Here is a 59,545-nt window from a genome sequence, read left to right as displayed (position 1 = left end):
CATGCTTTTAAAATCGTAAAACATTTTAATAAGATCTCTTTCATGAGGGACTGCCTCTCAAAAATTATTCAATAATTTTTAATGATTTCATTAGATCATCAAATGTCTTAGGTGAACTGGAGGCTGTGAGCTGCCCTCTTTAGAAATTTGTTTGGCTTCCCTGGGTTAGAATGAGTCCAGCAGGATTCTGTAGAAGGCTCTTTCCTTTGCTTGCTTCAAGAGAGGATGAATAGCTTTAAATACATATTTAAAAAGAAAGCGTGAAAAGCTTTCAACATGTGAATCCCAGGAACCAGGCACAATGCCATGAGATGCCTCAAAATACCCTAAGATGCAGGATGCAGACTGTATTTAATTGCTTGCCCTATTCAGGACTGCAATTACTCTGCCTACATTGTACAGGTTTCTTTTAAACAGCTCTCATATTCCTTGTCATCACAAGACATCTAATTGGTAACAGCAAAATAATTCACTGAAATTAGGTAACAAACTTCTTCCCTTTAAAATTCAAATTTTCAAGCCAAAGTACACTTGGATTTTATACTTTGGCTTAGCATACAGTATAGAAATAATATAAACCAGAAAGGGTACTAAATTACTTGCCATTTGTCTTCCTAGTAAAAGGAATGATGACAATCCACAGTTGTAATATAACAAGAAGTTTTCTTTCTTTTGTTGGTTAGGAAGCTTTTCAGTTTTTTGTTTGTTTGTTTTGTTTTATGTTTTCTCTTTTCTCTCAGTGAATCCTGCAAATTAAATCCGGCTGAGACAACAGATCCATTTTTTGAGTGTCTATATGAGCTTTGCTTCTTTACTTAGGAGATTGGGAGCAGCTAATCACTTCCCTTCTAGCCTTTTCAGTTCAATGGCTTTAATGTAGAGTTTAGCCTTAGGCCATTAAATGGGACTAAGGCAGGGGTGTCCAATCTTTTGACTTCCCTGGGCCACACTGGAAGAAGAAGAATTGTCTTGAGCCACACATAAACTATACTAACACTAGTGATAGCTGATGAGCTAAAAAAAATCGCAAAAACGTCTCATAATGTTTTAAGAAAATTTATGGATTTGTGTTGGGCTGCATTCAAAGCCATCCTGGGCCACGGGGTGTATAAGTTTGGGTTAAGGTTTCATGTCAGGCTGTCTGAGTTCCAAAGTAGTTCCTCCATCCATTCTGTGCAGTACCTTGGGTGACTTGTTTAAATTGAGTTTTCTTATCTATAAAGTAGAGGGGATGATATCACATTCTTAGAGGGAATATTTTAAAGTTCATATTATCTTGGAACAGTGCCTCCTTATTTGTAGAAAATCTCAGTAAATGTTAGTTGGCTAAATTTTAATGGGTAATAGACAAAGCTCTTCTTTCATGATGCTAAAAATGTCTAGAGGTTTTTTTTTTTAAGAAGGAAGAGTTAGTTGAAATAAAATAAGCATTTAGTCGTCATGATATTGTAGTCTCTTCAGATCTCAGGCAGTCTTGGACAGATGAAGGCCTAAGACTTATGCTCTTTTTGCATGTCAACTCATTCCTAGTTGCTCTCTTATAGCTAACACTTCATATTTACCCACACTGTGGCATTTCCCAAGGTTTGGAGCAAGTAGAAAACTTGGCTGCTATTTCTTCCTGAAGTTTCTCTCAGAAATAGGCTAGATCTGTGTGAAGAGCCATATACTATCTTCCTCCGTTCTTCCCACCCTTCTTTTCTTCTTCTCTTCTTCCCTCCCTTCCTTCTCTCCTTCTTTTCTTTCTCCCATCTCTCTTTTTTTCCATAAGCATTTATTAAGCACCTGTCAAGTATAAGGCATGGTTACATACTTGCCATGGTTACATACCACAGCAAAAACCATGGGTAGCCCAGAGACAAATCCTCACATTCTTCAGAGCACTCTCCTGGGGAGACATCCCCAGACATAGGCTGAGCTCCAGTGCAGAGCGGCCAAGGCAGCAGCCAATTCACTGAGCAGATCCCACGCTGAGTTTCTTAAAGGCTTTCAGGGTTCTTGTAGTGTTTTTCAGTTTTTATTTAAATTCAGAAAGATTCTACACACATGATTTTTTAAATTCAAGAACTTCTATTTCTAGGATATTTTCAACATATCTCTTCTTTGAAAGCTGACAGTATTGAAATGATGTCAGCAAAAGAAAAAAAGCAATCAAGGCTTTTCCTGTTCTGTTCAACTATACATTTCTGAAATGGTAGTAAATTAGAATATCTTAAATCCGTATATGACTCTTTAGCTTGGGGTAGAATATAATTGAGGATTTGACTTCTACTGATTTTTTTGTGGGATTTTATTTTATTCTTATTCTTAAGAATGGTCCAGGCTGGGTGCGGTGGCTCATGCCTGTAATCCCAGCACTTTGGGAGGCCGAAGTGGGTGGATCACCTGAGGTCAGGAGTTCGAGACCAGCCTGGCCAACATGGTGAAACACTGTCTCTACTAAAAATACAAAAATTAGCTGGGTGTGGTGGTGCATGCCTGTAGTCCCAGCTACTCGGGAGGCTGAGGCAAGAGAATCGCTTGAACCTGGGAGATAGGGGTTGCAGTGAGCTGAGATCATGTCACTACACTCCATCCTGGGTGATAGAGTGAGACTCCATGTTAAAAGAAAAAAAAAAAAAAAAAAAAAAAAAGAATGGTCCAATTCTCAAGTATCTTGGAGTGTGCCACAATCTATTGTTTCCTTCTAAGATCTCTCTTCCTGGGGAAGTTAGAGGATCATCAGACATTTCTGTCCTTTCTGGTCCATAGGCACAGTGGGGCTGTTGGATTATGACCTGCCCTTTCCTGATCCCTTGAGTCCATGGGGCATACACACTTGGCAACCTGCCCAGGAATGCCCTATACGTCTGATTTTGGGTTGACCTTGGACAGTCTTCTAGGATCTCCTAAATTGTTATTTGCAGTTTGAATCAGACCAGTTCAAAGGCCACTTGAGGATGGTGGGCTAGCTATAGGATAGCTGAAAGTCCTCAGCCACACTCTGGGAGGCCCTGCTCCCTGGGGTTTCCTTTGATGGAAGGGATGAAAATAGGCTAGGAAAATTACTCCTAGAAAATGAGCTTTGTAAGTACCTGAGATTTTTTTCCCCCTCATTTAATCTTCCTAATAATCCTTAGAAGGAGTGATGTTCTATTGATAAGCAATCAGGTTTAGAAGGGCTTAAGTAACCTTCTAAACCTGATTGGGAGTATGTAGTGCCTGCTTGTGTTGGTGATGCTCCTTGCACCTCACCTCACCCAAGGACCCACTCCCTGCCCTCCCTATCCAATCTCTGTCCTGGACTAGGTTCCAGGCTCCCTTGCCTTCTGGCTACCAGATGGGTTTGGCGAATGGGAGACACAGGAGAGTGGAGGGAGGATGGATGGAGAGAGAGAGAGAGGTCTTTGCTCTCTCCTTGATGTGAGGCCGTTCTGGCAGCAGCAGCTTCCTCATCAGTTACAGCTCCTGTTTTGTGGCCCCTCTCCATGACTCTAGCTCCCTTCCTCACTCCTGTAAATTTAGGGGTGGTGTTATCTTCCCACTATTGCTAATACCTGCATTGATTCCCTAAACTCTATCCACACCCCTGTAAATTGTTCCTTCACTTGAAGGCTTCAGTTAAAGTCTTTGCACGTACCGTCTGTTTCATCCTAGGAAGGACCTTAACTGATACAGTCATACCAAATTATACTGCCTGCCTCCCTTGGAAAATCTCAGGACCTTTCCCATTAGAAGCAGCCACCTTCTGGAAAGTGTCTGCATACACCTTCTACACTCAGAAATACTAAAAAAATCCAGGACATGAGTCATGATTTGGTAGACTGCGAGCTCCTTCAGGGCAGGAACACTGCCCTGAGCATTCTTGGACCCCCTACTTAGCCCAGCCTCAGGCATATAGGAGGTGGTTAATAAATGTTTCCTATGGAGGTTAGCACCCTTGGGCCCCGAGAGTCTCCTGCCCTAGCTTCCTCCCTCCGCTTCTGCACCGCACCACCGGCTAAGCTGCTGGCACCTGTAGGAGCTGGATCATCATGCTGACCAGCCGGTTTTTTCTTATTGTGCTCCACAGAAGGAAGTTCATCCACGTGATTTTTTGCAGTACCCAGAAAGGGTGGGTACAGTGTGTTCCGTGGTGAAAAGCTTGTGAAGGAGGAATGCAGGTTTTAGAGTCTCACTCCACGTTGCTGCTATTCCTATTTGAGAATTGCCCCTCCACCACCGCCACTCCCCTACTCCCACAAAAGCCTTGAAATATTTTATTTATGTGGGATTACAGTCTATGCAACAATGAGACATGAGGAGGTGGCCATGAATAGCCCCCGAGTGTGTTATACACTGAGACCTTTTCCAAAGGGCTGCAGAGGAATTATTTAGTCTAAGCAGCCACGAGTCATGTGATTTCTTCAGAAACATTTGCATCTGGATAGGCCTGCTTTTTGAATATTCTTGGTGGGAAGCACTTTGAACCATAAAGGCACACTAAAAGACAATTGCTATGGAGACTGCGCCTCCACTGTGCATTTATCGGAGTTCTCCGCCTGGGGCTCTTGAGCGTCCACAGGGTGTCCTGGGCACGCTGCTCTGGGGTGGGGGATCTGGGCGCCACAGTGTTGGGAGGCCACCCGCTTGGGACCCTAGCTCGGGACTGTAAGCAGGAGGCATCCGCCCACGGTAGGGGCTCTGCGGGCGTGTGGGAGTGGGACGGCGTGGGGGACATTGAGGGTGTGCGGCGCCCCCTCCCCTGCCTGCGCGGGGACCACGTGAAGGAGCGGCGCGTGGGGGCCCCTGGCGCGCAGCCGCGGTGGGTGACGGCCGGCGTCCCGGGGGCCCCGTGTACGGGGCGTGTGTCTGTGTGTGAGTCTGGGAGGGTGCAGGGGCCCCGCGCCTCCCCGGTCTCCTCGTGCGTGTGCGTGTGCGTGTGCGTGTGCATGTGTGTCCTCGGCCCAGCGCCCCGCCGAGTGTTGCCCGCGGCCGGGCGAGCGCGCGCGCGCCCGTGCGGGGTGTGTATGTGAGTGTGTGACAGTGTGTGTCAGGTGACTCGGGTCACGCAGTCTCTCTCTCTCCCTCCTCGGGGAGGAACTGCCGCGCTCCGGCTGACTCCTCCGCCGGCGGGCGGGGCGGGGGAGGGGGCTTCGGGCGCGCTGGGAACCGCGGGACCCGGACCTGGGCGCCGCCCGCCGGGGGACGCGCGGCCCCCGCTTCCGCCGGGCCCCGCTGAGCTCTAGACAAACCTCCGCTTCAGAAATAGGCTGCGGGCGGCCGGCTAGGAGGCTTGGCCCCCATCCCGGGACCCCCGCCGTCCCCGGGCCGGCCGGCCGGTGGGCGCGATGAGCCAGGTGCTGGGGAAGCCGCAGCCGCAGGACGAGGACGACGCGGAGGAGGAGGAGGAGGAGGATGAGCTGGTGGGGCTAGCGGACTACGGAGACGGGCCCGACTCCTCCGACGCCGATCCGGACAGCGGCACAGAGGAGGGAGGTGAGCGCCCGGCCCCCGCGTCCTCGGCTCGCGCCCCTTTCCTCCCCTTGGCGTCTTCCCGCCCCCAGCCCGGCCGTGCGCGGGCCACCGACTTGGAGGGGGTCCAGGGGAGCGGGTCCAGTTGAGGGGTTGGGGTGGGGAGGGACGCCAGAAGCGCGACCTCGAGCTGCCAAATGAGGGAGCGCGGTGCTGGTGGCGGAGGGGCAACCAGGATCCGTGGAAAAGGGGAAGGAGGGAGGAAGCGTCTGGGCTGGAAGAGCGCGCGCTTCTGCCCCTTTCAAAACCGGTGCCTCCCGCGCCCCTCACCCCAAGCTCTCCGCAGCGTCTGGCGGTTGGGGAGGGGAGGGGACCGCGGGCGCGCCCTGGGACCTCTCTCCCAGAACGGTGCTGTTGAAGCCAGGGTCAGATGTCGTGGCTAAAAAAAGGCAGCCAGCGGCAGCGTGACTGGCAGGGTCGTCGGCAGCTGCGGGTGTCAGTCTCGCCCCGCGTCGCCGCGGGAGGGGTCCACCCAGGTAGTAGCTGGGGAGACCCGCGGGGCGGCGGGGAGATGCTCGCCAAGCTGTTCTGGGAGTCGCCGAGAGGCCGCAGATTTCCCGGGATCCACGCAAACACCGTTGTCAGGACACCTTATCTGTTCTCGGTATCACCACCTGGACATGGCAGTGCGTGCCCGGGACTGAACGCGCGGCGGGGGAATTCTTTGCCTCAATAGTGAAGCAAACTCTTTTTCCTATTCTAGAAGCGGGTTTTAGCAATCGTTCAGCTTGTGGGGGCTTCCTGCATTTTCTTAAGGTCTAAGAAGGTTGAGAGCCTTTTAGCATTCCAGAAAGGTTAAACTTTTTTTAGTTTCCCTCAGAAGCGAGCAAAAGTTCCTTTATTGTAAGGTCACTTGGAAAGGTCAATAGAAAGCGGCTGTTAAACATGATGTTATTCTCAGTGAAACTGTATGCATCCAAGAGAAGGAACTAACTTTAATGTTTCACACTGAAGAAATTGTGTGAGAGATACAAGTACCTTTGTGACTATTGATTTTTAAAGAACTTTTATTGAGAATTCACTGAACTTATTTTAAATTCTCTATGCAAAGCTTTTCTCACTAGGGTAGTTTCATTATTCTACATCTGGCAGGCACGACTTTCAATGAATCAGAAAGGAAATAAAGTTAACTGTGCCTTGCGCCTGGTAGATGAGAAAGCAGCCTCCCAAGTCACCCTTTTTCATAGGGTTTTCTCTCTTGGGATGATTTGTGCTAATTCCTCATTTGCTTAAACTGATGTGTGCACCTTTGTGCTTTCTGTCTTCTGCACTCCCGGTAATTGGTCTTACCGTTGAACACCAGGCCACATTTTTGTAGATAAAGGCTTTCAGCCCTTTTATTGGAGTCTGTAGAGCTACCTTCCGTATTTAAATTGTTCAGTCGCCTCATTATTATTCAAATTCCATTTGTTAGCTCCTCCCAGATTCTTAGAAGACTCCAGAGAGATGCAGAATAGGGACGTATTTGCAAGGTATTTGAAATGGTGGACACAGTAGGGTGTGTGTGGGATTCTCTTTTTTAAAAAAGAAAAAAAGTGGGGGGTGGAGGGGCCATATCCAGGAGGGAAAACCCTGTAATTTGATACTGTCCTGAGGCCTGGAGGGTCCAGAAAAAGTACTGGACCCCTCGTTTATTCTGCAGTTCTTTAAGTGGGCACTTTTAAAATTTGATTTGGGGACTTGAAATTGAAGTGAAATTAAAGCCCTGCTTGAGGGATGGGATTCCGGGAACAAAGGGCTTCCCCAGAGCCCAGACTTGGAGGCTCCTTAGCTGTTAAGGTAAAGGCAAACTTGACTGTAACTGATTTTTGGTGACTTGCATAATAGAATCCTTCTGAATGAGCTTTTGGGATCAGCTTGGGATCTTGCTATAAAAGGATTAAATATATTTATTTTGTGAGAAGAGCAACATGTTTGCTCGGCAAACGTTGCTTAAGCCTGGTCTCTGTCCACCTGGGCCTGCTGTGGACAGGTGGTCTGCTTCTCAGACTTCCTCCGTTATATTTTGGCCTCTGTTCTTTCCAGATTTCCCTGGCTTTGACTTTTGGGTTTAGGCCTTGATGCAGAATCCCTTGTCAGAACATTTGCTCTCTAGTGGCAGATAGGCTCCTCAGTCAGCAGTTCCAGCGAGGACTGCTCCGGATGGCTGTCAGGCCAGCTGATGTGGTCTGGGGAGTGGGGATTGGGAGGGGGAGGTTGGGAGTTGTGACTTCCCTTCCTGTGCCCTTCAAAAGGCTGATTCACGTGTTGCATTATAATCTTGTTTTATTTTTGGTAAAATTTACATTTACCTACCCTCAAACTTAAGAAGTAGAATGTAGGAAAAAAAAGGAGTTATTCTAAGAAAAGACGTACTTTGAACCACTAGCAAAGCATTTCTCTAATGAACCCCCCCTCCCCTTTCCCCTTCCTAATAGCTTGGTTTAGTGCCTGCACTTAGTGGAGACCTGGGGCTTTTTCCACTAAGTTCAGAAATCTACCCTGGCGGGCGGGAGGCTGAGGGTGGGATGTGGGACCAACTAGTATTGCCAGTTAAGTTGCAAAGCAATTTATCAGGAGCTGTGCAAGAGAAGTGGACTGAAGGTGGATATGTAATGCAATTTTCATTTCCCTCAGTCTGTAGGACTTATAAAGGAACCTCTGGTCTTATTTTTAAACCGAGTGCGCCTTGTAAGTTTTACCACATTGTACTAAGTTTGAAAACACAGGGCAACTAAGGTGAGACTTAAATTGCACTTCTCTGGCTTCCACTCCACATTTTATTCATGAATAGCAAAAGTGTTCTCAGGCACATAAGTTCTATTAGGGCAGATTAGGGCACCTCTCAACCTTCCTTTCGTGGTAGTTAATTGCAGGTAAGGTGAGTCTCACCTTCAATCCCCACACTCCAGATAAAACTCCCAGAGAGGAGGCAATGGTTAGGCCGTTAAAAACAACTGCACCAGAAATAATGATTATTTTTAGATTCATGGACTTTAAATCTTTTGATAAATTACTGTGCTTTAAAAACTGTAATAACAAGGAAAGCAATTACAAGATCATATTTAATCAGAAAGTAAAATTGTTTTTCCCCCAAAACCCCTCCCATTTTTTAGGAGAAACTTGGCTAATGGAAGCTGCTCACCCACAGTCCAGTGAAGTTCGGTCTTTGCCTTCATAGCAGCCTGTGCACACCCTTAGGGTCTGAGGAAGTGACTGTGTAGGTGGTTTCTGGAGGCATGAAAGATCCAGGGTCTTCCTTCCTGAAGGATGTAGATGGGGTGAATCCAGCAATTCATATGTATTAATCATTAGTTCATTAATGTTAGCCTTTTGTGGGGAAGGGACTGAGTCTCTCTATGTTGCCTAGGCTGGTCTCGGACTTGTGGGCTCAAGCAATCTTCCTGCTTCAGCCTCCCAAGTAGCTAGGATTATAGGCATGCATGACTGTGCATGGCTTTTTCCTAAAATAATTGAAAAATTATTATGGAATTCACCTTTTCATTGTTTCTTGGAAGTAAGTGGAGATAAGTTATACTGATACTGAAATCATGGCTCAGAGATACCAGGGGACTTTTCTACTGCCCTATCATGAGCTAGAAGTGAGCGAAGTGTTTAGAAGAGGATCAAGTATGTGGAAATGTAAGCCCCTTTTCTTGTAATTCTGCCTTATCCAAAAAGAGCTGGGTTGACTACAGCCCTGGACACAGCTTATCTCTTGAATTTCCTTCTGGCCCTGGAAATACAGAAGAGTTGGAACAGATGAAACGACAGAATAGGTTAAAATGATGTGACCAAAGTTAAACTTTAGGTAAATACTTGTTTGAATGCCTGTATTTAGAGAGTATCTTTATCAGATGTTTTATAACCTGTGTCAGTGATTCAGGGCATCAGAGAGTACTGACTCTCTACTTTTATTAGCCTTCTCTTCCATTTTAATACTAGATAGAGGGTAGTCTAATGGAAACAGGAGGCACAAACAGCAAGTTCTGGATAAGAGCCAATGGCTTTGGGTTTGAGAGATCATCTTTTGTCTTTCAGAGATAACTGAGTCCGCCCCAAGTTCACCCCCTGTGTTATTCAATCCTCCCCCAGCCCATAGTAAATGCTGGTGACAATCAGTTTCACTTTTAGCACAGACACTTCATTCCTGCTCATTTTTCTTCTATCTTTCCTTCTTTTGAGATGGAGCCTCACTCTGTTGCCCAGGCTGGAGTGCAGTGGCGTGATCTTGGCTCACGGCAACCTCCACCTTCTGGGTTCAGGTGATTCTCCTGCCTCAGCCTCCCCAATAGGTGGGATTGATTACAGGTGCCCACCACAATGCCCAGCTAATTTTTGTATTTTTAGTAGAGATGAGGTTTCACCATGTTGACCAGGCTGGTCTTGAACTCCTGACCTCAAGTGATCCACCTGCCTTGGCCTCCCAAAGTACTGGGATTACAGGCATGAGCCACCGCGCCCGGCCTCTTCCTTCTTTCTTCTCTACCTCCTTTATTCTTTTGGTATCCTTTTATTTTTTAAAAAAATATTTTTTGTTCTGCCTCCTGTGCCAGAGCCTTAGAGTTCTCTTGTGATGGCCTTTCCTGGTTCTGCTGTGACACTGCAGACAAAAAGTTTTTTCGCTCCAGGGCTACAGGGTCCAGGGTGCTTGCTGGTCGACCTTCTCCTCTTGCGGTCCTCTGAGAAAGACTTCGGCTCCGTTTCTCAGTGTATAAAATAGAGGACTGCGTAAAGCCAACCTTAGTGCACTCTCAAAGTGATTGTTAAAAAGTTTGTAAGAATACCTTTCCCTTTTTGCAGGCACATTGGTAAATCAGAACGGTTTTACCAATGTAAAACGGGAAAAGTTCCCTTGTCTGCCTTGCAGGGTGTGTGATGGGGGTTTGGCTCGATTCTTAAGTGCTCCGCTGCTCAAACCTCTAGGGGAGCACACAGACAGGCAAGCTGTGGGGCTCTGACCCCACGACAGTGTCTAGGGGTGGATGTTTACAGCTCCTGAAACCCCAGTGGGCATGTGTTACAGGGTGCTCTTTTAGTTTTGCCATCTATGGGCTTGTGTTAACCAGCTCAATTAGACCCTCTACCTTGTCGCAAGGACAGAGTGCTTTCTGTATCCTGGGTTCTTGCCTTGGTGTACCAGAAGAATCGGATCACACCTGGGCTTGGAGAATGAGTGCAAGATTTTATTGAGTAGAAGTAGCTCTCAGCAGATGGGGGAGCCAGAAGGGAGATGGTTTTCCCCTCGAGTCAGGCAGCTGTTCTCTGACCGCTCTGGCCAAACTGGTGTGTTCCCAACGTCCTCTCGTCTAGCCGCTTGAATCTTCTTCCACCGATCCACTCCTCTCGATGTCCAGCCGCTTGTGTGTTCCTCCACTGATGTGCTGCTCTTGACGTCCAGCTGCTTCTGTGTCTGCCTTGCTAGAGTCTTGGATTTTTATAGGCACAGGATGGGGATGTGGCAGGCCACGGTGGTCTTGCAACATTTGAGCTGGAAATGCCTGACCTCACCTAGGCCTGTGGGGGTGCAGCCCTAGCCAGGGACCACGCCCTCCTCTCTACCTGGCACTTCCTTTCTCCCTTCCATATCATTTAAAGGGACCACACCCTTCCCTTCCCAGCACTCCCCTTATCATTAGGACTGCTACTGAATACATATGTTAAGGAATATTCGTATGTGGTATTTATCATGTTTTTTAGTTATCTGCCAGTGTGACTTGAGAGAATTTCATAAAGATTTAGTTTTCACACTAAATAAAAGAATCACCTTCAAAAATCTTTATGCCTTTAAAAAATATGTGTTCTGTTTGCATTTAATTTTCCTTACTAAGTAGTTAATCAAATGGACAGTGAATCTTCGTGATTTTTGCATAGCTTTTGTTAGTAGTAGTATTAGTCATATGATTCATTCCCACTTGGGTTGGAATTTCTTATTGAACTCCTGGGTCTTGAATGTATAAGTAGTTCCATTGATCAACATAAGCTTCAGAAATTTAAAGGAGCCACAGAGAAAGTTGCAAATAGAAACACACCAGGGGCCTCTTCCTAAAACCATAAGCACATAGACGCTTAAGCCTTTGTTGATTCCACAGAATACTAATAGCAAAGAAATTCTAATTTTCCCTTAAGGTTGAGTGAGCCTCTTACTATAGTCACATTCCACTGAAGACCCTCTCGTTGCCTAGGCTTGGGGTGGGAAAAAAGAAGGGGAGTGAGTGTGTTTGTGTGCCTGTATGTGTCCTGTGTGTGTGTCCTTGTGTGCCTGTGTGTGTGTCCGTGTGTATGCTGATAGAGGAGGAAATGAAGGCTCATGGGCAAGGGGACATGTATGGGGTCACATAGCTAGTAAATGGAGAGCTGGGACTTGAACCCTAGTCTGACACTAACCCAGTACTTTTTCAACCATTCCACTTGCCATCACTTCGCCACTATGTTATCTCTTTTTTTTTTTTTTTGAGACGGAGTCTTGCTCTGTCACCCAGGCTGGAGTGCAGTGGCGCAATCTCGGCTCACTGCCAGCTCCGCCTCCCAGGTTAACGCCATTCTCCTGCCTCAGCCTCCCCAGCAGCTGGGACTACAGGCGAACGCTGCCACACCTGGCTCATTTTTTTGTATTTTTTTTAGTAGAGATGGGGTTTCACCTTGTTAGCCAGGATGCTCTCGATCTCCTGACCTCGTGATCCGCCCACCTCGGCCTCCCAAAGTGCTGGGGTTACAGGTGTGAGCCACCATGCCTGGCCACTATGTTATCTTAATTCCTGCATTAAATAGTTTATTTTCCTGTTCTGAGCCTATTCAAAGATGCTACCTCTCAGAGAACTCTCCTTAATTATAATAGTTCTCACTCATATAATGCACTAGAATTTGTGAAGTGCATTTCATATGATATCTCATTCTTCCTGTAGAGATCCTTGAGCTTAGGACAGCAGGGCCAACCTTAAGAGCTGTGTAAGGAGGTGAACATTGGCTTTCAATTCCCATTTTCCTGATTTCTGGTTTCTTCTTTGTTGTAAGCATTCCTAACCCTCAGATCAGTCAGGCAGGGTCCCCAGGCAGCCCTGTTGTACTCAAGGCACTAATCCATCTTTTTCTCCCTTCTTTCTCTTTTTACTAAGGCCTGTTGGTTTTTGACAGGGCTCTGCTGGTTACTGGATAATTCCGGATTAAGTGATTAGCCTTCAGGTGTTAAAGACTGATAATGGCCCAATTTGATGACCCCTCCCCATAGTGCTGTTCCTTGGGTGATTGAATTTCCTGGGGTCTACAGCAGTCCAGTTTGAAGGCTGGGATCTCTGGAAAATCTGGGTATTGATAGCACCGAGTGGAGGAGAGGTGAGGTCTATTTGGTGTCCCTGACCACAGTAAATAAACTTCACCTAGGCATAAAGCTGATCCTCTTGATACCCAGTTCCAAGTGCTGATCTGGGCCAAAGTCAGACATGAAGTTTCTTTTTAAAGCTTCAGTTAATTTAGCCTCAAATTCTGCTCAGTCACTTTCATGTAATCATCCCAACAAACATCTATTGAGTGTTTGTTGTGGGTAAGCACTGAGGCCTCAGTTTGTTTTAACAACAGTTTTAATTTTGTTAAGCTACAAACTGCAAAGTCACGTGTTCGTATTTTTCTATACTTTGTGTTACACAGGCCATTGGGCCCAAATTTTAGACTCATAGGAAAAAGCCCCCTTTGGAATATAATATTAAAATTTTACAGAAAGGCAGAAGTTGCTTACCAATACCTAATATCCCTTCAAATGACAACCGTTTTTTATTCTTCAAGCATGTGTGTAATAACCCATATGGGAAAAATGGCAAAAGGCCACATTGATGTCTTCTAAATATAGAGAATAAAGATTTAAATCAAGAAGTTGCCAGGCGCAGTGGCTAACGCCTGTAATCCTAACACTTTGGGATGCCAAGGTGGGAGGATTGCTTGAGCCCAGGTGTTTGAGAACAGCCTGGACAACATGGCGAGACCCTGCTTCTAACCACCACCCCTCCACCAAAAAAATTTAAAAATTAGCCAGGTGTGGTGGAGGTGGTGTGTGCCTGTAGTCCTCGCTACTTGGGAGGCTGAGGCAGAAGGATCACTTGAGCCCAGGAGTTTGAGGCTGTAGTGAGCTATGATTGAGCCACTCACTGAACTCCAGCCTGAGTGACAGAGTGAGACCCTCTCTCTCAAAAAAAAAAAAAAAAAAAAAGAAAAAGAAAAAGAAAAAACCAAACAGGAAGTCTATTATCATCCATGGCCATATATATATATATGCCCAGGTAAAGACCACTTTGTTGCCTTATAATATTCCACAGACATAAAGGTTCTCAATGCCTGGATGTTCCCTAAAGTACCTTTGAATTGGTACTTTATGCCTTGACTTTTTTTTTTTTTTTTTTTTTTTTTTTTGAGACAGAGTCTTGCTCTGTCGCCCAGGCTGGGGTGCAGTGGCGCAATCTCTGCTCACTGCAAGCTCCACCTCCTGGGTTCACGCCATTCTCCTGCCTCAGCCTCCTGAGTAGCTGGGACTACAGGCACCCGCCACCACGCCCGGCTAATTTTTTGTATTTTTAGTAGAGACCGGGTTTCACCATGTTAGCCAGGATGGTCTCAATTGATCTCCTGACCTCGTGATCCACCCGCCTCAGCCTCCCAAAGTGCTGAGATTACAGGCGTGAGCCACCGCGCCCGGCCGACAGTTTTTTAAAATGTCATTGTGGTAAAAACACCTAACGTGAGATCTGTCTTAGTATGTTTTTAAGCATATAATATGCTTTTGTAGGTACACTGTTGTATATCAGATCCCTAGAGCTTACTCAACCTGCTTGACTGAAACATCATGGTCATTGATGAGTACCTGCATGGGAGGTGTCGTTAACATTTGTAAAGGATGAGTGTTACCACCTTGAGAGACGACACTGTGTGCTATGTAGGTGGTCAGTAAATGGCAACCACAGGTTGATGAGAGGTTGGAGTGGGTTGGTTTGAGCTGTTTCGCTGTGGCCAAGGCTAAAACTACTCAAACATGCCCTCACTTTCACCCAACAAGGTCAGGGGGAAAAGGACCATCAGGCATGGGCTAGCTCAGCAGCCTCCGTTCCCTGCTTCAAGCCTGTCACATTCTTACCTCCCTTCTGAGGCCCTGAGTCCTTTCCCAATGTGAGCTGCAGACTAGCAAGCCCCTCAGACTCAACAAGTTCAAATATTTGTTCAGCTTCGTCCCCCTAACCTTCTTGGTAACTGGGCTGCCAGGTCAGGAACCCAGGGCTTCTGTCTCCCTTGTCCCTCATGCCTAATGTGACACAGATTTGTGCTCACAAGTCCTGTTTCCACAGCCTGTGCCTTAGTTCTTTGTCATTTGTGTTCTAGAACAACCTCCTAATTCCATACTGGGACCCGCAAGGGAGTCTGTTTCTGGAGTGAACTTAATGAAATGTAAATCACATTAATCTCCCCTTAAAATCCTTAGTGATTTCCAGGCCTGGCTCGGTGGCTCATGCCTGTAATCCCAGCACTTTGGGAGGCCGAGGCTGGCGGATCATGAGGTCAGGAGTTCAAGACCAGCCTGGCCAACATGGTGAAGCCTCACCTCTACTAAAAATACAAAAATTAACCAGGCGTGCTGGTGTGTGCCTGTAATCCCAGCTACTCGGGAGGCTGAGGCAGGAGAATTGATTGAACCTGGGAGGCGGAGGTTGCAGTGGGCTGAGATTGCACCACTGCACTCTAGCCTGGGTGACAGAGCAGGACTCCATCCCCCACCAAAAAAAAAAAAAAAAACATCCTTAGGATTTCCTCAATGCTTTCATGGTAAAATCTAAACTTCCCAGCATCACACTCCTGAGCTAGCCTGTCACCTCTCCATCAACTAATTTCTTCGGAGATATGTATTGAACTCATGCCATGTGCTACGTTGTATTTTGCCTGTGCATATGTGAGAGAGACAAATAAAAAACAAGTAAACAGACAGGAAGACAAACATACTAAAGATGGACTATTAATAGTAATAAGGACTATTAAAAAGGCACAGGGTTATGGCCCAGGAAGTGATAGTGCCTGATTTAGCAGTGGGGGTGACATTGCAGCTGGGCTGAGCTGAAGAAGGAGCTCTTCTAGATGGAGGGAAGAGCAAAGTGAGACCCTGAGCTGAGGAACCTTCTGGAAGGCCAGTGTTGCTGGAGGAGAGGGAACAAGTGGAGAAGATGAACCAGGCATGGGTGAGGGGGAGAAGAAGGCATTTCGATTTTATTCTAAATGCTGTGGGGGGCCGGGCGAGGTGGTTCACGCCTGTTATCCCAGCACTTTGGGAGGCTGAGGCAGATGGATCACCCGAGGTCAGGAGTTCAAGACCAGCCTGGTCAACATGGCGAAACCCTGTCTACTAAAAATATAAAAATTAGCTGAGTGTGGTGTCAGGCACCTGTAATCCTAGCTTACTCGGGAGACTGAGGTAGGAGAATCGCTCGAACCTGGGAGGCAGAGGTTTCAGTGAGCTAAGATTGCGCCACAGCAATAGAGCAATAGAGCAAGACTCTGTCTCAAAAAAAAAAAAAAAAAAAAAAATGTTGTGGGGAAGCCCCTGGACAGAGTGTTGCCTCACCTTGCCTTCAAACTGCATTCCCTAACCTCTAGCTTCCTGAACTTGCAAATCTCGTCCTGGAACAACCTTTCCCTCATTCATCTGTTCCACGCCTCCTCTCCTTTAAGACTCAGATATTACTCCTCCAGGGAGCCTCTCTCAGTGCCTAGAACACCTAGCTGGCCGGGCATGGTAATTGCCAGTTTCTCATGTCTGTATTCCCCTCTGATTGCCAGGGGATGAATCGTTTTTCTTTGTGTCTGCAGCCCTGCCTCACACTTGGCCAGTGTTCAGGGAACCTTCCTGAAATTAGAACAAACTGCCTGCTTGAACATTTCATCTCACTACAGCAACTTCCTGGGTAGGTTGAAGGGGAGCCCTCCTGTAGCGGATTTTTAAAGACTTGTCCCCTGATTGCTCCTTTTAGGGGGGCTGTCATCCTTCATTCTCTTTTGGCCTACCTAGAAGCCTGAGGCAGAGGGTAATGCCTAGGGAGGTGTTGGTGGAGAAAGCCCAGCCTTCTGCAGGAGCCTGAGAGGCTGAGGTGCCTCCCTTCCTGGCATAAGCTCTCTGCCTCTACCATGCCTATTGTGGAGTGAGACCCTTTGGGGAACTCAGAGCTGTACCCTGGGGGATTTTTTTTTTTTTTAGTGCCTGTCCTTGAACCCTGGATCCTCAGATTAACGCTTTACCTGGGCTAAGCTACCTGGGCTCTATGAGGTTCTTAAGTGGAGATACTTGAGGAGAGGGTGAGAGGAGATTAGAGGGAAGATTTTTGTCAGCAGTCCATTTCTGATACATAAGAAACCTTTCCTGATGTAAAGCCATGACCTACAACATTTTTACCCTGGCTCGCAGTAAAAAACATTTATACTCTGAACGAGTACCCACATACATGCAAATAAACCCAGGAAAGTTTCACTAAGCTGAATTTTACTCTTACGATGTACCACGTGCTCTGATATTTTCTAGTTTTTCTTTTTAAATGTCTTTATTGTTGTTTAATGCTGTTGCTGTTTAATCCCCACAAATTGATTTTATGAAGACTAATGTGTCCTGACTGAAGGATTTGAAGAGCAGCTGGAATGAAGCCATTTTGTAGAACACCTCAAGGAGAAGGTCCCCTGTAAATTTTAATTCATGAGATAAGCAGATTAGACCACACTTTAGTATTAAATGTTACAAACAGCTGATTGGTGGTGAAGGTTCTGGGTGAGCACTCCACCAATACCAGTCATATGACCTTGGGCAGGTTCCTTCCCCGAGATTGCTCAGGGGTAGAACAGACTTATGCTACCTCACTGGGCTGGTGAAGTTTGTAGAAATGTCCAGCCCAGACCGGGCACGGTGGCTCATGCCTGTAATCCCAGCACTTTGGGAGGCTGAAGTGGGAGGATCACTTGAGCCTTGGAGTTTCAGACCAGCCTGGGCAACATAGGGAGACCTCGTCTCTACAAAAAGAAAAAAAAAATAGCTGGGCATGGTGGTACAGAGTGCAGTGGCATAATCACAGCTCACTGCAGCCTTAACTTCTGGGCTCAGGTGATCTTCCCACCTCAGCCTCGTGAGTAGCTGGGACTATAGGCACGAGCCACCACAACTTGCTAATTAAAAAATATATATATTTTTAGTAGAGAGAGGGTTTTGCCATGTTGCCCAGGCTGATCTTGAACTCCTGGGCTCAAGCAATTTGCCCTCCTTGGCCTCTCAAAGTGCTGGGATTATAGGTGTGAGCCATTGTACCCATCCTACACAGCGTATTTCCATACACCCTAGCTGAATGTAATAAAATGCATCTATTCGGAACTAGGGAGTCCCTGCAAAGTTGATGGTGTTCTTGCTGATCCAGGCCACCCTTTCTCAGCTGTTTAATGGTTGGTGGCCCATGATTGAATTTGGCAGGCAGGGAAAAGGAAATACTTCAGCTGTATGTGTTGTTGCAGCCGTATGTGTTTTTAGTTCCCAGCGTTTCTGTGTATGTAAACATGCATACATACTTCCTCCCCCCTTCACAGTGGTGTCTATCACCTCGCCACCCTCCCAGGAGGAGGAGATTCAACTTCTACAGGTCATCAGCATGGATGATCATACCACATAGAGACTTACAGACCCTGCTGGAGAAACATTAAAATCTACGCCCATATCTAGCAGTATAAATTGGGAAGAAAGGCATTTGTAAACACATGAATATTTTTGCACTTGTACATAATTTAACGAGGAGTTTTGCTTGCATTAATTGGGGGCAGTGTTGCACAGCAGAAATAGAATGCATAGACCATGAGTGGGCCAGCCCTCCGTTTGAATGTTACTTGACCTTTCTAAGCCTGTAAACTTTAAGTCATAAGATATGCAAATTAGAGTAGAGTTTAGTATTTAATGTGACAGACAGCTGATTGGTGGTAAAGGCTCTGATTGGTGGTGAAGGCTCTGGGTGGTGAAGGCTCTGGGTGAGCACTCCACCAAAGCCAGAATTTCTTCACCTGTGAAATGGGGATAATAATATCTATTCTTGAAGGAGCATGAATGAGATGAAGCATGTAGAGTGCCTAAAGTAGTGCCTGGCATATTGTAGGCACCTTCACACATGATAGCCATGAGTTCTCATTGCATGCATATTTTCCTGTTCCATGTAAGGCATTGTGTCTTTGCTTACATTTGGACTTCCCTCTTCTGGAGGAGCTCCTGCCTGCTCCTTCTCTCAACCCCATCCAAATTCTGCAGTACTTTAAATCTGCATTCATAATCTGTGTGATCCACTGGGTCTCTCCCCTGGCCCACAAGCATTTCCCTCCACTTTGCATTGATTAAACACTTGCTGTTTGGGATGTGATAGCAGAGCAACTATAACTGTTAAGGTTTCCGTTCTTATCTTTAAGGTTACATTTTTTTATGACAGCTGTAACTCAATTACAACTATTAATTGACAGAAAATAACACATATTTGATACGTTTTCACATATATATGCACCTGTGAAACCATCAGCACAGTCAAGATAAAGAACATATCCGTCACTTCTAAACGTTTTCCCATACCTCTTCTTCCCTCTGACCTTTCCTTGCTGCCTACTGCCTCTTCCATTTCTTTTTTTCTTTTTTTTTTTTTTTTTGAGATGTAGTTTTGCTCTTGTCACTCAGGCTGGAGTGCAGTGATGCAATCTCGGCTCACTGTAACTTCCACCTCCCCGGTTCAAGTGATTCTCCTGCCTCAGCCTCCCAAGTAGCTGCAATTACAGGTACCCACCACCATGCCAAGCTAATTTTTGTATATTTAGTAGAGACAGGGTTTCGCCATGTTGGCCAGGCTAGTCTTGAACTCCTGACCTCAGGTGATCCACCCACCTTGGCCTCCCACAGTGCTGGGATTACAGGTATGAGCCGCTGTGCCCAGCCCTGCCTTTTTCATTTCTTAGGTAACCACTGATATGCTATTTGCCACTGTAGATTAGATTAGTTTACATTTTTAAAAAAAATTTTATGAAAAAGGAGTAATGGCTTCTTTCATTAGGCATAATTAGAGATTCATCCAGGTTATGTGTATCAATAGTTTATTTTTTTATTACTGAGATGCATCACAATTTGTGTATCTAGTCAACTGCTAGTGGACTTTTGGGTTGTTTACAGTTTTTTGTTTTTTATTTTGAGACGGAGTCTCGCTCTGTTGCCCAGGCTGGAGTGCAGTGGCGCGATCTCGGCTCACTGCAAGCTCCGCCTCCCGGGTTCATGCCATTCTCCTGCCTCAGCCTCCCGAGTAGCTGGGACTACAGGTGTTTACAGTTTTTGACTATTACAAATAAAGTTGTTATGAACCTTTGTGTACACGTTATTATATGGACAAAAACTTTCATTTCTCTTAGGTAAAAACTCAGCAGTGGAATGGAAGGGATAGTATGATAGTTGTATGTTCAACTTCTTAAGAAACCACCAAACTGTTTTCCAAAATAGTATCATTTTACATTTCTACCAGCAGTGTATGAGAGTTCTAGTACCTCCACATCCTTGCCAACACTTGTTACTCTGAGTCTTCCTAATTTTAGCCATCTTTGTGGGTATGTAATAGTATCTCATTATAGTTTTGATTTACATTTTATAATGATTAATGATGTATTGAGTATCTTTTCCTGTGCTTTTTTACCTTCCATAAATCTTCTTGGGCAAGTTGTCTCTTCAAATCTTTTGCTTGTTTCACTTTTAAAATTGGGTCAGCCGGGTGTGGTGGCTCATGCCTGTAATCCCAGCACTTCAGGAGGCTGAGGTGGGTGGATCACTTGAAGTCAGGAGTTCAAGACCAGCCTGGCCAACATGGTGAAACCCCATCTCTACTAAAAATACAAAATTAGCCGAACATGGTGGTGCATGCCTGTAATCCCATCCACTCAGGAGGCTGAGGCAGGAGAATCACTTGAACCCAGGAGGTGGAGGTTGCAGTGAGCCAAGATCATGCCACTGAACACTCCAGCCTGGGTGACAGAGTGAGATTCTGTCTCAAAAAAAAAAAAAAAAAAAAAAAATTGGGTCATTGGTTGGGTGCAGCAGCTCACGCCTGTAATCCCAGCACTTTGGGAGGCTGAGGTGGGTGGATTGCTTGAGCCCAGGAGTTCAAGACCAGCCTGGGCAACATGGCGAAACCCCATCTCTACAAAAAATTGGCTCAGCGTGATGGGGTGTGCCTGTAGTCCCAGCTCCTCTGGAGGCTGAGGCAGGAGGATCACTTGAGCCTGAGAGGTAGAGGTTGCAGTGAGCTCTGATTGCGCCACTGTACTCCAGTCTGGGCAACAGAGCAAGACTCTCAGTAAGTAAGTAAATAAATAAATTAATTAATTAAATAAAATTGAGTCATTTGTTTTCTTAAGTTTTGAGAGTTCTTCATATATTCTGCATACAAGTCCCTTCCCAGATACATTATTTGCAGATACTTTCTTCTAGTCTGTGTGTTGTCTTTATTACTTAACAATGTCATTTGATGTTTTTCTTTTATTTTATTATTACTTTTTGAGTTGCTGCTGTCTTTTAAGTCCCAACAAATTCTTCATTTTTGTATTTGTTGTGCTTTTCTTTCTAAATTTTATTATTATTATTATTATTTTAGTTTTCATGGGTATTGAAGTTTTATTTTAATAACATCCAGTTTACCAATTTTTGGGGGAGGGTGTCATATAATTTTTGCCTAACGCAAAGTCATAAATATTTTATCCTAGAAGTTTCATAGTTTTAGGTCTTACAGTTAGGCCAAGACCAATTTTGAGTTGATGTGAGTTGAATTTTTTTTTTTTTTTTGGCATATGGATGTCCAGTTGGTCCATCAGTCATTTGGTGAAAATGACTGTCCTTTCTTCTTGGAGGTGGCTTTACCTCTTGGTGAAAAATCAGTTGTCTATGTAAGTGTGGGTTTATTTCCCTGTCTGTTCCAGTGATCTGTTTGTCTATTTGTCTGTCTTTACACCAACACTCACAGTTTGGACTGGATTTCTAAGTTTCTCTAAGATGGGAACCATGTTTTACATATCTTTTTGTCTAACCAACATTTACCAAGCAACTACTTTGGGCCCATTAACCCACATATTTATTGTATTCATAAAACAGAAACCCTAAGAGCACAACTGAAAGAGAAAATGTGGAGTTGAAATCACAATTTAAGGAGTATTTAATATTTTGAAACATTTGTGTTTGGCAAATAAAGTGAAAGGGAATATCAAAGGTTTTCAGTGAACTTGTGCATCTTTGGAATTAAACATAAAACAGCGTGTCAGTTGTCTCTTTTTACTTTGTAAATTTTGTTTTATTTACTTATTTTCATTGACAGATTATAGTTCTATAGATTTAAGTTGTTATTTCTTTTCCCTTCTTTCTTTGTTTTAGAGTTGGGGTCTTGCTATTACCCAGGCTGTTCTCAAACCCCTGGGCTCAAGCAGTCCTTCCTTCTGCCTCAGCCTCCCAAGTAGCTGGGACCACAGGCATGTCCAACAAATTGTTGTTTCTTTCTTTTTGAGACAGGGTCTTAACTGTGTTGCCCAAGCTGGAGTGCAGTGGCACAATCATGGCTCACTGCAGCCTCAATCTCTTGAGCTCAAGGGATCCTCCCACCTCAGCCTTCCAAGTAGCTGTGACTACAGGTGCTCACCACCATGTCCGGCTAATTTTTAAATTTTTTTTGTAGAGATGAGGTCTCTTTGTGTTGACCAGGCTGGTCTCAAGCTCTTGGGCTCAAGTGATCCTCCCACCTCAGCCTCCCAAAGTGCTGGGATTACAGGTGTGCACCACCAGGCCTGGCCACCTTCCCATTTCAGTGTCCCTCATGACTCCGTAGACATTAAAAATTGTTTTTCTTTCCTTTTCAAAACCAATTTTAATTATATATGTATGTGAATATATTTCATTTTTAAAATTAAAATCAAATTCCTTTTCATGATCCCCCTAAATTGTCCTTCTACCTACACTTTGCCATTTGCTGTGTATCCTTCTGGACCGTTTTAAAATGCATTTTTGTACATATTTATATTTTCACTTATATTTGAAATGGTTATCCTTAAATTAAAAAAAAATACTTAACTATGCTTTTCTAGCAGCAACCATAGCATTCTTTGACTTACCTCTCTTTTACCATTCATTGTTTTCCATTGCTGATGACATTGTACTGCATTTTGGGTGTATTTTTCTTTCAGGAGTTACATCCTTGAGTAATTCTTCCAAAGGGATTAAGTGGGAAATAAACTTTCTAAGTCCTTGAATATCTGAAAATGTCTTTATTTCACTCTCAGATTTGAAAAATAATATGATTGGTATATTAATGAGTTCACAGATTTGTTTTTCCTTTTGTCTTTTTAAGATCTGTTCTGTTGTCTTCTCATATCTGTGTTGTTGATAAGCATCTGATGTCTTTCTAGTTCTTTCATAGGTAATTGTTTCCCCCCTAAGGATTTTATTGTTATCCTCGATTTAAAAATTTTTTTTCACTTTTCTTTTTGTTCCTATAGATATCCTTGATATTTTGAAGTTACACTATTATTATTTTTTTTTTTTAGGTGTGGGCCTGTTTTTAAGTTTCTCCATTTTATTTTGTGAGTCTGTTCATTTTGAGTTTTATCTTTTGTTAATTTAGGAAAGGCTTATCTATTATTTAGTTAAATGTTGCTTACTCCCCATATTCTGCATTCTCTCCTTTTGGAACTTCTTTGGTAAAATAATGGTTCTTCTGAATCTTATTCCTGATGCCACTTTAACTTTGATTTCATACTTTCCAGTGCTCTATTCTTTTGTACTGCATCTTGAGAGACTTTGACTTGCCAGTCCACTATTTCCATCTTCATCTGTGTTTATTCTGCTTTTTAATCCATACATTTTTATTGCCAAGATCTATATACCCCTTTTTCATAACTGCTCTTCCTCTGAAACTGTCTGTTCTTGTTTCATGAATGCCATATTTTCTTACATCTCTGAGTCTCTAAAGTATATTTAGCTTGACAGTTTGCTGTGATTCTGTTATTAACTCTGCTTCTTCAGGTGTACATTCTTACATTTGTTGAGTCTATATTGTCTTCCATAATCTTGGCATTACTTGAATATTTGATGTTCAAGGAAATGTTGGAGGGAAGATGGTACTGTATGCACCTCTGATAGTGCTCTACTCCACACATTGTAGTGAGAGTTAGGGGAGGTGAAAGGACTTTGAGGGCAGTAGTGGGGATGTTTCCTTGTCCTTCTGGGCATCACTAGCACTGGGGGCACTGCCTTCCTTCTCATGCCCAGCCTCCTCCATTTACTGCTTTCACCTAGAAGATATCCTAGTGTGTGTAGGGTAAGTTTGGGTGAGTGGGCCGTGGTGCACAGAGTTTATCTGCTTGGCTGTTTTCACTGTTATTCTCCAAATAGTGACTCTGTTGCTTGTCTTCATATTCCTTCCTGTTGTGGGATTCCACCAGTTCTACACTCTACAGCAGAACTCTGCCATTCATAGTCAAGGATTGCAGATTCCCTCTTCAAGCTCATCTTTGTGTTTCTTAAGGATTTCCTGGTTGTCAATTTTGAGTTCTCTTTTTGTTTCAAACTTAGCTATCCATGTTTCATTGTCTACCTATTTGTTTATTATACATACCATTTCTATTATTTTTAGGGAGTTAGTATGGGAAGGGAAGATGAACATGTTATCTGTCTGATATTTTTAAACTTGAAGTCCTGTTTCATTTTCATTTCATGCCCTGCTCTTGCTAAGATTGACTTGTAATGGCAGTACTGTGACTGGGTAGCATATAATCGCTGATGAAGAAGAAAACTGGTTAGATTTTCGGTCATTGCTTCCACATTACTGCCTATATTGTATGTCATCAGCAATGTGTTGAATTGGATTCAGTTGAACTGGAAAAGTATGGGTGGATAAGGTAGGGCTGAGGAGTTGCTTATAGTGGAGTAATATCTATGCACATCTGTACCTGCTTAATTTTTCTTTATTCAGTCATTGTTTTATCTGAAATATGTATGTTTGCCTACACCTATTGCAAATTCAAACATCAAAGTATTACATATAGTAAATGAAACTTACTAAGATATTATCAAGTATTAACGTGTTTTAGACAATTGTAGAGTTTTGGGGGAAAATTGTTGGTTACAATAGGGAAATAAAAGGTTACTTTTCAGTCTGTATTGGATTAGGTTAGACCAGAGAAAAAGACATAATGAGGTATAGTTAAGAAGGAAATAAGAAATTTAGGAAAATAATTTAATGTATATACATCTCTATATTTTATATTCTTTTTTTAAATTTTTTTTTTTTTGAGACAGGGTTTTGCACTGTTGTCCAGGCTGGAGTGCAGTAGTGCAATCAAAGCTCACGGCAGCCTTGAACTCCTGGGCTTAAGGGATCCTCCCACTTTAGCCTCCCAAGTGGCTGGGACGACAGCTGCATGCCACCATGCCCAGCCAATTAAAAAAAAATTTTTTTTGTAGAGACAGAGGTCTGTCTATGCTGCCCAGACTGGTCTCAAACTCCTGGCCTCAGGTGATCCTCCCACCTCAGCCTTCCAAAGTGCTGGCATTATAGGCATGAGCCACTGTGCCCAGCTCCTTTTTTTTTCTTAAGACATTGGTTTCTTTTCTTGATCCTTCTTTGAGTTTCATACTGGGTTTTTTATTTTTGTGTATTTATTCATGAAACCTTTTTAAAAAATTGAGATATACTTTATATACCATAGTATTTGCTCTTTTAAAGTACAGAGCTCAATGGATTTTAGTATATTCACAAAGGTGTGCCATCATCACCACTGTTTAATTCTAGGGATTTTTTCTTTTTTTTTTTTTTTTTTTGAGACAGGGTCTCACTTTGTCACCCAGGCTAGAGTGCAGTGGTATGATCTCAGCTCACTGCAGCCTAAACCTCCTGGGCTCAAGGGATCCTCCTGCCTCAGCTCTTAGAGTAGCCGGGACTACAGGTGCGTGCCACCACACCTGGCTAAATTTTAGCATTTTTTTTTGTAGAGATGGGGTTTTGACATGTTGCCCAGGCTGGTCTCAAACTCCTGAGCTCAAGCAGTCCACCTGCCTTGGCCTCTCAAAGTGCTATGATTACAGGTGTGAGCCACCATGCCTGGCAAATTCCAGAACATTTTTATCACTCCAAAGAAACTACATAGCGGTTAACAGTCACTCTCTATTTTCCCTTCTCTCTAGCCACTGGCAACCACTAACTACTTTTTGTCTCTATGGATCTGTCCATTCTGAACACTTCATGTAAATACAATCATACAATAGGTAACATTTTGTGTCTGTTCTTTCACTTAGCATTATTATTTTCACTGTTCATCCATATTGTAGCATGAATTGGTACTTTATTCCTTTTTTATGGCTGAATAATATTCCACTGTTTTTTTTTTTTTTTGAGACAGGGTCTCACTCTGTCACCCAAACTGTAGTGCAGTGGCACGATCGTGGCTCACTGCAGCCTCAAGCCACTGGGCTCAAGGGATCCTCCCACCTTGGTCTCCTGAGTAGCTGGAATTACAGATGCATGCTGCCATACCCAGCTAATTTTTAAAGTTTTTGTAGAGATGGGGTCTTACTATGTTGCCCAGGCTGATCTCGAAGTCCTGGCGTCAAGCAACCCTCCTGCCTCAGCCTCCCAAAGTACTGGGATTATAGACATGAGCCACCATTCCCAGCCTATATTCCATTGTACCACATTCTTTTCATCCATTCATGAGTTGATGGGTGTTGGACAGTTTCTACTTTTGGGCTATTGTGAATAATACTGCTGTGAATATTTGTGTAGAAGTTTTTGCCTGGATATATGATTTCAGTTTTTTTTAGTATATTTGGAGGAGTGGAATTACTAGGTCATATGGTGACTGTATGTTTAATCTTTTCTTAAGACAGAGTGTCACTCTGTTGCCCAGGCTGGAGTGCAGGGGCGCCATCTCAGTTCACTGCAACTGCTGCCTCCCAGGTTCAAGTAATTCTCTTGCCTCAGCCTTCCAAGTAGCTGGGATTACAGGTGCCCGCCACCATGTCTGGGTAATTTTTGTATTTTTAGTAGAGATGGGGTTTCACCATGTTGGCCAGGATGGTCTCAAACTCCTGACCTCAAGTGATCTGCCTGCCTCGACCTCTCAAAGTGCTGAGATTACAGGTGTGAGCCACCATGCCCAGCCTGTTTGAGGAACTGCCGAACCGTTTTTCAAAGTGCAACATTTTGTGTTCCCACCAGTGGCATATGAAGGTTCCAGTTTCTCTGCATCTTCACTAATACGTTATTATCTGTCATTTTGGTTATAGCCATCCTAGTAGGTGTGAAGTGGGATCTCAATGTGGTTTTTACTTGTACTTCTCTGATGGCTAATGACATGGAGCACCTTTTCATATGTGTATTGGCCTTTAGTGTCTCTTTGGAGAAATGTCTATTCACATCCTTTGCTCATTTTTTATTGTGTTGTCATTTATTGTTGAATTATAAGCATTCTTTATATATTCTGGATACTAGACTCTTATCACACGTATGATTTGCAAATGTTTTCTCCCATTCTGTATGTTGTCTTTTTACTTTTAAAATTTTTGATGAAGTCCAGTTCATCTGTTTTTTTTTTTTCTGTTGCTTGTGCTTTTGCTGTGATAGCTAAGAAACCATTGCGTAATGCAAGGTTGCCAAGATTTACACCTATGTTTCCTTCTTAAATAAAACATTTTGATTTAAGAGTTTTATAGTTTTAGCTCTTCAACTTAGATGTTTGATCCATTTGAGTTAATTTTTGTATATGGTATGACATAAGGGTCTAACTTCGTTCTTTTGCATGTGGATATCAAGTTGGCCCAGCACCATTTGTAAGTCTTAGTTTTAATAATTGTTTTAGGTCCTTGATCTCATTTATTATAACAGCCCTATGAGATGTTTATTTTCATTATCAAGTCCATTTTGTAGATTTTGAAATTGAGTCTCAAAAGCTAAGTATCTTTTTCGAGGTCTGATAGTTTAAACCCTAAGTCTTGCTGACTTCAGAGCCTTAACACTGAACCACGGTCTATACTTCCTTTACTCCTGTGAAATGTACACGCTCTTGGTCAATTAGGAAGGCTGCTTACCAATTAAGTGGTTTTCTAGGACTAAAGAACATTGTGGAATTAATACTCTATGTTTCAAGAACAAAGGAAAGAGAGAGCCCTACAGGGTTTTGAGCTGTTACACCAACTTCCTTTTTTTTTTTTTTTTTTTTTTGAGACGGAGTCTCGCGTTGTTGCTCAGGCTGGAGTGCAGTGGCATGATCTCGGCCCACAGCAAGCTCCGCCTCCCGGGTTCACGTCATTCTCCTGCCTCAGCCGCCTGAGTAGCTGGGACTACAGGCGCCCGCCACCACGCCCGGCTAAGTTTTTTGTAGTTTTAGTAGAGATGGAGTTTCACCGTGTTAGCCAGGGTGGTCTTGATCTGCTGATCTCATGATCCGCCCGCCTCGGCCTCCCAAAGTGCTGGGATTACAGGTGTGAGCCACGGCGCCCAGCCCACCAACTCCTACTTTTATCCAGTAATGCCTAATCCCTCTAGGACCCTTAGCAAAGGATTTTAAGATTGAATTTTTGTTACCAGGGACTGGTGTAGTGCTGGCCTCTAGAACTTTCTGTGAGGATAAGAATGTTCTATGTCAGGGATCCCCAAACCCCGGGCCACAGACCCGTACCAGTCTGTGGCCTGTTAGGAACTGCGCTGCATGGCAGAAGGTGAGCAGTGCGGGAGCAAGCGAAGCTTGGTCTGTATTTACAGCCGCTCCCCATTGCTCGCATTACTGCCTGAGCTCTGCCTCCTGTCAGATCAGCAGTGGCATTAGATTCTCATAGGAGTGCAAACCCTGTTGTGAACTGCACATGTGAGGGATTTAGGTTGCACGCTCCTTGTGAGAATCCAGTGCCTGATGATCTGTCATTGTCTCCCATCACCCCCACATGGGACTGTCTAGTTGCAGGAAAACAAGCTCAGGGCTCCCATTGATTCTACATTATGGTGACTTGAGAGTTATTTCATTATATAGGACAATGCAATAATAATAGAAATAAAGTGCCTAATAAATGTAACCTGCTTGAATCATCCTGAAACCGCCCCACCACCCCACTGGTCCCTGGAAAAATTGTTTTCCACAAAACTGGTCCCAGGTGCCAAAAAGGTTGGGCACTGCTGTTCTGTGTCTGTGCTGTCCAATACGTTAGCCACTTGCTGGATGTGGCTGTTGAGTACTTGCCACGATGAAACTGAGGAGCCCCCAAATTTTTATTGTGATAAAATATATATAACATCATAACATTTACAGTTTTAGCTATTTTTGGCGGTGAGGGGCGCATAACAATGTGACTGTTATGCGCCCCTCACCACCATCCATCTCCAGAATGTTCTCATATTCCCCCACCTGAAACTACATACCCATTAAACATAGAACTCCCCATTCCTCTTTTCCCCCAACTCCTGAAAACATTCTGTGTCTATGAATTTGGCTTCTCTAGAAACATCATAGGAGGAGGATTTGAATTTCTAATTTTAATCAATTTTAATTTAAATAGCTGTATTTGGCTAGTAGCTACCTTACTAGATGGGGACCCTGAGCCAGGGTGGGCCTGAGAGATGTCTGCCTGTCACAAACTTTGTATCTGCTGTGTAACACAGTCCAAACCTGTGACATCTAGTCCAAGGCCCATTTTCCAGGCCTTCGTGGCTTGGAAGAGTACTAGCCAGAGGAGGGTGACTGAGAGGCATAACTCACGTCAGCAAGCATCTCTTTAGTGATGGCTTCTCGGAGAACAATATGGCTCCTGAATGCTCAGACCTGGATTCTTTCCACAGTCTGCTCCAGGAAATAAATCTCTCTTCACGCTCCTGAGTCCCTGCTTGTGATGTGGCATTATATTGGTGTCTGGGCCCCGGGATGGTGTAAGAAGTGGCGAGACTGTATTGTTGAGTGTTTTGCACTTAGCAAAAGCTGTCCCCTTTGCCTGGTGGGAAGTATAGACCAGCGGTTAAGTGTTAAGGCTGTGAAGTCAGCAAGACTTGGGGTTTAAGTGGAGGGATGCAGTTAGCACTCTTTGGAAGAGTGGCATCATCTGTGAATCATAAATCACATTTGAGGTGGAAGTGAAACTCCTCTAATTAACCGCTGTGAAAGCATCTCACCTTCATTCTCATTTTGTGGTTTCTCCAGTTCTGGACTTCAGTGACCCCTTCAGCACTGAAGTGAAGCCGAGAATCCTGCTCATGGGCCTGAGGAGAAGCGGCAAGTCGTCTATTCAGAAAGTTGTCTTTCACAAAATGTCTCCCAACGAAACTCTGTTCTTGGAGAGCACTAATAAGATATGCCGGGAAGATGTTTCCAACAGCTCCTTTGTCAATTTTCAGATTTGGGACTTCCCAGGACAGATTGACTTTTTTGACCCTACGTTTGACTATGAGATGATCTTCCGGGGAACAGGAGCACTGATATTTGTCATTGACTCACAGGTAAAGCTCGGAGTCTCAGGGGTATGATGGCCTGGCCGGTCCCCTCCACCCCACCCCATGTTTTTGGTTTGGTTTTTAAACTCTGGAATAGGCCTTTCTACCAAACAAGTGTTTCTTGGTCAGGGCTCTCAGACTTTGCCAAAGATAAAAGGCTCTAGCCGTGACCAACAATCAACCCATTGAGCATTAGGGAACAATTGACACTTCAGCAAATCATAGACCTAGGAAACCTCACTGATGGAGGGGACCATTCAGGCCAAATATGTCATCCCCACTATGGTACCGTTGGTCAACATCTACAAAAGATCACAGGTTCTCTGCAACAAAAACATGTATATAAATTTACATTTTAAACTGTTTATTATTTCCTATGAAGATAAAGTTCTAGGTGTGAAAATTTTTCTTCTGAAATAAATTATTATAATTATTGCTTAAGATAATATAATTATGTATTTTATAGGTGATTATTACATATAAAAAGTAAAATTTGAGATAAATATCCCTCTTCAGAAGATGGATGTTTGATATTTTTTCCACTTCATATATCCATGCTTGAATAAGACAATATTTGGCATCAGTTCCATTTTTGTTTTCTGTTTATATAGTTATAAGCACTGAGAAACTTTATTCACATAAGTAAGTAGGTGGATATGAGGTGAGTTTTATTCTAGCATTCATCCTGCTATTCAGATTCCTTCCAAGCTATATCCCCTAAATTACCAAGTTTTCTATCATGAAAAATTATTTTTAGTAGTTTAACAACAGGCTTCCGGAGTAGGTTCTCCTTTCACTTTGTTGGAAGCAAAGAATTGGGAACCCGTTTCCTATGCTTTGAAGAGCCCCGTTCCCAGTCGCAAGTCATTCCCTGTATCAGGTTCTTTTCTAGCATTCCACATTGGCTCCTTGGCACCCTGGGTTTTTTATATCCTGGGGCTTTTCTACTGTAGTTGGTGTAAAGGGGAGGCAAAGGGGGACAGTAGGACCACAGTTGCGTGTCAGGCAGATACATTTTAGGAAGGGGATGTGCAGCAGGATAGAGGCATTGGTGCTTTCCAAACTATCCATATCTGGGGCTCTTAGAAAGTGCCCATGACATATGGCCCAGCCTGAAGGCTCCCCGGGGGCTCCCTTTTGCAGCTGGGGGGAAATAAATGGCATCAGCCCTTCTCGGCATGCACTGAACCAACTCTGAGGTTCAGGTTGTGCCCTTTCCCTGGAACTGTGGACCCACAGTGAGACAGGTTGGCCAGCTGCGGCTGTGCATCGCCCCGCAAAGCACACCCGGCCTTTCTAGGAGCACCAGAGCTGTTAGGGCTGAAGTGTTACAAAGACTATTCCCGATAATATCATTCTGAGCCCATGCTCGAGAACCATCCTCTGAGTAGACTCCCCATGCCTGAGAGGATCGTAAGTTCATTCAGGAACTAGGTGCCTGTTTAAATAATAATAACAAAATTTTCAACTAAGCCTCTCAGTTCCAAGTGGCTGCATTTGTGTACATGTATGGCTGTGGGAGCATGGCCAATGGTTAGAAGGGTTCTTCCTTTCCTTTTTGGTAGGGGTGTGGAGGAGGGGGACTTCAAATCCAATGCCTGATCTGTGATCAGCAGTTTACTCTCTTCCCATGGGCCTACCCAGAAACGCATGTGTTATCTGCACCACGTCCAGGGCCTGCTGTCAGCAGCTGCTTTCCTGACTGTCCCACTTGTACTGACCTGTTTTCTGGCCCATCTGTGGTCTTGGCAGTATCCCCTGCTTTACTGTCTCAGGTCTGCCAGCACCATAAATTAGGGAGCTTAGAGCTCAAGGGGAGTGGATGGGGTGTGTGCGTGCTGCTGTAGGGAAGGGGAGGCTCCAGGGATGTCATGCTCATCTCTCTCTTCTAAGCTCCATTTTTCTCCCTAAGTCACGCAGCAGCTGTTTCTGTAGTTGTTGAACTGGGTAGCTGTAGTAGTCCCACCCATGGGTGAGTAGATTTCCAACCAGATGACTCATCATTTCAAGACAATGGATTAGTAAGTACTTACTTAAATACCACGTTGTGCTTACATAGCAATTTGCATTTATGGGAATTCAAATTTACAGTGTCATCTATTTTAGGTGTTTCTAATATGGTTATAATGTGGCTAAAATAGGTACATCTGCCTATTTTTAAATTGAAGGCAGACCTTCAATTTAGATTGGTAAATGTGTTTTTTATTTTAATTTTGTTTCTTGAAGTTTTTTTTTTTCTTCCTCAGACGAGGTCTCACTATGTTGCCCAGGCTGGAGTGCAGTGGCTATTCACAAGTGTGATTATAACCCACTACAGCCTGAAAGTCCTGGGCTCAAGTGATCCTCCTGTTTCAACCTCCCAGGTAGCTGGGACTACAGATGCATAATACTATCCTTGGCTCTTCTCTTGGGTGTTTTTTGTGGGGCAGAGAAAGATATAGGAATGTTTGAGAAGTTCATTTTTTAAAGGTACAATTTTTTTTTTTTTTTGAGACAGAGTCTTGCTCTGTCACCTAGGCTGGAGTGCAGTGGCACGATCTTGGCTAACTGCAAGTCCGCCTCCTGGGTTCACGCCATTTTCCTGCCTCGGCCTCCCGAGTAGCTGGGACTGCAGGCGCCCGCCACCACGCCCGGCTAATTTTTTGATTTTTAGTAGAGATGGGGTTTCACCATGTTAGCCAGGATGGTCTTGATCTCTTGACCTCGTGATCCACCCACCTTAGCCTCCCAAAGTGCTGGGATTACAGGCGTGAGCCACTGCGCCCAGCCTAAAGTTACACTTTTTAAAAAGAGAAGGCTGGGCACAGTGGCTCATGTCTATAATCCGAACACTTTGGGAGGCCAAGGCGGGAGGACCACTTAGGCCCAGGAGTTTGAGGCTGCAGTGAGCTATGATTGTGCCACTGCACTCCAACCTGGGTGACAGAGCAAGACCTTATCTCAAAAAGAGAAAAAACCACACATAAAAATAAACAGTAGGAAAAGCATTGTTGATTACTGTAATTTATTTAAAATAAGGAATAATTAAATAAGCAGTTTCAAAACCTAGTATACTTTTCAGTTGGAAGCAGAGTGTAAAAATCATGTTTGCAGGAATCTTTATGGAATGTGATTAGAAGCACTGACAGGAAAATCAAAACTTTAGGGAAGTGTCTCCACAGCACTTGAGTGTCCTTTCCTTTCTTTCTTTCTTTTTTGAGATGGAGTCTCACTCTGTCACCAGGCTGGAGTGCAGTGGTGCGATCTTGGCTCACTGCAATCCCTGCCAACTGGGTTCAAGTGATTCTCCTGCCTCAGCCTCCTGAGTAGCCACCACACCCAGCTAAGTTTTATATTTTTAGTAGAGACAGGATTTCACAATGTTGGCCAGGATGGACTCGATCTCTTGACCTCGTGATCCACCCGCCTCGGCCTCCCAAAGTGCTGGGATTACAGTCATGAGCCACTACGCCTGGCCCCTTTCCTTTATTTCTAAGCAGTGCTATTTTGTTCTCACTCCTCATATTTTTATTTTTTGTTCATGAATTCCTTACAGTCACAGGATTGCCAGATAAATATATCCCCCAGGAGTAAATGTGTACTCACAGAATGTCATAAAATAAAAAAGAATGAAAGCAAGAGTGGTTCCCATGATCTGTGGTGACACCCCAGCCCCACTCCCCAGCCTACAGAATGCACCATATCTCCTGAAGCCATTGCACATGTGCTGTGGATCCAAAAGAGAGTTTCTTCTTGATCTGTGCTGGTGCTTGTGACCTGCCCATAATCCCCAGATCTAATTTCATAGTAGAAACTATGCAGTGTATTTTACCTTAATTTTTATTTGTCAAAGAAAGTAATAAATAATGGGAAAAATCACCTGCAATCCCTCTGTTCTAACCAACCAAGTATTTTCTTTTTTTTTAGTCCTTGTAGCTACATGCTGCTTTTTCAGTTAGTTGGTAATCAGACCATTTTATATACTTGGCAGGGAGGTTAGAGTAGCAATTTCCAATCTTTGGAGATGTGATGCTCTCTTGACATGGGGTAGTTTTGCTCACAGACATGTTCCCTTAACTCCCCTCCTCAGTTAAAGACAGCAATAACACTTTTCTTGAGGTGTAATTTACATGTAGTAAAATGCATTCATTTTAAGTGTACAGTTCAACAGGTTTGACAAATGTGTACACCATGTAACCACCCCTCCTTCAAGATATAGAATATTTCCACCACCCCAAAGGTTCCCTTGTGCCCTTTCTCAGGTGGTCCCCTGAAACGCTCAGCCCCAGGCAACCACTGAAGTGCTGTCACTTTAGTTTGCCTTTTCTAGAATTTCATCTATGTGGAACCATACAGTAATACCTTTAGTTTTTAATGCTTAATCTGCTGACCCAGCATCCGACATTTGCCTTTCATTTAATTTAATTTTTTTTTTTTTTTTTTGAGACGGAGTCTTGCTCTGTTGCCCAGGCTGGAGTGCAGTGGCGCGATCTTGGCTCACTGCAACCTCCGCCTCCCAGGTTTAAGCAATTCTCCTGCCTCAGCCTCCTGAGTAGCTGGGATTATAGGCATGCGCCACCATGCCCAGCTAATTTTTGTATTTTTTTAGTAGAGACGGGGTTTCACCATGTTGGTCAGGCTGGTCTTGAACTCCTGACCTCATGATCTGCCCACCTTGGCCTCCCAAAGGGCTGGGATTACAGGCATGAGCCACTGCGCCCGGCCTCATTTTATTTAATTTTTGCAGACAGGCTCTCACTCTGTTACCTAGGATGGGCTGGGGTACAGTGGAACCATCATAGCTCATTGTAAACTCAAATTCCTGGGTTCAAGGAATTCTCCTGCCTCAGCCTCTGAGTAGCTGGGACTACAGGTGCGCACCACCAAGCCTGGCTAATTTTATAGATAGATAGATAGATAGATAGATAGATAGATAGATAGATAGATAGATGTCTCACTGTGTTGTTCAGGCTGGTCTTGAACTCAAGCAGTCCTCTCCAGTAGGTGGGATTACAGGCGCAAGCCACTGCTCCTGGCTTTTGTCCTTTATTCTAAACAACTCTGTAGAGTGTGAAGGATGGGAAGGACTCCATTTGCGGTTTTTCCCTCTTCATTGTTTCCTATTTGTATAATTAATATTTGATTTACCTAGAGACTAAGGATACATTTTTATTGATGTTTGGAGCATAGAAGAATGCCAGAAAACACCCCCAATTATATTGGCTTTCTGTTTTTACCAGGTTTGGAGGCATAAGTGGCGGGGCAGAGGGGGAAGGCATTTAGATTCTGTCCTACAGATCTCTTTCCTTTTTTTTTTGGCTATAAAAACAAGACCTGTTCACACCCTTCAAATTGGCAATAAGAGATCTGACACCACCAATTGTTGGTGAGGGTCTGAAGCATCAGATGCTGTTTACACACTTCCAGGTACAGTCAAGGCACTCCTACCTATGACCTGACAAGTCACCCTTAAGAGTAAGCCACATGTACATGAGACTGTACATATATCATTGTAATCACATATACATGGAAATATTAAATGTCCATCAGCAGGCAAATATAAATTATAGATCATCCATAAAAGGAAGTTTTATAGAGCCATTAAAAGGAACTAATGCATTGTAGTTATGTACTACACATAACATTCAACATAGGTGAATCTCACTGACATAGTGTTGAATGAAAAAGGCAAACTATAATATACACACAACTTAATATTTCTTTCCATTTTTAAACAATGTAAATGAATTATATGTGATGTTTGGGGACATATATGTCTGTATTAATGTATACATGAGTGGGAATAAATACTAAACTTGGGATAGTGGTTGTCTCTAGAGGATGAGGGGGTAGAGGGATAGCGTGGGTTGGGAGGATGAGGAGAAACACAGAGAGCTTTTGTAGATGTTTTGTTTCTTAAACAGAGATGAATACACAGGTGTTCATTATATAGGCATGGGAAGAAGAAAAAAGTATTGTTTGGGGCAATTCCTCTAGACCAGGGGACTTGTTCTGTAAAGGGCCAGATGGCAAGCATCTTAAGCTTTGCAGACTGTACTGTCTCTGAGGAGTTTCTCTAGAGGAAACTTACTCAACTCTGCCATTGTAGCACAAAAGCAGCCTTAGACAATATGAAAGCAAATGAGCACGTTCCAATACAACTTACTTTTAAGAAACAGGCACAGGGCCTGCAGACTGTGGTCTGCTGACTTCTGCACTGAACCAGTCGTTCTTAAAATTGCTCCTCAGCTCCTTCCCCACCCTCCCAGTGGCCTGTATCATGCCTCCATCTCTAATTGTTCATCACAGTTCACAAGAGACTGGAAAAGTTAGGAGGAACAGTATTCTGGGGAAGGTCTTATGTGGAGTAGGGTCTGTTTCTCTTCCTGAAACCGCAACTCTGATCTTTTTTTTTTTTTCTTTTTGTGACCGAGTCTCATTCTGTCATCCAGGCTGGAGTGCAGTGGTGTGATCTCAGCTCACTGCAATCTCTGCCTCCTGGGTTCAAGCGATTCTTCTCCCTCAGCCTCCTAGCCTCCTGAGTAGCTGGGACTACAGGCGCATGCCACCACACCTGGCTAATATTTTGTATTTTTAGTAGAGAAGGGGTTTCACCGTGTTAGCCAGGATGGTCTCAATCTCCTGACCTCATGATCCACCTGCCTGGGCCTCCCAAAGTTCTGGGATTACAGGCATGAGCCACCGCGCCCAGCCAACTCTGATCTTTATGACTGTCATCAACCTCAGTCATAACTGCCTAAATCAGCTGCATTTTTTTTAGCCTTTCTTTTTCCTCTCTTTGTTAACAGAACTTAAGTTTTCACACTGGAATTATAAGAAGCCAGCTTGCTGAGGGGAACCTTTGCAACATATTTCGGGGGGTTGCAGCCACATGGTTTCCAGGTGAAGAGTGTGTGTGTGGGAGGCTCAGGAAGCAAAGCGGCCTTCTCTCACAGGCATTGCCTTTGGTCCTAGGATGATTACATGGAAGCCCTGGCCAGGCTCCACCTCACGGTGACCAGGGCCTACAAAGTGAATACCGACATCAACTTCGAAGTGTTTATTCATAAAGTGGATGGTCTGTCAGATGACCACAAAATTGAAACCCAAAGAGATATTCACCAGAGGGCAAACGATGACCTTGCAGATGCTGGATTAGAAAAAATTCACCTCAGGTGAGAACAGAAACCCCTTAAGGATCCCAATAAAGGATGGAAGAAAGCAAGTTTGGGGTTCGGAGTCACCATGATTGGCTTGGCATGGGCAGTAATTTACCTTCTTTTTACCCTGTTTCGTGCTATAGATGGATAGGATTAGGGGAAAATGAGCTTTGCATGTACTAATGCTAATCTTTAGTGAAAGCGATGTTTTTTTGTTTTTTAACAAATGGTCAAAGCTAAGGTTCTCCCCTCACAGGAGAAACACATTATAGAAAACTCATGAATATAATTTTAGTAGTTAGTTGATGCTAAAGTTTACAGTTCTTGATAAAGATACTATCTGTAATTATAAGTAAAGGAGTAGTCTGAAAACAATCCAAATAGGAATCCTCACAAAGGAAAACAATGTTTCTGTCATTTTTTGTGAGGTAGTACACGCATCATTTTGTAAATTGTGAAATGGAAAAAAAACAGTTGCTTCAATATCAAGAATATAAGTTACTAATGGGACAACCTAAGAGGCTTGTGTAAAGATGATCTGGCATGGATTGTCTTGCAGAATGTCAGGAAGCTGGGATGGACACAGATTGCTGCGGTTGTAAGCTTGCCAGTCGGCAGATGAGAATAGGCACAGCAGATGAGAAGAGGCACAGCTCGGGCTTTTTGGGAGGTGGGGAGGAATGGCTTGTTTTTTACCGAGGTCACTGTAAATTCTGAAGGGGGCTGGACTGTATGTGTTAGGACTATAGATACAGAAGGCAGATTACCGGTGTTTTGACATAGCCTAAGCAGCCTGTTCCTCATTCAAAGGGAAAACATGATGAAATACCGTTTCCTCTTTCAGCTTTTATCTGACAAGCATATATGATCATTCAATATTTGAAGCTTTTAGCAAAGTGGTTCAGAAACTGATTCCACAACTCCCAACTCTGGAGAATTTGCTGAACATCTTTATCTCAGTAAGTAAATAATATTCCTGTTTGAGTCACTTGTAGAATTTGAAAATAACATTGCAAGAGTGAAAAAGATCTTATTTCTGATTGCTTCTATAGCATTTCAAGGTCATTTAAGTATTACTTTTAAAGATTACTTCTACGTGTTCTTTTAGATACTTTAAAACTTAACTCCCAGCCCAGCTTGATGGCTCATGCCCCAGTTTGGGAGGCTGAGGCGTTATGATGGCTTGAGGCCAGGAGGTTGGGACCAGTTTAGGTAACATAGTGAGATCCTGTCGCTACAAAAAAATTGTAAAAACTAGCCAGGTGTGGTAGCACATGCCTGTAGCCCCAGCTACTTGGGAGGCTGTGGTGGAAGGAGTACTTGAGCCCAGGAGTTTGAGGCTGAAGTGAGCCATGATTGTGCCACTGCACTCCAGCCTGGGCATCAGAGCGAGAACTTGTCTCTAAAAATAAAAATAAAAATAAAATTTAACTACTCGAATGCATTCCTGCACTTCACTGGTATAATTGGAGTGTTTATTCAAGCTGTAGGCAATCATTCAATATTAATAGAGCCCCACCAGAGGTAGGGAACATAAAACTTGGCTTTATTGATAAGACGCAGACTGTTGAATAGCTTTTTATAAGTTTAATATGCTGTGAATGATGTACTGAATGAACCCTACACATCACCAGCTCCAGGTAGGCTCTGCTGAGTTGAATTGACGCAGACCTATTGGTTATACTCACGTTTACTCTGTCATTACACAATTTTGAGTGTGTTTGTTTAGTGTTTCTAAGCTTATTTTAAAATTTACAGTCAGTAAAAGTATTTTTACTTGGCCTTTTCCCAATTGCAGGTATGTATCTCTACGAGTTAGGAAATATTGCTCAATTTGGTTACCTAAAATAAATAATTGGTGGTCATTCGAATTATTTTTTTTTTTGAGACGGAGTTTTGCTCTTGTTGCCCAGGCTGGAGTGCAATGGCGCCATCTTGGCTCACCGCAACCTCTGCCTCCTGGGTTCAAGCAATTCTCCTTCCTCAGCCTCCCGAGTAGCTGGGATTACAGGCATGCACCACCACACCCGGCCAATTTTGTATTTTTAGTAGAGACAGGTTTCTCCCTGTTGGTCAGGCTGGTTTCGAACTCCTGACCTCAGGTGATCTGCCTGCCTTGGCCTCCCAAAGTGCTGGGATTACAGGCGTGAGCCACCATGCCCGGCCTCTACTTTTTATTTCTTATGCAAGTCCAGTATAGAGAAGTATATGACAGTGAAGTTTAAATTGTAATAAAATGATACAATTTAAATTTTTAGTAACTTGAGTTTTGCTCATTTTGTATTTTACATTGAGAATGGCATTCAATTTTGTGTAGTCATGACATGGTCTGAAGTTGACTGTTGCTTTAAGGCAACTTTTTTTTTTTAATTTCAGAATTCTGGAATTGAAAAGGCATTTCTATTTGATGTGGTCAGTAAAATTTATATTGCAACTGATAGTACTCCAGTGGATATGCAGACCTATGAGCTCTGCTGTGATATGATAGATGTGGTTATTGACATCTCTTGTATTTATGGGTAAGTACAACATTCTTAAAGGCCACAATCAAGCCATCCTTCCTTCATAACCTTTCAGGCATTTTGCATTTACATTTACTTACTTGACTTTAACATTTTTGTCTTAAATGACTGAAATCTATAAATAAATATACCATTTAGCATGCAATAATAACAGTTATTGAGCAAATGCCAGGCATTATGCTAATCTCATTGCATGCTTTGTATTATTTATTTTAATTTTTTAGCAAGAGGGTGTCCTTGTGTTGTCCAGGATAGATCACTCCTGGGCTCAAATGATCCTCCCACCTCAGCCTCTCAAGTAGGTGGGATTATAGGCATGAGCGACTGTGCCCAGGTTATCATTTAATTCTCAACTATTCGACGTGGCAGGAATTACATTTGACCCTTGAACAACACAGGGGTTGGGGTACCAACCCTTTGAACAGTCAAAAAGCCACATATATTTCCCCCCGGACAAACTTAACTTTTAATACTAATAGTCTACTGTTGACTGGAAGCCTTACCAATAATATGAATCATTGATTAACACACATTTTGTATGTTATGTATTATGTACTGTATTCTTAACAATAAAGTGAGCTACAGAGAAGAAAATTATAAGAAAGAATGTATTTACTATTTATTAAATGGAAGTGGGTCATCATAAAGGTCTTCACCCTCATTGTCTTCACATTGAGTAGGCTGAGGAGGAGGAAGAGAAGGGGTTGATTTTGCTGTCTTAGGAGTGGCAGAAGCAGAAGAAAATCCATGTATAAGTGGACCTAGGCAGTTTAAATCTGTGTTGTTTAAGGTCACCTGTAGTGTATTCACTTTACAGATGAAAAAACTGAGGTTCAGAGTGGTTACATTTCTTACCCTTGCTCACACTATCAGTAAGGATTGGAACTAGAATTTGAACTCAGATCTGATTCCTGATCCTCTGCTGAAAAAAATCTGTTAACATACCATTCTTAGAAAACAGAGCTTTCTATACACTTAATATAAAATAAACAAGGAGTGGGGGAAACTGATTATGTTACCCAATGTAGAAACAATTCTACATAATTATAAATGTGCTGAACAGGTGATGTACAGACTGACTAGGTGTGAACTAGTTGTTCATCTTATTAAGATGTTAAAGTGTTGCTATCTGTATTGTATCTGACATCCTCATCTAATTGATGAGGTAAAGCTTTTGCTCATCTTCCTCTTTACTCACTGCCTGTGACCTGCCTTACACAGCTTGACACTCTGCCTCCTTTGTCAGCTTTTGTGAGAGTCTAGTCTCCATTTCTCTCTTCCATTGCTTAAAAATCCTTTGCCCACTCAGCTCGGATTCTCTCTGTTAACTGTTAGACACACACACACACATACACACACACACACACACACACACACACGGAAAGTGATACTTACAAGATTGTATTGAGGATGAAATATCATTAGGCTCATAACGTGCCTTTACCTGGTAGACTCTGGATAAATGTAGGGGCCATAATTTATTATTACTGTTATAATTAAACGCTGACATCTGGCTTTAGAAATAGACCTTATTGCCCAAGATTACTGCCCTGAAGCATTCTATTATTTTTAAACCGTTTACATGGGTGACCTTGAAATAGTCATGGAAGATGAATGCACCCTGATTACAATGCAGATTGCCATGGTAATCAAGTACAATGAACAACACAATTAATCTGGCACATGCTTAACAATGTGCCTGATCATTATTGTGCCATATGGTCATTAGATGTAAGTGGTAAGTTGTTCATGTAAATGATGTTAATCAGAGTTACTTTTACCCAGCTAAAACAAACATGGGGAGGGAGGGGTTAGGAGGAGGCAGCCTGGCTTTGCTGTCAGATTGGTTTTTCTCTGGTGGAGTACAGTGTTCTGAGAACCCACAGGATTTAGTAAGAACCAGTCTGGGTCACAGATGGTTTGTGGGCTCTGGGGTTTCCTCAGATTGTTTGCTGGAGCAGCAACAAGCCAGTCCTGTTAACCAGCAGGAGGCAGGGTTGTGTGCAGAGCCTGGGGCCTTCTTAGGCAATGAAGAAGCAGGTGGCCTTGTAACTGGAGGCCTTGCTGCCCCTCCCCAGCTGCCCAGTGGAGACCAGCAGGCCCTAGAATCAGGTGACCTGGTGCCTCAGGAATCTCTCAACTGAGGTTGTGCCCCAGCTGGCAGCTCTGTGCTCGCACATGCACACACACGCACACACACATATATGCACACACACACACACACTTTAAAATATGTTCTATCTTCGTGCGTTTTCATTGCTTATAGATGAAAAACTTGAGTAGTAAAACAGTTTTTGCAGTTGCAAACCTCATCAATTTCTACTTGTAATTTTTGGTGGAGTCTTTGTTTTTCTAATTTGTTTAATGTTTACCTTTTTCTGATTGTGAAAGTAATACATGCTCATTGCAGAAAATACATAAAAGTCTAAAGAATAAAATTAAAGTAGCCCATAATCTCACCACCTAGAGACAGTCAGTGTTTACATTTTATATAGTTTGTTCTTATTTCCATGTGTAATTTTTAGGATAATGAGATCACATTTGTATGCAAAATTTTACATCCTGCTTTTTTCATTTAACATTACCACCTGAGAATTTTCCTGTATTATTAAATGCTGTTAATAAACACAATGTTTAATATCTATATAGTATTGTATTTACTTGGAAATTTTAAATGCCATTTTCTTCATTGGGTAAAACGTTAAATGTTTCAGTTTCTTGTTCTCAGAACATTACTTATAAGCAAGAGAGATTGAGCCTTAAAATATAGTAGTTAAAACAGTGCAATGGAAGTTCATGAATTCTTTTAAAGCATCTTTAACATTTGAGGTCCAACACTTAAAAGGTTTTTCTTTAATGTTTTGGTAGGTTATAGTGAGTTGCATCCTTTAAAAAAACCAGTTAATCCTTTAAAAAAAACAAACAAACAAAAAAACGAACTTCCACAATTTACTTTTTATTTTTTTGAGACAGAGTTTCGCCCTTGTTGCCCAGGCTGGAGTGCAATGGCGTGATCTCGGCTCACTGCAACCCCCGCCTACCGGGTTCAAGTGATTCTCCTCCCTCAGCCTCCCGAGTAGCTGGGATTACAGGCATGCACTACCACGCCTAGCTAATTTTGTATTTTTAGTAGAGACGGAGTTTCTCCATGTTGGTCAGGCTGTTCTCGAACTCCCGACCTCAGGTGATCCACCTCGGCCTCCCAAAGTGCTGGGATTACAGGCATGAGCCACCGTGCCCAGCCTCACAATTTACTTTTAAGTGGCCATGTATATGGCCGCTTAAAATACTCTCAAAACTAAAAACCTACATTTCCTAAAAATACTCTGTGCAATTCAGGCTTTTCATTAAATCTTGCTTGATACTCTACCCCCTTGTGTATTTACAGGATTAAAGCATTAACTTTGAAATTAGCCATATCTAAGGTTTGAGGTCCTAGCTTTACCCCTATCGTCAGCTTTGACCAAGTTATCTTATTTTCCCCTAGCCTCAGTTTCCTTAGAAACTTAGAGGATTCTTGTAGCAGACAGAGGATAATGCATTTTAAGAACTAAGAATGGTTCATACCACATAGTAAGCTTTAATAAATGCTAGTTCTCAGTGAATGTGATAAGGTTTAACACAATTCCAATTAAGTAAAATTTCTGGTCAGTTATTCATAAATTTGGGGAGTAAAAATAAATCAGAAAATTTATGTACAGTTTTAGGTAAGGGGGAAAAGGTTTAGGGAAGTGTCCTTTGCCTGTGAGGAAAGGATTCATAACTCTTTTATTACACAGGTATCTTCAGAGGGTCCAGTTTCAGTCATTAAAGCCATGATAATAAGTGTGTATTTTATGTTCTCAGCATCATGCTTAGTGCTACATACGCATTATTTCATTTAATCTTCATTAGAAAACTTTGAAGTAATTACTGTTAGTGTACATATGAGGAAATTGAGGCTCAAAGAAGTTTTTCGACTTGTCCAAGCTCACATAGCTAGCAAATAAAAGAACTGAGATTCAAACCCAAGTCATTTGTGTCTACACACCACACCTTTTCTTAAATAGATCTATGTATCTTTTTTTTTTTTTTTTTTTTTGAGATGGAGTCCTGCTCTGTTACCCAGGCTGGAGTACAGTGGCGCGATCTCGGCTCATGGCAACGTCTGCCTCCTCGGTTCAAGGGATTCTTCTGCCTCAGCCTCTTGAGTAGCTGGGACTACAGGTGTGCGCCACCACGTGGTGCCTGGCTAATTTTTGTATTTTTAGTAGAGATGGGGTTTCACCCATATTGGCCAGGCTGGTCTTGAACTCATGACCTCGTGATCTACTCACCTCCCAAGCGCTAGGATTACAGGCGTGAGCCACTGTGCCTGGCCAAATAGACCTAGATATCTTATTTAACTCTTTATTTTGAAAAAAAGTTCAAACCTACAGAAAATATACAAGAGTAGTAAAATGAACTCCTATATAACTCTTCACTGGGATTCATCAGTTTTTACCAATTTGCCATATTTGCTACATCTCTCTTTTTCTAATACATATTGTGTATCTATTTCTTTTCAGTGAACCATTTGAGAGTAAGTTGAACCAGTTCACAGTTCAGCAAATTTAGCATGGCTACATTATTATCTAATATATAGACAATATTCAGATTTTACCAGTGGTCCCAATTCTATCTTTTATAGCAGTTTTTCCCAATTCAGGATCCAGTCTAGCACTTGGCTTTCAGGTCTCTTTAGACTCCTTGAATTTGGAATATATCTTCAGCCTTTCTTAGTCTTTCATCAGACCATGCTTTTGACAGCCTGGCTATTCTAGGTGAGAAAACAAGAAGCCCTTGGCCACGGAGGTGGGAAGAGCTAACCTCATCCTTCAACTGGCTTCTTCAGGTGCCTGGAGAGTGGCCCAGCTGCTGCAAACAGCCACTCATTGTCAGTGGGAAATGACTGTTGAGGACTGTGTATGTTTCTGTGCCCGTGTGTTTCTGAGAGCTTTTGCTGAAAGGCACTGCAAGTGTAAACAACTTATGGTGATCACTTTTTGTGGCTTAAAGCTGGTCTCTGTCACTGGCTTACAGTTTCTAGTTCTTTCTCAATGGTCACATGTTTTGGTTTCTGTCCCCATTTAGTCTCAAAGAAGATGGAGCAGGAACCCCCTATGACAAGGAATCCACAGCCATCATAAAGCTTAATAATACAACCGTGCTTTATTTAAAAGAGGTGACAAAGTTCCTGGCTCTCGTTTGCTTTGTCAGAGAGGAAAGCTTTGAAAGAAAAGGTAACTTTTTGGTGTGATTTAAAAGAAGCATTAAAAGAAGCATCAGACTGCTACTGCATGTATTGTTTGTTGAATGTGGGTGGACAACAGCATGGCCCTCGAAACTTCCAGATGCCAGTCACAGGCCCCCTTGGCTTGGAGTCCAGAGCTGGGCTGGCTCCTGCCCACAGTGTCAGCTTCTGGGCCAGTGAACTGGCCTGCCCTCTAGTGGTGCTTCTGCGATTGCAGCGAGGTGGAAGTGGAACCCCATGATCCTCCCAGGGGCCTTGGCATCTCTGCTAGGGGGAAGCTAGCTGGGGCATTGTTGCCAGGCTGTGAATGAAGTCTCTTACCAGGGAGCAGACTCCCAGCCTATATTGAGGGTGGAGGTCTCCACTTTGGTCCACACCTCTAGAAGGTCTTAGGTAACCGTGTGATCTTTTGTTCTTCCCATGTAAAGGAGGGGACAACAGGTGGTTTGACTTCTGTTCAGCCTCAAAATACTTCTTAAATCTTCAGAACACAGGGATGGCATCATGATTCCGAAAAGAGAAGACCGTGAATATACTTAACTCCACCAAATTTTTTTTAGGATCAAATTCAGTTTTATTTTGAAACAAAAGCAATTAAACTAATTTCCTCCTTTTATAATATCTAAACAAAAGTTACTAACAGAAGTCCCTAGCTTACTGATACAGCTAGGGACTTTTGTTAGTAACAGGGTATGATTTACTAATTTGTTGGGTAAAAAAAAAAAAAATCTCCAACAAATAGTTACATATCCTGAATATGTAATAGTAACATATCCTGAAATAGCCTTTTTCTTCTATATTATAAGCAATATAAGCCCATTAAATTAAAAATGCTTTGAAAATTTAGGAAAGTATGTAGAATAAAACCACATATTTCACCATCTAGAGCTAAACCCATGGTAAATTTCCGGGATTTTCTTTCTCCTTTTCTCTCTTTTTTTTGAGACAGGATCTCGCTCTGTTACTTAGGCTGGAGTGCAGTGGCACAGTCATGGCTTTCGGCAGCTTCGACCACCTGGGCCCAAGTGATCCTCCCACTTCATCCTCCCATGTAGCTAGGACCACAGACACATGTCAACAGCCTGGATTTTTTTTTTTTTTTTTTTTTTTTTTTGGGTAGAGATTGGGGTCTCACCATGTTTCCTAGGCTGGTCTCAAACTCCTCGGCTCAAGTGATCCTCCCACCTCGACATCCTAAAGTGCTGGGATTAAAGGAGTGAGCCACCACGTCCGGCTCTCCTCTCTTATTTCCTCTCCCTCCTACCCTCGCTCCTTTTCTCCCTTCCTTCATTCCTTTTTTTCCTTCCTTCCAACAAAACTGGGGCCATATTGTCTAATATAGTTTTATATTTAATATAAATATTAAAATATTTATATTTTATATTATATATATTTCACTTATGTATATCATGAAATTTTCCTAATTCATTGGCCATATAAACTTAATTTACATTGTTTATTTTTATCAGAAAAGTAATAGATTCTTTTAGAAAATTTAGAAATAATATTTAGCAAAAAACCAATAATTATCGATGTGTCTCATTCAGATAACTACTCTTAACATTTCCTGTATACTTTTCCAGTCCTTTCTTGCATATGCATTTTCTAAAAGAACTATGATAGATTGTATGATGAATTCTACTTTATAACCTTCATTTAAATTGTTACAGACATGTTTCCAATTCACCGTCTTTTTTTAACCACATCATTTTAATGATTGTATTAGATTCTTCTATTTTCAGACATCTATATTGTTTCTAGATTTTGATGTTATAAATAATACCATTATGACCTCCTTTGCACTAAATATTTATGTGCATCTTTGGTTGTTTCCTAAGGAAAAATTTAAAGTGGAATTACTTAGATCAAAAGGGTAGGCCCATTTTGGGGGCTTCTAATGCATATTACCAAAATGTTCTTCAGAAAGATTTTCCAGTTTTATGCTGCGAAGAGAATATGAATACTTATTTTGCTGTGTTCTTATCAATATTGGGTATTAGTATTTTTAAAAGTTGATAACTGAAAACTGGTATATTATGTGAATTTACATTTTCTTGCTGCTTAGTGATGTCCTGTATTTTTCCTGTGTGTACCCTGACTGACCAAATTGCCTTTTGTGTCCTTTGGCCTCAAAACTTTAAATTAAATGGTGTTCATCTTTTACTCCTTATTTTCATCTTGCTAGAAACAAGAACAGATTATATAATAGATCATGGTATTTTAAAGATAGACAGGAATACACCTTGTTTCACCCTCTCATTTCACAGATGATTTTACTCAGGCATAGAAAATATAAATGACTTTCTCTCAACCATCACACCACCACTTTATGGCAGTCAGGGCTAAAGGTTGCTGGCCTCAAGTGATCCTCCCTGCTTAGCCTCCCAAAGTGCTGCGCTGTGCCTGGCCTCCTGGTGTGCCTGGTGCCTGGGTGTTTTTATTGTGCAGCTAGGGTTGAGAACTCCTGAACCAGAGAAGGATGTGGGGCCTTATGAACTGTAGGTGGGGTGAAGAGAGTGTTTATTTTGTTTATGTCTCTGTTCATGTATTTTCAAAAAGTTTTCATGAGGGTTGAAATAGCAAACACTGTTTATGGATGTTTACTGTCTTTAAAAAGCCTCAGTTGTGAACTTTTACTTAAAATTCCAAACACAGCAAGATTACTGTTACATTTTGAAATGTGTAAAGATATGTAAGTTAAGGTTTGTCAAGAACAATAGGGGCGGGTGCCAGTGGTTCATGCCTATGATCCTAGCACTTTGGGAGGCCAAAGTGGAAGGATTGCTTGAGCCTAGGGGTTCAAGACCATCCTGGGCAACATAGTGAGACCTCATCTCTAGGAAAAATTTAAAAATGAGGTGGGAGGATTGCTTGAGCCCAGGAGGTTGAGACTGCAATGAGCTGTGATCGAGCCTTGCACTCCCACCTGGGTGACAGAGTGAGACCCTGCCTCAAAAATAAGAACAATAGGATATGTCTGAAATTTCCCAAGTTGAGTATTTCATTGTACCCTTCTCATTGAGCCAAGTTCTTTTAGCTAAGCTTTTTAAGACAGTTTGTTGTACATAAAAGCAGAGAATCTTGAGGCTCTCACATCTCATATTCAAATTGCCATTTAAAAATCGTTCCTTTGCTCCTTTGTTTTTATTACTTTTCCCCTTGCTTATGACATTGGTCTTTCCTTGAGGAAATTGACTCCTGGTTTTACTGCACTAGTGGTTCACTCTCTCTGCAGAAGCAGCAGAGGGCACTACTCAGAGGTTTTCCTGCTCCTGGAAACCTAGACGGTGCCCTCCCCGCCCTCCCCTTGCAGTTAGTTGTATAACTAGTTTGAAGAATTTAATCCTTGGCTGGAATCCTAATTCTTCCTTTGGACGGGGCTCTAGAAGCATCCACTGATAGATAGAAATAATTGCTGGGCTAGTTATTTTAATAAATTCAAAGATAGTAAATAGAACTGACCACCTTATCCTAATTGGTGTAAACATAATGTTGCTCTCAGGACTTTTACAAATTACTAGTAATGATGAAAAATGCACTCATCAAGACTTTGGATTATCTTTTATTCTATTTTTTGTGTCACTGATACATTTCTGAAAACACAAGAAGATTCTCTCCTATTATTTCTCCACTTAAAATACTTAATACTGAAAAGCTGAGTATCATTGGTTGTTGAATTTCTGCTGGAGTTGGCGAGATGACTGTTAACACTCTAAAATTAGGGGCTTCGCTTTCCCTCGGGCTTATGAGAATGGTTTAAATATAATAGATACTCAAAAGTAAATATTTATTGATTGATACACAGCTTTGGGATCCCAAGTCAGGGTCTGCCTCTACTCAGTCTAATAATGCCCTTTGGGGAGAAACATTTTTCATTATAGATTTCTCTTAATTGTAAGAAATCTTTAATTCTGAAAGGTTAACAAAAAAAAGTTCAGTTCAGTGGTTCTTTAAATCTTTTGGGTCATAGGAACCTTTGAAAATATGGTCTATGCTCTGGAACCCTGCCTCAGGAAAAATCTTCCTTCACAAGACTTTGCCTATAATTCCTAAAGATTTATAGCAATTTCTGAAGGCCAGCTGCAGACATCCCAGGGAAATCTATGGTCCTTACGCTAAGACCATCCTCTACTGCCCCCTACTGGCTTGTCCTGGCCATGGGTCCCATGAAAAGATGGAGATTATTTCTATGTGACACTTATAAATATTTTTATTCTCTTCTCCAGGGCTAATTGACTATAATTTTCATTGCTTCCGGAAGGCCATTCATGAAGTTTTTGAGGTGAGAATGAAAGTAGTAAAATCTCGAAAGGTTCAGAATCGGCTGCAGAAGAAAAAGAGAGCCACCCCTAATGGGACCCCTAGAGTGCTGCTGTAGGTGAGGTTTCAGGAACGTCTTTTGAAATCAGATCTTATCCATGAGGGTGCTGCGCCATGTTGCACTAAAGGAAGAGGAAGAAGGAGATTGGGACACATACCATTGATTTGTTGTTAAAAAAAAAAAAATTCCTGCAACCCTCTTGATCTTCTCTTTTATAAATAAAGTAAGCACTTTGAAGCAAAAACTTGTATATTAACAGTGATGTGAAATCCATTGTCATTTCATTACACAAATGTAAACTTTTATGGTCTGTAGTGAAAAAAATCCCGTGTGAGAACTGCCAGGAACTGTACATATTTTGCACTTTTTCATGTTTCTCATTGAACTGAACTTTGATAAAACGACTTTTCTAAGCTTTTTTTCTGTACTTGGTGTCAAGGACATGCATACTGTAGTCCATATCTATATGGCAATCAGAAATTAATCAAAAAGTGATGCATTGGTAATGACTTTTTGTAAATTTGGAAATCTTTGCTACCAATTATTGAGAAAAATCATTTTTCAGTGGAGCTGGAACAGATTGGAGCTACAAGCTCCAGGAGCAATAAGAACTGTCCCCTATTTATAATGGGTGTAAACAGTTTTGTAGAATAATGTTAGCACCAGACTTAACCTAAAAATTTCTATAGCAGTGGCTGTGCTTCCCTGCTCAATGGTTTTTATGAAGCTCTTTACCTCAACACACATCTCTATAATCACTTTATACAGAGAGGTTATTTCTTTTTGTTGCATTACTATTCTTTTGAAACTTTGGGACCAGATTTCCAAAATGGTGCCGATCACTGGAGAGAAGTAAGAATGTCACTGAATTGCAGGGTTTCTGGAGGCTTTTCTGTACCTGCCACCCAGGGCTAAAGTAACATCAGAGGCCTAAAGTTGTCCCAAAAGTATGTGATTGGCAACTGCAGACTAAAAAACATATATACAATTCTGGACTTTTGGCCCTGTGCGATGGTCTGGTGTGCTGCATTTAAAATGCTTATTCAGGACCAGTTCTTTATTGCTCCATGACCATAGTGAATAGAACAAATCGCAGAACCCCACCATGGAGCTCAATCCTGTTAGTCACTTTTGTCACCTCCACATCTCCTTCTCACTGGTGATAACATGCCTCATGTACTCCACTTGTTCCCACCTTACGATTGAGCCAAGCTCAGCCTGCCACCAGCATGCTCTGCAAGACTGAAGAGTCATCCTGAAGACCCCTAAAGGTCAGTGGGAAAAGGATGGCTGGAGAGACATTACAATTAGCTGTGTAATTGTTTCTGTGAAATTATTTCACTTATGTTTACTTTAGACTAACAGGAAATTAAGAGTCCTAAATCTACCCCTATGCCAAATCATTCCAAGTAGATAATTTTATGTGCATCTCAAGGGTTAGCACCCTAAGGCATGCTTGTGGGGCATTAGAAAATGAGATTTTTTTTTTTTTTTAAAGCAGAGCCTCCTAAGAACATCAAAGTTGGTCCTAGCAAAATATATAAAGTCCCTAAAGCAACTTATACTTGAAACTTTTTTTTTTTTTTTTTTTTTTTTTTTTTTTTTTTAGAGGGGGGCCTCATTCTGTTGCTTGTGCTGGAATACATCGGTACAATCATAGCTCACTGTTACCTCTTGGCCTCAAGGGATCCTTCCACCTCAGCCTCCCTAGTAGCTAGAACTACAGGTGTGCACCACCACGCCCGGCTAATTCTTAAATTTTGTTTTTGTAGAGACAGGATCTCACTGTGTTGCCCAAGATGGTCTCAAACTCCTGGCCCCAAGCAATCCTCCTGTCTTGGCCTCCTCGAATGCTGAGATTACAGGCCTGAGCTACTGTGCCCAGCCTAAACTTTCCCACTTCTCTCTGTGGCTTCTTTCCAACCTCTCTCCTTCCTCTCCCCAAGTCCTGTTTCTTTGAAGCTGGTAACTGAATTTAAGATGATACCTGGTTGGGGTTTAAGGTTTGAGCCTCCCAAGGGTCTGTGCATTTTGAAAGGAGATTTCTAAAAATAATTAAGGTGCCCTAACTCCTTTCCTTATGATTCCTACTCCGAAACCTGGATGGTTAGGAGCCCAGGGCTCCCTGATTTCCAGAGCTATATCCTGTTGGACCTTTGCCAACAGACCTGGCACTTATGGGTTATTGTTATAAATCTAATTCTCTAATATTTTTTACATGTTTCACTTTGAATAAGCAAATGAAGAATCAGTTTTCTAATACGACTTTATCCTCAGGCTAGAGACACTAGCCTATTTGGTAAATCATACATTACTTAGGTATATTTATTACTATAACCAGGTGGAGCTTCCATGTTTAAGCTGGGTATATGATGGGTTTTTGTTAAAATGTGCCTTAAAAAGCCTATTACTTCAAGAGCAAATGATTCTTTGGGGGAAAGGCAAAAATAATTCTATGACATAGGGCCCAAGTTCATGGTAGTAGGTGCACTCTTTGATTAATCACACGCTAATATAGATTACTGCCTCTAACTTTGTAAGAGTGGCAATGAATGACTTCTTAAAGAAAGATGCAGGAGTTATGTCTAAGCGTTCCGTTTTTCAAATCTGTGTTATTGGAAATGTCTTCAAGTCATTTTGCATTGTATTTTTGATATGAGAGGCAGCTTATTGCGATGTGTATGGCCATGTTTAATTCTCAAATTTAATTGTATAAATACAAAGCCTAAATACATGGCTACAGCAACTGCACTGGAACATTTCTGCTTGGTTTTAGGGATTGAGAACTTGCCTTGCAGGTTTCCTTCCTCAAAAGGAGTAGGGCAGTCCTTTGCCTATTGAGTCAATTAGAATTTTTACATAGCGGTGAGACTGTGAATTATTTTGGTTATTTTCAGTGATGTAGATTAGTGTGAATGACCAGGGTGGAATGTTTTTGAAGGAATATAAAGCAAAAAACGGCTGACATTCACAAACTGTTCTTTTGTGAACATATTTTGGACCCTTAAATATGACTCAAATCACAGCAATATTGTTACATACGGGTTATATGCCAACTCTGTTTGAAATATACTCTGGAAAAACAGCTGAATTGTCTTGGTTATTAAAGTATGGTATGCATTCAACTTGTACAGACTGGATGTAATTTGTAATCAGGTATAGCTCATGTTTTACTTTAAGCAGTACATCACTTATAACCATTGTTAAGCCATTGCTTTCAAGAATGTTAACTGCCAATTTAAAAGCATGTGTCCTGGGTTCATGCTTTGGTAAAGCTCTCATTTCAAGTGTATTCATAACTAAGCTTTCTGGGAGCAGAATGGTCTCTTTGGAGAAAAGGAAGTACAGCCTTTCCTGTTTCTGAGGTTGCTTACCATACATGTATGTCACTGTTTCATTGGCCCTGTTACATCCATTTGGTAAAATTTATTTGTCCTGATTAACCAGCTCTCATTTTATGGAAATGATGATAAATCTCACTACTTAAATTTAATTTATGCTTTTATTTTTAAACTCTCTTACATCTCCACATTTTTGACGGGTACATACCAGTTAGGGCTGTAGAACTGTTACTTCAGTAAACTTCAGGTATTAACTCTTGCTGCTGTGGCCCTAATCCCCTAGTCATATGGAAATCCTTTTCCTAACTGTTTACCTTATCATTCTTAACTTTGCTTAGTAAGATTCCATCCTACAATGACCTTTTTCAGATCCCCTAGGAGTTCTCAGAGAGGGGCTAGCATTAGATGTTATATCTCAAATATGAAATCCTGTTCCTGATTGGAAAACCTGATCTGAAATAATTATTTCCAAGATTTTACATCAGTAGTGATGTTGAGCTTAAGAGAAAGAAAATTTTGTCTTCAACAGAAGTATTTAGTAGTAATACTGATTGAGTACACACAATATGCCCCAGGCACTGCTCTGAAGTACTTTTGCATAACTAAAATTCATAAATCCAAGAGGTGAGTACTGTTACCATTTCTATTTTTCAGATGAGGCAACCAAGGTCAAAAAGATGAAATAATAACTTGCTCAAGATCATATAGCTAGTAAGCCCACTTTCCCAACTACAACTATAAGCAGCTTCACCAAATGTTTTTAAAAAATACCTTCCTTTCACAAATATGAAGAGGGGCACTTGGAGGATTTTTCTGGTGGACTAAGACTACGGGGTGTGCCATTTGAGGATGCAAAAGGAGGGCGGTATTGAGGAGAGTGTGTCAGAGCCCGCCAGATTCATTGGAGTTTATCCACCTAAACTACTAATTACTACATGGGCATGAATGCTGGCATATTGAGAAAGAAGTACCTATTCTTACATGAGCTCCCCTGGCATATTTATAGAACCAATAGGAGCAGTCTTCTAAATGTACTTCACCTAGAGAAGAAAGTCAAAGATCATGCATTTTTATTCCTAATCCATTAAATAACTCTAATGCTGAAGATGGTATTGTCTAAATATCTGAAGAAAATATAAATACCTTTTACAGCCATTTGGTTTTCTAATAGGCAATAGTATATTTCAAGCTCAGAAAATTAAGAGAGAATAAGCCTTTGGTCTTAACTGTATTCAACTTTTCACCTTGAAATGTCAATATGTGTAAAAAAATAAAATACTGATCTGGAGTAAAATCCAAAAAGGTATATTTCCATCCTAATTCTTTTTTGACCTTCAGATCTATATCTTAAATTGCAATTAGCATGCTTTTGCTAGAATCTTCTATAGGTGAAGAGCCTCAAATCTAACATGTCTAAAATTGGCTTCCTTCTTGCTAAATCACCTATGATGGTGTGACTTTCCTCCCTGTGGTTCTGCCAGACACTTGGGCCTCATTCTTGACTCTTCCCTCCCCTCCTGTTCACCTGCAGTCAGTCACTCAGTTCTTTCAGCTCAGCCTTACAAAGGTCTGTTGAATCTGTTCGCTCCATCTCCTCTGCCATTATCTTGGTTTAGACCACCATCTCCTTTTCACTTGGATTTCAGTAGCTTTTTTTTTTTTTTTTTTTTTTTTTTTTTTTTTTTTTTTTTGAGAGACAGTCTCATTCTGTTGCCCATGCTGGAGTGCAGTGGCATGATCCCAGCGTAGCATAATCTCAAACTCCTAGGCCCAAGTGATTCTCCTGCTTCAGCCTCCCAAGTAGCTAGGACTACAGGTGTGCACCACCACACCTGGCTAATTTTTGTTTGTTTGTTTTTTTGTAGAGATGGAATGTCGCTATGTTGCCCAGGCTGGTCTCAAACTCCTGGGCTCAAGTGATCCTCCCATCTTGGGCTCCCAAAGTGCTTGGATTATAGACATGAGCGACTGCATCGGACCTTTCAGTAGCTGTTTAACCAGTGTCTCTCTACCCCATTCATCCATCCATCCATCCATCCATCCATCCATCCATCCATCCATCACAGACCCCGAGTGGCCTCTCTGAACCACCACAATTCTGACCTTCCTTGCTTCCTGACCTTCTTAAGCTTCCTTGCTTAACACCCTCCAGGTCTGCACCTCTCCATGACTCCTAGATATCAGCCCAAACTCCTTAGCAAAGTTCACAAGACCCTGCTCCCTGGCCTTGCTGCATCTCCGGGCTTGGTTTATTCTCCCTCAATGTGTTGAGGACAAGCATGCCCAAGAGCGTGGGGTAAATAAAAGGAGCCATGAGTTTTGATTCTTTTGTCAATAATGATTGCTAAATCTCCTATGATGGTGTGACTTTCTGAGGGAAATTAACAATGTTCTTTTATCCAACAGATATTTATAGGGTTCCAATTATATTCCAGACTCTGTGCTAGAGAAATGGCTAAAAGGCAGATACTGGAGATGAAAGGATTTTAATATCTAAAAATAATGAAAGATAAACTAATTTTTGATAGGTCCTTATAGATGTCAGTTTTTAGAACTGCAGTTGTGTAGGACTTTATCACTGTGCGCAGCAGAGGCCATGGATAATAACTAGCATCCAAGAAATTGAGTTGTTCAACCAATAGATCACTAGCTATATTTACTATTAATTTAATGTAAGACTAAATAGAAGAAGTAGGCTGTAAATTGGAAATGTTTATTGACGTGTAGTGCTTTTCCTTGTAATTAAGAGGTGAATTATCTTAAAAGTAGGAAGTTTTAAATGTTATTTTAATATTCATACTTTTCCAGCTTAATACATATATGACATCAATATCACTTCCAGAATTAGATTTAATAAAAAGTTTATTTGGTCGAGCGCAGTGGCTCACATCTGTGATCCCAGCACTTTGGGAGGCTGAGGTGGGCGGACCATGAGGTCAGGAGTTCAAGACCATCCTGGCCAACATAGTGAAACCCCGTCTCTACTAAAAATATACAGAATTAGCCCGGTGTGGTGGTGTGTGCCTGTAATCCCAGCTACTCAGGAGGGTGAGGCGGGAGAATCGTGTGAGCCCAGGAGGCAGAGGTTGCAGTGAGCCGATATCGCGCCATTGCACTCCAGCCCAGGCGACAGTGCGAGACTCCATCTCAAAAAAAAAAAAAAAGTTTATTTTACTTTTCTACCCTTTTCAATCTGTTCATACCAGGGAACTATTAATAAGAGTGTCGCCTAAGAATGTTTATATTCTCTTAACATGTCATGAGGAACAGTAGAATATGTGAGAAAAATCTGATGGTAAATGCAGAACTCTTTCACATCATTCAGAATTTTCAAAGGCTAGGTGATTTTAAAATGTGTCATACTTGTCCTAGAGGTCCTCAAAAGACCTACTTTTATCGTAAATTACAGTTAAGTTCAGGCAGTGATCTTATTTCAGTTGTATCATCAGTATTTTGCAATAGTCCTGGGAAAGTGAAAATATGAGCTCTAGTAGTCTCGTTCACGATTTTGAGATACCAATTTGAAGTATCATATTATTCCAAGAAACAACTTAATTCCACGATTTAAAAAAAAAATCCACAACAACATTGTTAAGAACAGTGCAACAAATATTTACAAGTCAATAGTCTTTTCTTTGTAGAATATTACATTTATGGTTTCAATAAATGATTTAGCAGTCAAAGCTGAGATGAAGTGTGGTTCTCATATTCAATCTTGAAAAACTAAACCATCTTTAAAAAGCAGAACATCCATGTGAACTCATGCCTGAAGCCATGTTTGAATGCTAGGTAAAATTGCCCTGGGACAGAACTGTAGTTCACCTTTATGAAATCCATTTTAAACTTGTTATTGTGAGCCACAATAAATACAGTTCATGTTGCAAACTATCACACACTCATACAAATGTTACTAAAAAAAACTTACCAAGTTATATCCTCTCTACATGCAATACATTCTGGTACTTTCTCTTTCATTTGCTTTTTTAAAAAGGTCTCACAATCCACTAATGAGTCACAACCTGTGGTTTGTAAAGCAGTGTTAGAATGAACCCATTGGCCACATCAGAAATATCTAAGGATTTTCTTTCCAACCTAAAATCTTTTCCTTCTCTGTTAATTAAGAGATCTTAACAAATGGGAAATTCTGAGTAAGTTCCTGAATTTTTCTTTCATTTGATCACGGCTTTCTAGTGTTTACTAGAGTGGTTTTTCTTTTCACTGCCATCCTTGGGTATTTTTGTATGCTGGGTTGTATTAGGGGTGAACGGTTGATGGGGTTGTAGGCCTGAGAGGATCATTTTTATTACAGACTCTATCCTTGACTATAATATGATAGCGTTACATGGAGTTTAGTGACTCATGAGCTCATGGCTGACTCCTAAGGGGTCCTTTGTTAATTCAGATGACATTGGTCTTATCCGTTATCAAGAATCCATGAGTTTGGCCGGGTGCGGTGGTTCATGCCTGTAATCCTAGTACTTTGGGAGGCCAAGGCGGGCAGATCACAAAGTCAGGAGTTCAAGACCAGCCTGACCAACATGGTGAAACCCCGTCTCTACTAAAAATACAAAAATTAGCCAGGTGTGGTGGCACGCACCTATAATCCCAGCCACTCAGGAGGTTGAGGCAAGAGATTTGCTTGAATCTGGGAAGCAGAGGTTGCAGTGAGCCGAGATCGTGCCACTGCACTCCAGCCTGGGCGACAGAGCGAGACTCCGTCTCAAAAAAAAAAAAGAATCCATGAGTTTGCCCTTTTGTGCTATTTTGAAAGGGAGCTGATCCAGTGACTACATTCAGGAGGGCTGGGGCATTAACTGGTGTCCAGCTGCTTGAGACCTTGACCATCTTGCTTCCTCAATCTTTACTAATAAGCTCCTGGGGCCAGCAGGGTTATTCTATTCTTCCAAAATTGAGAGTCATGAAACCAAGCCCCCTCTCATGAAAGGCCAACTATGACAGAGCAATTTAAACCTCAGTCCCATGCTAACCCTCATCACCACGTGGAGATGGAATGGAGAATTCCATTCCTACAAGCTGCTTTTGTTTGCCTCCTGCTTTCATTATTGCCTAAGTTCCTAAAAGGGCTGCTACTCAGTCTTCTCCCCTCTGGCTTTGCAGAGAGCTAAGCCTCGTAGTACTCAACTTTCCTCACCTAGATAGCCAATAACCCGGAACTAATTCTGGCCTTCTCCCAGACCGCTTATAAGGTGGCCTTGGTAATTAGGCTTTTGTTTCTTTTCCCTGGGAAGCAGTGCAGTAAAGGGGGTGACTGCGGGAGACCAGTCCTGTGTATCTTTCCATCTCTGTAGGAGAGGAAGGAATTCACTTAGCTTTATAAGGTGCAAGAAATGGTGCCACCAATCACATAGTACTGTTTCATTTAATGCTCTAGGCCCATATTTTCCAAAGTTACCTGATTTTATGAATCATCTAGAGTGCTTAAGGATGCAGATTCCCAGCCCCATCCCGGTCTCCTTCAATCAGAATCTCCAGGGAGAAATACAGAAATCTGTATTTTTAAATAAGGACCCTAGACAATTCTCATAATTTGTGAGACACTGTTTTCTCTGTAGTTGTTTAAAGGGATAGGGAGGGGAGATGGTAGGGGATTAGGGTTGCAATCACCTAGGGGAGCTTTCTTGCATCCTCCATACCTACATACACATCAATACCCCAAGTGTTAACATTTTTTCCAACTTGATTATGCAGCTTTAAGAGTTTACATTATTTAACCTATATTTCAAATGTAAACTTTTGTGAATGTAAATAATTTTAAGTCTATTTAAACCATTTATTGATTCAGTATTTAAATACTCATTTACATCTAATATCACAAATTATGCAAATGATACTAATTTAGAAAAATTGGTTTTTCCTCAAACAATTTTATTCAAATACTTCACATGCATCGTTTACAACTGGGTCTTTATCATCACTGAAACAACATTGTGAGTCCTCTAACAGTTCCCTCCTAGTTATCTAAGGTAGAGCATGCCTCACATTGAGTAGAATGCTGTCAGTGGAGATTTTACTACGTCTCAAGAACCATTTGTTAAACATCAGGGTTTTTTTCCTACGTATTCATAATCACCATAAATAAGTACTTCTTGTATTTCTCTGTTCAATAATTATTTAAAAGCCTACTTAATGATCTCCAATACTTGTTATCCAAAGTCACACCCTCAGGAATAATTAATCAATATGTCTTTGCCTTTTTCCCCTGATTTTGCTAGGTGACCTTTATAAGACAGAAAATTGCCATTACTTGTGGGCCTTTCACGTCATATTGTCTTCCTGAAGAGTATTTTGTTCAAAAAGGACAAAGACAAAAACACAAGGTGACTCTCTTTTCTGAGGAATTATATTTTTGGAAAAATTTTGCTTTCCATTCTGCATATATGGTATATATTACTATTTAATAGCATCCGTACCCACCCCCTTTTTTTGTGTAGAGACAGGGTCTCACCATGTTAGCCAGGCTGGTCTTGAATTTCTGGCCTCAAGCGATCCTCCCACCTCCACCTCCCAAAGTTTTGGGATTACAGGTGTCAGCCATCGCGCCCAGCCAGCATCTGTACCTAAACCCAACTTGAATTCCCCAGAGAAGTTAAACTGGCTCCAGTATTTTCTCACAAGATGCTAGAAGGCAGATTGTGGCATACCTATACCTTCTGGTTGGTTAGTGCTGAAAAAAGTACAAGACTACTTTTGAGAAGTTGACGATGTGGTTATCATTCAAAGTTTGCCTATAATTGTAACTTGGGTTTTAATGGGAAGCAGTGTAGTACTGATTGTTCTGAAGACAATAATATTGTCAAAATGCCCCGTGGCTGCAGAATTACTGTAAGAATTTCATAAATCATGTATATGCTGAGCATTGTCTGGAGACTGAAGAATGTTTCTCATATCTATGACAATATTTTTTGGAAGTTTGTAGATGCTATAATCGTGAATAAAATACAA

General features: G+C 42.1%; 1 protein-coding gene across 3 annotated transcripts; it reads left to right on the top strand.

Moving 5' to 3' along the window:
* The first annotated feature begins 4,635 nt into the window (after positions 1–4,635).
* On the top strand, positions 4,636–52,366 carry RRAGD (Ras related GTP binding D). Of its 3 annotated transcripts, XM_063724901.1 has the most exons (8): positions 4,636–4,653; positions 5,225–5,457; positions 29,698–29,993; positions 36,942–37,141; positions 37,971–38,085; positions 39,503–39,645; positions 44,761–44,909; positions 49,147–52,366. In XM_063724901.1, the coding sequence occupies exons 2-8, from the start codon at positions 5,310–5,312 to the stop codon at positions 49,296–49,298; spliced, it is 1,203 nt and encodes a 400-aa protein (XP_063580971.1). In that variant the 5' UTR covers positions 4,636–4,653; positions 5,225–5,309; the 3' UTR covers positions 49,299–52,366. The 3 variants fall into 3 exon arrangements, with proteins under 3 accessions (XP_063580971.1, XP_024104804.1, XP_054413832.1); XM_024249036.3 differs by lacking the exon at positions 4,636–4,653 and having other exon boundaries at positions 5,033–5,457; XM_054557857.2 differs by lacking the exons at positions 4,636–4,653; positions 5,225–5,457 and adding an exon at positions 5,672–5,969.
* The last annotated feature ends 7,179 nt before the right edge of the window (positions 52,367–59,545 follow it).

Source organism: Pongo abelii, chromosome 5, assembly GCF_028885655.2.
Source record: "Pongo abelii isolate AG06213 chromosome 5, NHGRI_mPonAbe1-v2.0_pri, whole genome shotgun sequence".
NCBI classification, from domain to species: Eukaryota; Metazoa; Chordata; class Mammalia; order Primates; family Hominidae; genus Pongo; species Pongo abelii.
This window is presented reverse-complemented; position numbering and strand designations above follow the sequence as displayed.

Bases quoted from the DNA above. Each gene is read 5' to 3' on its own strand.
- RRAGD (XM_063724901.1), top strand. From the start codon at position 5,310: ATGAGCCAGGTGCTGGGGAAGCCGCAGCCGCAGGACGAGGACGACGCG. The intron at 29,994-36,941 runs GTAAAGCTCGGA...CTTTGGTCCTAG, and splicing joins TATTTGTCATTGACTCACAG to GATGATTACATGGAAGCCCT. The intron at 37,142-37,970 runs GTGAGAACAGAA...TTCCTCTTTCAG, and splicing joins TTAGAAAAAATTCACCTCAG to CTTTTATCTGACAAGCATAT.